The 72,089-nt window shown below is 39.8% G+C and overlaps 1 protein-coding gene across 1 annotated transcript; it reads right to left on the bottom strand.

Moving 5' to 3' along the window:
• Nucleotides 1–17,674: 17,674 nt before the first annotated feature.
• ANKRD10 (ankyrin repeat domain 10) lies at nt 17,675–55,063 on the bottom strand. The gene is made up of 6 exons (XM_063149967.1): nt 54,750–55,063; nt 48,776–48,928; nt 40,361–40,452; nt 25,784–26,019; nt 22,196–22,291; nt 17,675–19,325 (listed from the first exon to the last, which is right to left on the bottom strand). Exons 1-6 carry the CDS (start codon nt 54,948–54,950, stop codon nt 18,859–18,861), a joined length of 1,245 nt encoding a protein of 414 aa, XP_063006037.1. The 5' UTR covers nt 54,951–55,063; the 3' UTR covers nt 17,675–18,858.
• Nucleotides 55,064–72,089: the final 17,026 nt, after the last annotated feature.

Raw genomic sequence — 72,089 nt, 5'->3', positions numbered from 1 at the left:
ATGCCCAAACAGTGAATCAGATAATTTCATTCATATGGTCTGCTATAATACACACAAGTGTATTTGGGATTTGAAAATGAGAATTAATTAAAAGATATGTGGGTCTGGAAAGATTGGAGTTTCAAATCCAGAATTTGAGCCATATATTAAGTGGATTCTGTGTCACTTTGCAGTGTGACCCATACATGGTGAACAAGCACAGTGTAAGGCCCAGAAGGAAGCAAACAAAACAAAAAATTAAACAACATTGTTTTTAATGGAATCACCTCTTAAAAAAAAATTTTAGGAGATAAAATACCACACAGGCAAAGCATGATCCTTCCAAATGTCCCAGGAAACAAAAGCAGAAGGGATATTGATACTAAAACATGTTTCTGAAGACTTAAAACTCAAATCTGACCCCTGGAGACATATTTAGCTGTACTTGACATTCAGGCCCAGAAGGCCATGCCAAGTCATTTGAAAGTCCAGGACCTCATTTTTAGCTGGCTGTTCCTCCCTTACAAATGCACAAATGCCATTCAGGGTTGACCTAGAAAGAATTACATGACACTAACATTGCAACCTGAGCCCACCTTCAGGAGATGGTGCACACTGTGGTTTTCTCTAATACATTCTAATAGTAAAGCTGAGGTTCAGAAGGGCCAGTGCAGTAATTTGTTAGCACTGGAGCACAAAAGCCATCTGACATGAGACAGAAAAATCCAAAACTGGGATATTTCAACCATCTACCAGAGCTTTTGAAAAAACTACCCCAAATCCCCCAAAACACCTGGGCACTTTGAATGTATCACAGTCCATAGTGTGGATAGCAGGTCCAGGCTAAAAACCATCATCAAATCAGAGGTACTGCAAACACTTTTCAGACATGTGCATGGTTCAAATCTTCAGTGGAATAAATCAACCTGATTAGAGCCAAGGAGGTAATAAATGGTCCCCTTAGATCACAAATCCCTCCCTTGCAAGTCACTCTCCATCAGAGGCATTTGCAGGGCCATGGCCTGGCTGCCAGGGCCCCTTTGCTGGGCAGCGCCTGAACAGAGGCAGGTGTGGGTGAAGGCACTGCACACCCAGGTTCAGACATTGAACTCTCCCATTCCATGTGCCCTCAGCTTATTTCTCACTGAGCACTGAATATATTCTTTCCAGCTGTGGAAAAGCTGCAGATTTTTGCCAAAGACGTTGTTAGAGAAAATATTTCTCCTTTAGCTATCACTTGGTATTACAGCTCTTACCCTTGCCAGATGACTTATGACAGAAACCTCTCTGTCACACACCTGCTGAACTGTATGCACAGTTACTTTGTCCCAAGGCATCCTGCTCAGCAGGGCTCTGTTTCTGTAAGGAGCATCACTACCCCCTGGCTTACCTTGAGATCACTTTATTGCTAGACAAGGCTCAAAATGGAAATAAACCAGGTTTATTTGATCAAAGTGTTAAACAAGTGTAAAGTGTTAGCCTGCTTACAAAGGACTGTGCCTGCTGCCCATCCTGTGTTTTAGCTGTTCTTTTCTCTCTGACTCTTCTCCCTGCTTGACACAGCTTTACTTCAAACAATATATTTTTAGCAAGGAGTCTTTTTCTTAACTGTTTTATTCCTGTTTGCATGTGGACATTTCATGCTTGCTCTTGAAGTGCCAAAGCATGTGGCTTTACAGGAGTGGAGTACCTCCATGTTGTGTTGATATGTTTATACTAATGAAGCATCTTTTAAATGTGAGCTGTTTGAGTGGAGAGTCCTTGATCTCCAGTTTCCCTCATCTATTTACCCCTTCTCTCAAGTGTCAAGCAATTTGCAGCCATCAGATGACTTCCTAACATTTTACAAATCACACATACAGAAGGAGCCCTGGGGGACAGCACTTTTTTGTCTTCTCAGAGATGATGGGAACCCTTTCGTGAGCTGCATGAAAATTTGCCACTTACAGAGTCTAAAATGCCTGACTTTGACACATTTCTATTTGTGTAGCTCATGTCAGGTGCCCTCAGTGTCTGCAGGGGCTGCACATGACTGGGGTATCACAGATGTCTGACCCAGCAGGCCACGTGCCAGGGGATTCTCTGGCAGAGCATTGGTGTTTAAGTTTTGTGAGAGAAGTGCACTTCAGGAGAAAGTTGGAAAACTAATAAAGTCACCAACACAATGAGCCTCATTGTTGCATTTCAGCTTTTTTGTCACCAGCCTGATCTCGATGTCCCTTGGCAATTTTTTCAGATTTCTCCTTCTGAAATTGGTGCAATAACAGGCTAGTGAAGACCTAACTGGTGAGTTGTATTACTCCAGCCCTGACCTTTAAAATTCAATGCTAACATGGTTTGAGGCTAGCGAACAACAAAAAGAAAGACAAAAAAACCCTATTTTTTATTTAAAGGGATTTTTGTCTCTCTTGAACAGTAATCATTCCCACTAAAGTAATAAAAATTGAAGGGTCTTCAGACCTCTGTTGTATATTGAGTACTGAGTTCAGAATTAAGTTCTGTAGCCCTTAGATTAGGCTGTAGGAGAAACAGCAGGCAAAAAAACCCCAAACAACCAATGAGTGGGCGAGCTGGTCTGCCTGTGCTGAGGCAAACACAGTTAACAGCAGTTTTCTTACTCTCTTGTTAGCTTCATCCAAGTGGAGAGTAGCTCAAGAAATCCCTCATGCTTCAAGTGTTCCCCCAGCAGTGCACATGCAGGTCCAGGGCTGGGCCCCAGACAGCTTTTCTGTCCCAGAGCTGCACAGCAGCCCTCCCCAGGAGTGAGCAGTGTGGTGTGTGCAGGATGGAGATGCCAGATAGGTGTGGAAAAGCTCCACCAGGAGCAGGCTGTAAACCTCTCCAAAAAGTACTTTCAGGGAGGGCAACAACTGAGAAATCAAGTAAGGAATATATGAGTGCAAGTAAATTCCACATGAAAGTAACAGCTGTGAGAACATCCAGCCCAGGCATCTCCTTGTCTGGAGGCTCCTAAAATCCCTGCTGGCATGGTTTCCCAGCCCTCCAGGTACTGTAAATAAAATGCAATAACCCCCTCTGGAAGGATTACACCATGAACTAAGCTTTGGTCCTCTGCTGGCTGCCTCCAGCTGGAGGATGGTGCCCAAGCCTGCCTTCATCCTCCTGCAGAAGATGCCAGATGCTTTCCATGCCAGTTGGGTTGGAAACATCTGGAGGCCTTGGCTAAGGGAGAGCTGCTCTCCAAGCCCTGTGGTGAAAGAAGAGCTGCACATCTTGCATGAAGAACAAGGGCTTCTCCCTTTATCCTGGCAGCCCAGGAGGTGTATGAGGGAGGCGGGCTGGCAGGAGGGTCCCTTCAGTGGGAGTGTGCTTCTCCAGGTTCCACCCATCCCAGACCAGGCTGCCCTTGCACTGACGGCACTGTGAAGCTGTGGCAGGCATTCCTGAGCAGTTATCTCACAGGCCCCCATCTCAGCTCTTTCACATGCCTTTGTAGGCAACAGGAGCAAGGATGGTGTAGGGGGATAGAATATAAGTAAATGAAGGTGGTACAGAAAGTAATCTTACCCCCTACAGATTTGCAGCTGAGCCAATTATTAAGGAGTAGGAGCAGGCCTGATGTTAACAGGCCACACCTGTAGCCAACGAGAACAGTGTTATGAAAGAGTGGACTGGGGGGAATTGCAGTCAGTTGGTTACTGTGAGGACAAGGAAGAGTCAGTGCTTAGAGGAGTTGCCTGCAAGAAACATCAAGGTATGAAACTCTAGCAATATGGAGCCCTTGCCTTGTAATGATAATAGAACTTTTGCAACAGGATGGGGCGTGACTGGTGCTGTGTGTGCACAAACATGAGCTCCTGCAGTGTGCCTGCAATGAGTGCTTGGTGCTGCCATGGAATCAAGGCATGCTCCTCCCTCAGTGCCACCTTTGGGGTTCCAGGGCAGATGACTGGCAGGGCCACCACAGGTTATTTGGGCTGACAGTGTAGAGGTCTTGTGTCTCTAACAGGGATGCCCCCAGCTCCAGCATTCCCAGCTTTCCCTCTCCCTTGACTCCCCCAGTCCTGCTGCTCTGCCCATAAGGAGGAATCACTGTCAGGCTGGTGACCCACAGGGGAAAAGCACACAGTCCTAGCCCATGTCAGTGAGCAACTGTCTGCTATGTGCTTCAGGCTTTCAGGACTTTTCTAGGTGAGTTCTCCTGGTTGCTTTCCATTTAATCACACACCTTTTCCCTGTTGAGAGCATCTCCCCAGATGTGAAAGCATTTCTCCAATGTTACAGTAGAAGGCATAGAGGTGGCACATGTACACCAGGTCCACCTGGGTTTCAGGAAGATGATAGAAAAATGCTGGGTTTGCTCCAGGCAGAGGCTGCTCTTCCTCTTCCCTAACAAAGCCATGACTCTGGTGGCTTGCTGAGGCTGGCTGTGCTGCCTCCCAGCCCAGAACTGGGCAGCCCAAAGCAGTAGGAATGTCCTCCTGTCTCAGGGGTAAGTTTCTGTTTCCCCTTGCAGAGCCGGTGAGCAGGACCCTTCCCCTTCTGTGCTGTGCTAACCCTGTGGCAGCACAGCCTGCAGCTCACCCAGCACAGCCCTCTCAAAGGAGGCTTTGTCCTGCCAAAGGGAAACACCTGGGTCTGCTCCTGCCAGGCTTGCACTGATGTGATGCCACTTACCTGCCCTGGTAAAAGTGACTTTGTACTAAACACTCCTTTGGAGCCTGCATTATTTGAGAAAGGCCAGTTTCTAACAAGTGATGCAGATTTTAGGTGGACACCTTCTGCTGCAGACTGAGCATTCTCTGAAAAGTCAGGTCAGGCCAGTGGACAGTGCTGGCCTTTGGTTCCTCCCCAGGTCACTCTATCCAAGATCTTCAAAGAAACAAGGATACAGAAAAGCTTTAAAATTAGCTTTAGGAGTAGGGATATAAAAGGAGAGATAAATAAGCAGCTGAAAGGAGGCTATGGGTGAAGTCTGAGAGAAATTTATGTTGTGATCTACATTATTCCAAGTACTTGTAAGTGATGTGGGAAGAAAAGCATCCATCGTGAGGTGGGAGGGTTTGTTGGTCAGAGAATCATTGGATTGTTTAGGTTGGAAAAGACCTCTCAGATCATTGAGCCCGCCTGTTAAAGCAGCATGCCATGTCCACCACTAAACCATGTTCCTAAGGTCACATCTGCAAAATTATCCCGAGGTATTGAACCGTGACCAGCTGAGGCAGTTGCGGAAGATCTCATGGTACAAAGTAGCTGGAAATAAAGGCAGAGGTGGAAGCTGGTGTTACAGCATTCACCCCAGGCCACGTGAGGAAAACAATCTTAACTACATACACACAAGTATTGATGGGCTCTCCATTTCCTCTAAATGCATAAGAAATATCTGATAGTGCTTTGAGAACACCATTTCAGTGTTAAGGAGTAAAGAGACTCTTGGTAATTACTAGGAAGAGAAGGGAGCACAAAACAGCATGCATCATTACGCTGTAAATTTATGATGCATCCTCTTTTCATATACTGTCATTTCATCTCAAAAGGTTATGGAATGGAAAAGAGGCACAGGAAATAACAAGAATATGCTCTGTAGATCCACTTCAAAAAAGCGCTGAACAGAATGTGATTCTTCTGCTTGGGAAACAGATGATTGAGGAGAAATATGATGTAGCTCTACAAAATTGTATGCTGCATAAGAAAATGTATTCACTGCTTCTCACAGAACTCTGGGTCACCAAATGAAACCACCAGAGACAGCATATGAAAAGGAGCTCTTTTCAACAAAAATTGAATTTTCACAAAGTACTGATTTTTTTTTTTGAGCCCATTGGCAAAGGATATTGTAGTAGTCAAAATTATGAGCAGCTTCAAAAGTAATGGGACAAACTGATGGAGGAGAGGCAGTCAAGGGATATGGGGAACTGGTGTGCAGACACAGGCTCTGGCTGGGGCAGGAGCTGGTGGCAGCCACAGGCAGCAGCACCGGGGGTGCAACAGCAGGAGCACCGTGAGGAGCTGGGGCTGCTCCAGCCTGGGCAGAGACAGCTCTGGGGGCACCTCAGAGACACCCAGAGCCCCTGGGAGGGCAGGCACAGGAGGCAGCCGGGCCCTGGGCAGCAGGAGCTGAAATGGGAGGGCTCGGGCGGGCACTGGAACATTTCCATGAGGACGGGCAGGTCCCGCACAGGGAGGCTGGGCAGGCTCCATCCCTGGGGACTGTGAAACCTGGCTGGGCACAGCCCTGAGCAGCCTGGTCTGACCTCACTGCTGGCCCTGCTGTGGGGCAGGAGGCACCTCCTGTGGTCCCTTCCAGCCTGAATTTCCCAGTGTCCTCTTATCCTCTGATTTCTCCAATTTTCTCCTGTCCTCTTATCCTCTGATTCTCTAATCCTAATTCCTTTAAGGACAAATTTTCAGAGGTCAGAAAGGGGGAAAATACATGAAGGTAAATATTATATTGGACAAGACCACCCCTGATTTGAATGAAATGCATCTGTTTATTTTTAATGTGTTCTTACAAAGAAACAAATGTAGGCAGTAAGAAAAAATTGAATTTTATAAAATTGCAGTACAGTTCTGGGGATAACAGAGCTCATGAGGAGAAACCCTGAAGCCTGAGAGTGACCTGAGCCTTATGACAGTGTAAAACTGTAATTGCAGCTGATTCATGTCTGTCCTGAGGAGATTTTTCAATGAAGAGAAAGTAGTTTAAGGCATTCATTCTGTCTTGTACATCTTCAGCTGGTTCCTTTTGCAAGTTCCCATTACTCAGCCAATCAATCACTCCTGCCCTGTGGCTGCAGAGGTGTCAATGAAAGCCTTCAGTTCCCTGCACAGTCCTGAATGCACTCAGTGGTGTGTCAGGCAGAGAAAAAAACCAGCTCAGACCTGTGTTCCTAGGCTGAGTCTGTAGGTTTTGTGGCTGAGACGACCTAGCACAGGTGTTTTCCAGAGCAACCTGAGCTACTGGATCTGAAGTGTAGAAAACACAGATGTGTTTTTCAACTAATGTCACACAAGGCCATTTTCCACTTAATTTCAGCCCAAGTTTTGGCACTGAGCGAATTCCTGAAAGGGTTGCAAGTGGAAACTACAGTTAAAGAGCTTTTGGTCTCTTGGAAGTCCCAGGATGATGTTTGATAAATGTCCATGGTGTGAGGAGGCTGCAGCTCACCTACTGGTGCAGAACAGATGAACTTCAGGGTGGGAACAGTGTGAGAGACATTTCCAACCATTTCTTGGTTGCAGAGAAATCTCTGTGCTGTTCAGCAGTATTCATACTTTTCTCTTTTTATCTTGATAGCTTTTTATAAGAAGGACAAACCAGCCCCACCACCAAGTGCTAGACAAGATGCTGGCAAACATTTTTCTCATTCCATGGGACTCTCTGAGATAGTTGTGTGTTCCTGAGTCACTTCATGATGATGCACATTCATTTTACCCTCAGGTAAATTTTGGGCACAAGTGGGCTTTCCTGGCAGAGAAGAAGACCTTGGTGACATTGCATCTGAAATCCAGACCTAGCACTGCCATCACAGAACCCCAGAGTCAGAGGATGGGTCTGGTTAGAAGGGATCACTGTGGTTATCTCACCCAACCACGCTGCTCAAGGGGAATCATCCCAGAGCACAGGGCACAGGACTGTGTCCAGGCAGTTCTTGAATATCTCCACACCCTCTCTGGGCAGCCTGCTCCAGTGCATGGTGACTGCACAGCAAAGAAGTTCCTCATGTTCAGGTGGAGCTTCCTGTGCCTCAGTTTTTGCCCATTGCCTCTTGTCCCATTGCTTGGCACCACTGAGCAGAGCCTGGCTCCATCCTCTGACACCTCCCTTCAGACACTGACAGACACTGACACAGTCCCCTCTCAGCTGTCTCTTCCCAAGGCTGAACAGCCCCAGCTCCCTCAGCCTTTCCTCATAAGAGATGCTCCAGTCCCTCAAACACATTTGCTGTCCTCCACTGGGCCCAGTCCAGGAGCCCTGTGTCTCCTTTGTACTGAGGAGCCCAGAGTGGGACCCCATTTTCTCTTAATCAATGCCTTGTTCCACTTTGTGTAAGAGCTGGGGAGCAGGCTTAGAGCATCATGTCTGCCTGTCCCTGCACAGCAATGCCTGATTTCCTAGGGCAAGACATCACACTTCCACATTAATCCATATAGATGTTTCCAAAGTTTGGTACTACAAATCAAGCAAGAAATTAATTTCAGAGTGCAGGAGCCCTGTACTTTCTTTCCCACTCAAATCAGTTCCAAATGCTTCACTCAACAAGTTTCTCCTCTTTTCAATTACAGTTTTCCAGTGGTAGCAAATAAATTTATTTCAAACACACACTTTTCTCTTCTTTTCAATTATAGTATCCTCTCAAGTAATTTAATTTCTTTCAAGTCCTCAATTCACATCCAACTCTCTCTCTAGCAAATGTATACCTCGTAACAGAAATGCATTCCAGGCTCTATTTTTCCATGGAGGTTTTGTAAGGTGCTTTTTTTTTTTTTCCATTGCCTCTGAATTGTCTGAAGCAGTTCCACAAGAGATACTCGCTCATAACACAGGAAAGCTGCACCAAACAAAAGTGGCCTTTTGTTTGGGCCATCCCCTTTGGTTCAGCAGCTGCCCTTGTCCAGCCACAGGAGGGACTGGAGTGCTGAATGTCAGAGCTCAAAACCTCATTTCAATAAACATTTATTCACTATGATTTGCAGCACTAGCTGGTGGGATAGTGAAGCCCAAGAAGGCCCCATCATTAGCTGCTGTAGGCTGATATTGATCTCCACCTGGTCTTCACTGAGTAAGAGAATGTGGAGAAGGACCAGGACAGGGTTTATGAGGCACATGAGGTATGGATGGGGTGAAGGAGCTGGAGGTCAGTGACTTCCTTGGAGCTGAGGCTGGGATGAACAGTACAGTGTCTGGCTGCTCTGGGAGGGGTGTCCTGAAAGACTAGAAGACAAAGGAATCCTTGGAGGAGTGTCATGAAAACTGGAGGACAAGGCAATCCTAGGAGGGGTGTTATGAAAGACTGGGGAACAAGGGAATACTAGGAGGGGTGTCATGAGAGACTGGAGGACAAGGGAATCTGCACTTGATCCCTCCTGAGAATAAACCCAGGAATGAGGTGACCATTTGTGTTCCACATGTGCAACACTATATATTCAAAAGGGGAAAGGTGGTTAAAAATGCACATAAATTCATTAAAACAAGCCCTAATTTAAACTGTTCACGTGTCAGCAAGGGGTTCAGGGAGTGAGGCTGTGCATGGTTCTCACTTGGCATAGCAGAGATAGGTGGTTGGGCTCTGGGACATTTGTTAATTCAGCCACTTGAGTCAGTAGCTTACTGAACAGGCATGAGCGTTTCTCTGATGCTTTACTACAGCCACCTGTCAGAGGATGGGTAGAGCAGTCAGTAATCCACAGAGATCCCCAAGGAGCTTCTGCTGCCCTTGTTGGCTTAATCACAGCAGCAAGTAGTGATGAGTCAGGCTTTCCTCAGGGCTGTGTGAGGGTCATGAGAGTGAGGGACCGCTCTGCTGAGTCAGCTCTCTGAGCTCCAGTGACCTCCACAGCTGGCACCTAGGGACCGAGGTGCTGTGGTGTTTCCCTGTTCCCACCTGCTCCATCCCCTGGCAGGTCACCAAGCAGGCAGGATGGCTCCTCCCATGGCCCTGGGCAGATGGACCTCATGCCTGTGGTGGGCAGCCAGCAGCAGCTCCTGGGGGCCATGGCAAACAGAGGCTCACACTTCTCTCATTCTGGACATTAAAATAGAAAGCACGTTTCTGTCTTCAGACTCCTCAGCTAATAGTGGTTTATTTCTCTCTGGATTTGCCTTTTATTGTGCACCCCAACTGACACCCACTGTTTTTATTTATTAAATCTGTTTTGATGAGCCTTTTTCCCCCCCTTTTCTTTATTTTTTTGTTATTGTTTTGTTTTTTGTTTGTTTGCTTGGGTTTTTAATTATAATTCTCTCTCCCCATTTCACTGTGGTTTCAGTTCATTCAGTTGCTTCCTAGTTCTATAACTGTGACCCAGGACCTGGCACAGGACTCAGACTGTCTCTCTGCCTATACAATACCATTTATTTCCTTACAAAGGCTTGTTTTCCTAACATCTAAACTGTGCAGAGAGGCCCACATGTTTCCATAGCCCATGTGCTCTAAAGCATAGCAAACCACTATTTAGAAGGAGTGCTCTGCAGTCCCCTGTGCAAGCCCAAACACACTCCTTGGCACAGTGCCTCTCCCATTTACAGAACAAAGCAGTCTCAGGGAGAAGGTTCTCAAGAGGGCACCAGAGCTGGTGTGCACAGCAGAAATATAGGTGCAACCAGAGACCAACTCAGCCAGTATGCTCAACATGTCATAATCTGCAAGACAGAGACCTCCCACATCTAAAATGCCACACAAGGCACAGGCTGAGCTCCCCTTCCTGCAGTGTGCAACGATTAAACTCCTTCAGAGGTTCCTGAGTACACTGAAACCCACCTCTAGCCATTTGGAGCAGAAAAGGGATTGTGTGGGAGTGCATAAAATGTTTGCTGGGGCTTCATTTAATGCCTTCCCCACTTTGCTTTTGTCCTTTCCCATTTTTCCTCTGTGTCAAACATCTGTTCTCACAACTGTCTCCCAATTTACCCCCCTCACTATCTGAGAGGGATTTTTGTTCTCACTGCACCAGCACACCTCCTTGAAAGCCTTGGTAGTGGGAATGCTGGGAGTGACTGGAGCTTGCCTGTGATCTGCCCCAAAAGCTCCTGCTGTCTCCTGGCAGCTGTGGCTTGTGCTGAGCAGGGGAACTGCCCCTGGCAGGGTGGGGAACATCTGCTCCCTGCAGGCACCAGGGACAGAGGAGCTCTGTGCATCCTGCTGGCAACAGCCAGTGGCTCTGCACACCCTTGGGTTCGGGCCCTGGCAAGGGACAGACGGACAGAGTAGCTGCTGGAAGGGTTCTTCCAACCTCTTGGCTCGTTGTCCTCCCTGTCAGTCCTGTTTGACCCAGTTAATCAGTTCCAGGGGGGAAATTGGATGTGGAATCTCTTCTTGCTCCAGAGTCTTCCTGCATCATTTAGGCTTCCACAAAGCAAGGAAGCCCTCTCCAGGACTGGGACCTCCTTCCCATCCTCCCTCCTCTGTGAGCTATGCACCTCCATTGCTGCAGTTTGATACCCTAAGTATTGTTTGTCCCTGTTTTGGTTTTGGTTTCTTTTTCCTAGCAGATTTGGAATATTCAGTTCTGGCTTATTTCTCTCTCACTTTGCTGGTGCCTCTTCACTTTCAGTTTTAGGGCTTTGCCCAAGCTCTGCAGATCCTCAGGGAGCAGCAGAGAATCCAGGGTGGGCTGAGAGCAGAGCTGCACTCAGGGCTGCAGACAACAAGTAGTGTAAGGATGGATGGGGAATCCTACACATTTGTGTTGCCTGAGAAGTCAGAAGGGGGTCTTGAAATGAAATCTGAGATAAAGGAAGGATGTTTTTTTTTCAGACTGACATATTACAGGAGCAGGATATGGAGGAAGACTGTTCTTAAATGTATAATAAATCAAACTTTTCTTCCATATAATCACAGTGGGACACAATCTGTAACATTCAGAGTATTTGATATTTTCAGATAGGTTCCTATGGGAGAAGAGGAGAAAAGACAACATCTCAGTGTTACTGCCACTCCATGTTGGAGCTGCTGTTTTCTGAACTCCTTTCAGGATGAAAAGAGGCAATCATGCTCATGTTTGCTGTCTTTGTCCCACAGTACCCAGCTGACCTATCCAAGAGGTCCCCTGTGCATGACTTGGTTCCTGCACTCTGCAAATGGAGTCCAAGGGATGATCCTGTTCTCCAGGCTCTGGATTCAGCAGGATTATTCCCTCAGCTGTTCTGCCTTTACTATTGGGGTCATGGCAGGCTTAACCTCAGCAGAGCACCAAAGACCTAACAAATGGAGCTTGTTTTGTTATTCTGGGCTTGGTGCCACGCTAACCTCGTTACAGAGCACACAGCTGGCACACATCTGGCTGGGGCTGGGCAGGGCTGCTCAGGGCAGCTCATCAACAGCTGGAGGAACACAGGGCTGCTGCAGCCACCAAGCCTGTGCCACTCCCAGCAGGGGAGGCCTGGCACCAGGGACTGGGAGCTGCTGGTCCTGCTGTGCAGAGGGATCTGCCAGGAGTGGGGCCATGCTGTCTCTGCTGCTTCCCTTCCCTCTGGAACCTTCCATCCTGCAGCCCTTTGGCCCTGCAGGCCCCACAGCAGGTCCAGCACAACCCCACCTGCTGATGGGCAGGGCTGGCCTGCCAGGAGAAGCTGGCTCTGCAGGCACCTGGGAAATGTGGAGGTGGTGCTGCCACTGTGTCAGATCCTTGCTCCTTTTCACACCAGCATGGATAATGGTGATTCTTTAGCTCCAGAAGAGCAGATGGAATACTCTTCCTCCTGTGAAACTGCCATCTACCAGATGTGGCAGGACAGCTGCTCCTATTGATGGAGGGAGGCAGCACTGCTCATGTAGAGAATTGCTGTGCATTCAAAAAGGGATGATCAATGATGTTTTACTTGATATCAACACCAGCCTGTACCTGCAGGATGATGCTCTGAGATGAAAAGTGAAGATCTATCTAGGAAATGGTGACAGCTTCAGTGAAACAGTGTCCAGCCCATCAGCTAATGGAAAACACCTCTGTGATTTATCAATACTAGAATTTCAGCTGAAAATGCAGACTTGAAATATTAATTATGAATATAGTCCAATAAATAAATCCCTGGGCATATTATTAGATATACTGTATATAAAAAATCCTAAGGATTTTACACTTCCTAGAATTTACAGGATTTTCTGGTTGGAGATCTTATAGTAGAAAGCACTGCTTGATCTCAGGAACTACCATTTAAGTAAGTACTTTTCTGCATCATGCATATACTTTTTGCTTGGTTCTTCTTACATTGTATACTTGCCTGATTTTCATAATTTGTCTCTTTGGTATGGATTTTTAGAAACTATCTGTATTATATTGTGTGTCAAATATGAAACAGAATAAATTCAGTTCTAAGCTAGGTAGTTAAAGTTACTGACACGTGATCCAACTCTCAACACCTTTCAGAAACAATGAGAATAAAGGGAATAAACCTCAACTTCTCCCCCCCATACAAAACCTGCAGGACCAATGAAGTTTGTGGCTGGAAAGCACAAGTGTCTTTGGTGGCACTGAGCTGCCAGCCAGCACTTACAAACAGCACTTGACCCTTCAGTAACATCAAAAGGAGAACTCTTCCAATACGTGGCATTTCCTCTGCAGTAAGATTACCTTGTACCTTTGTAGCAAAAGAAACTCAGACAAACCTATTTTTCTCCTTTAACTTACAGTTTTAGCTGGCAAGAAGAAATATAATTAAGACTATGCAACTTAATTTTGTGTTCAGCTTCAAGTACTTGGTTATTTCCCTGGTGGAACCCTGCTCAGATTAGTGATAGAGCCAGGGCACTTGTCTCCAGTGACTGCACTTCAGCCAGCTAAGCCTAATTCCTGCTGATCTGGGAATGGTTATCAAGTCCTGGATGTGCAGCTCCATCTCAAGGAAGCAAAGAGAAGTTACTCATCAACACTTAGGCTTTTTGGTGAGGGAGATGATGCCCAGCTTTCATTCTCATATCACAGGTAACATTCACTATGCTTTTTGGGGAATGGGGTATGATTTTGAGAGTGATAAAGCTTTTAAATAGGATATTAATAATTCCCATTCCCAGAACTGAAGTAGATGGTTCTTTTATGAATTATTCCACTGTATTAAAAAAAAATTAAAGCCAGATATGCTTTAAAAATAAACCATCTGCCTTAAACCAGAGTTCTTTTGATCCTTGCCTGTGAACAACCAGGCACCAATATGAGACAGGAAACTCTGGGAAAGGAAGGAGAGGTGTGAAATGTCTGGGAGTCATTAAGCAGTGCAGCAGAAATGTAGTTACCAGTTGCCAGGAATAGTAAATCCTGCTTACACAAGACTCTTTTTTTCCCTCTGATTCAGCTAGGTCTCAAGGATTTTGGCTCTGTGAATCTGTGTTCCCCAGACCTGCAGCAGCAGCAGAATGGGATGCTCCCAGGGTACCATTTTCCACTCCCGCCTCTTATGCTTCAGCCTAACTGCTGCACAGCACTGTCCAGCACAGCAAGGTGCCACTTCCATTCCTTTTTGTCCCTGTAGGACATCCACAACACTGCTCCATCCCCAGGTTACCTGACCCCAAACATGGCATCCAGGACTTCCACCCAGGAGCATCAAGAAATTAATTTTAGCTGTACCTTGACACAAAGCCATACTTGGATTTAGGGGCAAATAACAGAAAAAGAACAACAAAACACCTCAAACCCAAAAAATCACTTACTAGAGTGCCAGAGAAGGTGTGGGGGTTTTGTCACAGAGGCCCCTAAAGGCACAATTAAAAAGGCTTTCACCGGGTTAGTTAGCAGCCTGGAGAACATGTATCAGGGTTAGAATATGTCATGGGAAGCTGCAGTGTGTGTCACAGGTAATGGCTCCAGCCCCCTCACCCTCTGCTGCTGCTGGCCTGCACTCCCAGAGCAGGGCACCCAGAGGATGCACTGCCCTGGCTGTGCCAGCCTGGAAACACAGCCTGGGCACTCTGGGCTGGGGAAGGTGGCTTGTACCCACTGGGAGAAAGTGGCAGTGCACACAAGAGCAGGAGATGTGTGCAAGGCTGCAGCTGAGGAGTGTGTGCGTAGCAGCTGTACCGGAGGTGTCCCTTGCGGGACTGCAAGGAATCCTGCTCTGTCTAGGTGTGTTTTCTGCTCAAACTTATTCCCATGGTTGTGAGGCAGCTCTTTTGGATGCATGACATCTGTAAGTGGAACGGCAGAAGCTCGGTAGTGATTTGTAACTTGGCTATAAACAGGAAGGTGGGGTTCAGTTTCAGACTGCAGGAGGACAATAGTTTGTTAAAGCAGTGAAATACACTGTATTACAGAGTGTCCTTTGCTAGCTTACAGAATGAGAGCCAGAGCAAGGATCAGGATTTGGTCAGACCAGCAACCAGGAAAATTCACAGGGTGTGAAAGTTATTTGTAACTGCTCTGAAGACCAAGCAGCATCTCATCTTAATCTAATACCTATCTCAAATGAAAGCCTTCCTTCATCACTGTTAGAAGTTTAGACTAGATTTTATTTGGAATCAGGGGATTGTTAAAAATATTAAGGACTCTAACTACGTAAGAAGTAGTGTAACACTTCCCTCTTCCCTCGCTGCTAATTTTAACTACTCAGTCAGAAATATTCTGTATGTAAAAATACTGCCTGAATCTGTACTGACTTGTACTTCTGCCAAAATTCTGCAAACAGTTTTGAAAAACAAAATAGGAAAGGAGCTACATTTAGGGGGAGTTAGGGCAAAAACATCTGCATCAGCCAGAAAGAAATAAACTGAAATTTCACACAAAATTGAGAGTCAAAGAGATTATGAGGAAGATGGTGAGAGTAAGCAGTTACTGAACTCCATATGACATTTGCAGTGGTGCTATCGAGTTACATCTGGCAGATGGAAAGAAAACTTTGCTTTTGGACAGCCATTTCCAGAACCAAGGTAAGAGTAAGACAAAGCAATACCTGAAAAAAAAAAGTTTGCTTGATGCAAGTATTGAGAATTTGAGACTTGGACACAAGGCCCAAACGTGAACAGTGCTACAATACAGCTGCCCTTGCCAGGCAAAGAGCTGGTGATACTTTAGCTCCAGGTGTTTTTAACCCAGCAGCCTCTTCAGAACTGCAAAGCACAGCTTCACTCAAACAGCTCAGCACTGCTGTCAGCAGAATCTGAGACTCGGCAACTCAGGCCTGAGGAGGGCTTGGGAGCTGACAGCCTTCTCAGACTGCCTCAGCTGGTCTGGCACAGCAGCCCCAGCAAAGTCTTCTGCATTTTTACAGCAAGATATTTAAAAACAAGCCCTCTGCATCATCAATAATTGCATGTACCTGCCCACTGCAGGAGGTTTGGAAGTAGATGATTTTTAAGGTCATTTCTAACACAGGCCATTCCATGATTCTGTGGTACGGAAAGACAAAGCTGCACCTGGCACAACTCATTCTGTGCTTGACAATCCTTTACCTACCTGCTCAGCACAGAAGTGCAGCTGGATTTGCTGAGCTCATTACTTTTATAACTTATTGCTCACATGTGTCTCAAATTACAAGGCAAACTGAAATCCAGAAAATTCCAAGAAAGCATGAGAATTTTTTTTTTCTCTGTGAGTGTGATATGGGCTCACAACAGCAGCATACACTTGGGTATGCATTCACCAACCTCAGCCACGCTGAGACTCTGTGATTCCCTATTTCATGTTTCATTGAAGATTTATGGGATAATTTAGGAAAAAGACTTTAGATGGCCTTTGCAGTAAATAAATGTATTGTCGCAAAAAGCACCTGCAAAAATGCCATCTTTGAATTCTCATCCTTGATTTGATGTTTTAGAATTTATACATCTCAGCTCTTGCCTGAGTCATCCTCTGTCACAGAGCTCTACCTTTGAAACATTAACTGCAGACAAAGACACCTGGGGGACACACAAAGTGCACCTACATCACATGGCCCTCACTGGTCTTCTCCACGTAATCCTAATTTAACAATGGGCTTCAATGGGTCCTGACAACAGATACAGATCTCCAAATCTGTCTCTGTATCAGCATGTGGCTGAACACACAGGCACAGAAGTGCTTTTTAAAATAATTTGAAGTACAATGTCTTCCAAGGTATTTTTAGGTGAAAATGTGTGAAGAGCAAGTGAATGAAAACCAAATGTACACAAATTTTAAAAATCTTGCCTTATGAGCAGAGCATAAATCTTATCTTGCTAAAATTATCTCCCTAACATTATACTCTCATATGCCAACTTACCAAAGCTGTACCCAAAGCAAGCTCTCTAGGGATCAGTTTACAGCCGTGGAAAGATGGAGTAAGGTAAGATGGCAGTGCTTATTATGAGCTGCTTTCATTTATTTGAAGAAGTACCAGAAAGCATATGGAGCAAACCTGGCAAATACTAAGAAGATCCCCAAGCCCAAATGCTGCAGCAAATGAGAGCCACTGTATCCTGTCAGTACAAGGGCAATGGCTCCTTTAATTAAATTAACCCATCTAAACCAGGGCCCAGGTACAGCTGCCCAAGCACAATCAAGTGGTTAATGTGCATGCCAGAGCAGCTCATCTCAGGTGACACTCAGCTTTCACTGATGAGCTTTTTTTTTCTTTTTTTTTTTTTTTGTGTTTTTTTTTTTGTTTTTTTTTGTTTCCAGAAGGCAGTGAGGAGTTCTGCTGGTCTGCAAAAGAACTGGTGAATTTTCCTGTCAGTCCTACTCTCAATCTGAATACTCGGGGAGCATCTCGGGCCTAGTGACCCATACAGAGTGTAAAGGCTAATTCAAACACTGATTCTCTGCAATGAGTAGCACTTTGCTTAAAAATGTTTGAATGAGACTATAACTTTTTTTTATTTACAGACAGGCAGTATTTTAACCTAGTATTTTTTAAGCTGAAGGCTAATGCAACTTGTCATACACCAGGTATCCAGTTTGTTTCTGTAATTCAGTCAAGGAGAACTTGTTGGGCTGTTCCCATTTGCTTTCATATACTGACAAGAAGAAATTCACCAGCAGCACTGAGCAAGATTATGAGAATTGTGACTTTTAAACTACTGAATGCTTTCTCAACTTGCCGGTAAAATAATAACATCTAAACAAAGTATTCAGATACAATGTAATATGTTTCTTTATTTTTTTAAAATCCAATTTGTAAAGGTCCCTTTTAAACAAAACAAGAACAAAAAAATCAACACAATTCAGAGGGCTTATCTCATTTACCATATTCTTCCCCACTCTTCACTTATAACACAAACAGCAACTTATAGTATTAGTGCTCATATAGTGCACTTATATGAATTCTGATCTGTGTATTAAGCATTAAATACAATGTATTTTCTGTGAGCATAGCCCAAAGAGTACACAACGTTACATTTTCAAAGCATATGTTAAAAAAAAAAGACAATAAATGTATATCCAGGACAGTCAAACTTAAATATTTTGACTTGGCAAATTCTATAACAAGTAACAGCAATTTTAAACTGCGTACAAAGCAGAACAGTGCCAACATGCCTCCAGTCTGTGAGCTATGGTAAAACATCAAGCACACATACAAAGGAGAGAAGCCAAAGAAACCCACCACAGAGCTAACCTGAGGCACACCCAACTGCGACCCAACAAAGGCGGCCCACGCCCCCACTCTGTAATGCAAAGAGCCCAACAACAACAGAAAGCATTTCTACGCTACAGAAAGTGAACAGCAACTCTTTCCAAATTTGTCTCCGCTTTTTAAACAACTCGTTCAAAAAATTTAAAGATGAACATCTAATTATACCAAACAAATGTACAAACTATAAAGTCAGAGAAGCTCCAGAAGATTGCCACTTTCAACCTTGCATAGTGAGAGCTGGCATTGATATTGCTACCATAGCTTCAGCAGAAGATACGGAAAAGAAAAAAAATTAGCTCTAAGTGATGCACATATGTAGCATTTTCTTCACAAAATTCAGTTAAACATTGTTTTAATAAAAGGGAAAACAGCTCTAAAAAGGGAAAGATAGTGTTCACAAGCTTAGAAAAAAAATACAAAACCAGAACATTCCATAATAAAAAAATAAAAATAAACATTCCATCATGACAGCACCTATTTTATCACTAAATAAGCCCCATACATGCAACAAACTACAACTATTGTATAAGGCCATCAAATTAAAGGTTTACTTTTCATATAAACAAAGTGTAAAAATAGCAACAAGTTGCGATCTTCAAATTTAATGCTATGTGAGGATTCTGTCCCCCCAGTTTCATTTGGTAACAATTTCAATATGGTTTGATATAAATGTCATTCATCTAGGAACCGTGGTACAAATACATTGTGCCTAGGACAGTATTGTCATATCTCTGTTCGACCTTGACAGAATTGGAATGCTCAACAACACTACTGAGCTCAGGGATGCTTTCAGCAGTATCCCCAAAACCATGATAGTGTCCATAGTGCAAAGTGTCCCCAGGGTCTTCCACCCAGGAGGGCCGGTTGGAAACACAGCTACTGGGGCTCCCATTGAGGTGCAGGGACCCACACATGTCAGTGGAGCTGCTCATGGCTTTCTCGGGCTCCTCGGTGCCGTTGGCGGCGTGCAGCCGGTGCCGGCTGGGAGAGGGGACCCCAGGAACGGCGCCGTTGGGTGCCAGGGCCAAGCACTCCTCACGCCTGGCGTCCATCCCCCCGAGCTGCTGCGCGGCGCTGAAATCCAAGTGTCCATTGATGGCACATCCATTTGTCAGTGCACTCAATATGGAGCTACTGCTATTCATATCTGCATTAAGAAATACACCTGTCACCAACAATTAACGGTAAATCGAAATACATCAAAACGTCTCCACTATACTTCACTTACTTAAAAATGTTTCCATACACAGCTTTGAAAATAAATCTATCCTTTCTTTATAACAATGCAGGCAGTTCCAAGTAAGGAGATCTGACCAGTAAATTTGTGGCATGGATTCTTACGTTGAAAATGCAACTATATATCCACATTTGTTTTGAAAATATGCCTATATTGATCTTTGCAAAGACGATGTGAACTTCTCAGATTTTTTTTTTTTCATTTAACTGTAAGAAGTGCAGCTGACAACATTCTGGACAATGTTTTCAAAGGAGGAATAAAAGTGGTCTTTCCACCTTCATTGTAATGCTCTCTTGGGATGGAAGATTATGTACATACAAGAACTGAGTATCTGTGAGATGGTGAAGGGTGGGTTTTTTTCCATTTTTCAGCTGTAATTTAACTGTGGCTTTTTTTTTTTTCTTTTTATTTGTAACTCTCAGAGTACAGTATGCACTGAAGTAAGTCACATAAAGAAATGTTACATTAGAGTGCTAATATAAAATGTTTCCAAGTTCCTTTATTCAGAAAGTACTTCAATGTACCTAGCAGCTTGCTAAATAACATACTGGGAAGGTTTGTATTTAATGCTATGTTTTTAACAGCATGTGCACAATCCACATGCAAAATGCCATACAACAGCAACAGCAGAGTGCACAGAAGACTAAAAAATACTAGTAGGAAACAAAATTCTAAAAATGTACATGTAAAAATCACTGACTGTTTTGAAGCAATTTCCCCTTTGAAGTTAGCAATTAGTACAGTAGGTTTTGTTTCCATGAACAGATTTCATCAGTCTGTCTGAACTGCATGTTTTTGCAGTGGTACTCAAAAGTACTAGCACAAAAAATGCATGACACATTCTGCCTTTAAAATATAATTTATGACTATATTGCTAAAGATGAGCAAGGCAAACATAGCAACTACAGAGCTATGTGGTGACATTTTAAGATTTTACATTCTGTGATTATCCTTGGATACATGCACATATGTTTATGCCTCCATGAACGCATAAACCCATGTGCAAAACAGGATTGCATTTACTGCGTGTATGCAAATTAATTCAGTTAATTTAGTCTGTGGGCAACTTCCCACATTTGTATAACACTGGGTTCCCATTTAAGTGACACATAATGAGTACCACTGTCTGACAAGGAAGAATCTGGTTCTCTCTGTTTTTTGCATGGCTATTATTTGAAGCACGAATTACAACACTGATACTTCACAGACACCAGTATGTTACACAAGAAATGTGTCCAATTTGTAACTCCCTGGATGTACTAACTGGAGTTCCCCATTTAGTCCCTACATCAGTTAAAATAACCACATCAGCCAACCTCACTAACCATGAATTCTCATTAAAAGTGGAAAAAAAACCCCATAAACCCATCACGACATCACAGTTAATACTTCAGTGATAAAAACGCACAGAAGGAGTTTCATATAGTGTTTATTAACTGAAAAGTGCAAACTGTTTAAAAATAAACCATTATAGGCTGGTTTTGCCAAATCAAATTTAATAAATCTGGCACTTCTATTAGGTAATATGCAAAAGTAGCTAATGAATAGTTTTAGTGATAATTACAGAATGCTATTATTGGTTAAAAACGAGCACCTGTAGTAATACATCAATAGTATATATTTATGAAATAAAATAATTTTTCCATAAATAAGAACACTTAGTAATTATCACTGGAAAATACCATAGTCTACTTTTAAAGTATTGATTATATATATGTATATCTATTTATTCCTAATATATTAAAATATCTATTATTATCATTCCCTTTGTTGACTTGCATCTGTGGTATAAAGCATAAACATACTTCTGGCAGAAAAAATTGATAAATAAGAAATTAATTTCTGAATGTAATAATGCACCACTGTAGTAACTCCATGTCTTAAACTACAAAGTGCAAAAAAGGCTGACCCAAGACAGTTTTAATCAAAGTCTGTACACATCCCATCATCAAAAGCATCTTGATTAAGCAGCCCTTAAAAATCTAGGAGCATTAATATAGAACAATCCTAGTAACATTTTGACCGTTTCATTATGATTGGTACAAAACACAAAATCTGTTTTCCCAGGTACACTAGTTCTAAATAGTAGATTAGAACTGTGATGTCTGGTCTTCTATTTCCATAAAAAACCCCACAGCAGGATACTGCACTTATGTCATTGTGTCTGAGCAAGTTCTGAAGACAAGATGTATGTCTAGATTATTCTCTATAGCATTTACTGTACTATTTTGAATATAGTTTTGCCATAATGTTATTTTCAAAGCTAGAATATGCTTCCCTATCAAGTCTTCTTACTATCTACTCAATCAAAATTAAACAAATAATTTAACTTATTTCTGAATTTCCTTTAACTCAAAATTATAGCAACTAGAAGCAAGGCACAATGTAATACAAGCCTCAGGTTAAAAGTGAAACAGCCATCGTGGACTTGTTTACTTGAAATGTTAAGAAATTACTAATAAACCTTCTCTTTCACCATTACAATACATTGCATGAAACAGCTAATTTTTTGATACCTACTAAACTCCCAATATAATGGGTGTTACAGCAATACAATAGTTTTCAAGACTCCAGACAACAATGTGCAAAAATAAAGGACTAAGTTTTCTACTTAAATTAAAAATAAAACGCATATTGATTCTTGCAACGACAAGGAGTTTGCATTGCAGAAACAGTGTATATTTCAATTTCTTTTGGTCCAACAGAAGTACTCTCCTGTTGTTTGGTGTCTTCAACCATTTGAGTGTTGTTGTAGTTAACAGCAAACTGTCCACTCCCACCTGATACAACAGCAAACTCTCTATCAACGTGCATATTGTCAGCATCGTCCTCAGCTCCTCCATTCACCATTGGTATTAAGCCATCAAAGCTGTAAGCTGACAGAAAAAGTCATGTTTAGTCATAAGTGCCCACTTGAAAACTCAGCCAACAAAAAGATGAGCACTTTCATTATTAAAGCAAACCAGAAAATTACCAGGGTACCTATCAGACTTTGCACCTACATATTAAAGTTACTAGCAGGATGTACAAATAGATTGAATAAGGAGAAATTTAAGTTACTCAGGCTTTACAGGGGTTGTGGCAAAACCAGCACATTGCCCAACTCACATTTGTCTACTATCAGTTTAGACTGCTCCCTTTTTCACTCTCAAGGGCCAGGTCCCAAAACCCCACCCTTATCCACACCAAACTGCTCCCAGGGATCTCTTCAAGAGCTGAACAAGCAGAACTGTCTTTGAAAGAAACTGCCAAGTGGTTAGACTGCTGGGGGGAATGCTTTAATAAGCAAGATGGGCTTGATTTCACTACTACTTCTTGTACCTATCCAGAGAATTGCTCCACTACTATCCCAGCAGGCCCTGCCCTGCTCTCACACTGACATTGACACACTTTTCTACACACACACTGCACACACTCTCAATGTTATGTTGTAAATGCCTGCTTTGGTGGACTGCAATTCAGCTCCTATTATCTTGGGCACAACCAAAATTTTCATAAGCTACTCATTTTTAAAGAACCCTAAGTCCTGAATTGTTCCGGGGCCAAAGAGATCACTGAGGGGTTAAATGAGGTCAGGGCCCTTGGATCAGCAGGCTTCAAATTACCCTAAACCAGGAAAGACTTTTTTTGTTAACTAGAGGAATATGCAAGTGCAGTTTCATGTTGGCCAGTTCCAAGGTTCAGTTCCAGGAATGCCCTCCGTCACACCTCACACAGAACACCCAAAGCATCTGTGCTGAGGCTTGTGACAGCCAGACAGTGGCTGTAAGCAGCACACACATCACAGAGCACAAGTCAACCTGCTGAACGCTGCACTAGAGGGGTCAGGATTATGCCTGACACAAACACAGCTGTGTGACCACTTGGCCCACTGTGCATCATCATCATCATCATCATTGAACCTGCGCACCCTCTGCTGATCTTCCCATGAAGCAAGATGACATTTCTGGAATTGATTTCAGAAAGATGGACATAAAATTCAGTTTATGTTCCTAAATAAAAATCAAAAACTATTTGGCATATATTCTGAAAGTGGTCACCAATTTACTTCTGTTAATTACACTTGAGTAATTAGTTTCTGATACAGTGTTTTATGTACCAGTGTTGCCTGATTTTGAGGTTTAAGGCTTCTTTTAATACTATGCACCCGTGAGCAGATACACCAGTGTGTATATAAACAATTGCAAGTAATGCCCATACACTGCCCAGCTGAGTTATTCCAGGGCAAAGCACACCTTAAGCATTGATCTTCTCTCAACTCTAGTGCATACAGCTTCTTGTAAGGGACTTATGCTGTTGCAGCAAGTCGTTCGAAAGCAGTGATTGCTCCAATCTGGGGTATGGCTATCAAAACCCGACTTTTCCCTGCAAATATAGGTTGGCTTCACTCTCTGAACATCTGGAATCTCCTGCAAATTGTCTTTAAAGGACAACAGACCAGTGAGGTTTTAGTAAGGGTTTAAAAATAACACAAAATTTGGCTTGTTCTGTAAAAAGGCCAGCTAAGCACGAAGATGCACTGATAACTCATTACTCAGCTCTATTATTACACCTATTTGTTGTTTACCAAAATGCCTCAGGAACAGTGACTCATTCTCAGTGCAAGAGACGTTTTACATCGATTCAAGAGTTATTACTGATGCTGGTGTCTTTGAGGGCAAACACGTCAGATTAGAAACTCCCACAGCTGGGATGCATCTCTTACTTATTCCAAGAACCTTCAAGCAAAAGCAGCAAAGCTTTTGCATTTGTTTGGGAAGGTCTTAAAAAGTCATACTGTTAACAATTTCAAAAGTAATCTACTCCAATTGCTTTTCCAACATTTCTCTAATTGTTCAGCAGCACTTGTTCACTTCAAGCACTGTCTATTTGCTCAATTTAACTTAGGTGCTGGACCAAGTCTGAACAGTGAAGGTAATGCAGACACAGCTCCACTACCCCGATTGTGGGGAAATACTGCCCACTGACTAGCCTGGAGCACATTCTGAAAGAGACAGCTGCTCAGGAACACTCAGATGGGGCAGCTCTTCAAAATGCGAGATAAGTTAACTTGACTTACAAGCAGTGCCTCCCGGTAGATCAATGGACTGAAAACATCTTACTGCAGTTGTTATGGACACTTGTGTACTGGGCAAGTTTTCTTATTCTATGTAGCTGCTTAGGAAATACTTATTCCTGAAGTCTTGTATTTAATTGCCCAGAGATTCTTCTCCATAATGAAATGTATCATTTAGACCAGCTACATGAAGCAACATATCCTGTTTATGATTGGCCATGGAGTACCCAGTTAAGGCCTCTGATCCTGGTATAGGTGACGTGGTGTTTGGATAGCAAGTACTGAACAAACAGTAGCGATGATATTGATGTGATTTATGTTGCCTATGTCATATTTAGAAATGTGGTTTAGGTCTCAATTCCCCCCTTGCTATCTGGAATTAAGCACTGTTTAAGCCCATTCTATTTGGTTCACTCAAAGTAGCTGATGTTAGAACGTCAATTTTAACTGAACAAAGTGCCTTCAAATGAAGTCCCTTTCCTGATGCTAAAGAACAGCATCCTTTAGCATCATCAGGAAAAATGAGGGTTGAGTGCAGAATTACTCCCTTGTTTTTAGTAAGAATTTAGTGGAATGACCAATAGAAAGGAAGAAGGTAACTCTCCTCTATCATGTTATTCAAGATGTTTCTAAAAACATCTAAAATCTAAAAAGATTTATACACAGAGCTATCAAAAAGTATCTTTAGGTTGTACTATTTCATCATGGCTGGCAAAGCAGTATCCTCAACATACAAGGCTGGATAGGAAACCTTAAGGTTCATTCTGTTCTTACACCTTGGTGTAAGACAGCAGCTCCCCTTGGAAAGCAATCCTTGGAAACTCAGGGTATGCTAATTTACAGATATAACCCCTCTTGATTTGGGAAACCCTTGTGCATTCAATTTCTTCCATCTACCTTATGCAGCAGTTTCTGAACTACGAATTAATCCCTGAATGGGAAATTATCATCAGAACATCCAAGCATCTCTGTGAATCAATGGAACATTACTTGGCCCTCCTGAAGCTGAAGAAACTGAGGAAAGAGTAGAAACTAATTTCAGCTCCTACTCCTCTGCATAATTATTCTCAGCATCACGCAGCTTTAGCACTCTCTGGAAACAGAAATTTCTGAACACGCCAAGATGATGACAGGGAGAACTGGGATCCTGTGGCATGGAGTAATTGTAATTATCTGCTTCTTGTATTAATATGTAGTTTAGATATATGAGTTTGTCAAAAATACTCAACATCCACTCCAAAAGACTTTAAAACTTTTATTTTCCTTTCTCAGGACCAGTATCAACCCATCCCTTTTACCTCTGGGATCTCACCTTCTGTTCTAGCCTTCTTCACTCCAGCAGACTCCGCATCTTCAAAGGATCTCTTTCGACTTGTCCCACCACTGAATGGATTGGGACCTGCATTCTGATGAACCCCATTTAAGGTGCCATTGCTATAGAAACGATTCAGGTGACAGTTCTGGAGGTTCAAGAGAAACTGGGCACATTCTTGGAAGCCCTGGGTATGTGCAAGGTCTGCTGCTGTCAGGCCACTGGCATTTCTCAAGCTGTACAATACAAAGAAACTGGATTACACTCATTCATCAGGCTAGCTGGCTGCTGCTGCTGCCCTTACTGACTATCTATCTGCTGGTGATGAGAGAAAACATACACTTAGCAAATTTTCCATTAAGAAATTAGTTATCAATCTTAGTTCATAACTATCTTAACTTTTTGCACATATATCTCACTTCTAAGCAAAATTTGGGAGACAATACACTTTTAAATAAAATCAATATACTATGTGCCTTAAACCATCTTCCTATTTAAACTTCTCAAAATGCTTTATTCTAAAATAGTCTGAAGTAGCTAATCTTTACATAAACTTCAGACTAATTTAAGGGTTGAATTTTACCATCTTCTGCAGTTTATTCTGCAATCTATTGCTTTAACTTGAGCAAAAGATCAAATACTCAAAACAAACTTAACATGACTTGGCAATTGTCCATGGCATTCTGGTTTCTAAGGTAACAACAACATCACTATTTTTCCTAACAACAAAATACAGACATATTTAGTAAAAGATAGGTAAAGATGCTATACTTAGCTGTGCTTTGCTTATACTTTTGTTTCAGGTTTGTTTCTCATTTCAAAGTGTGTGACATCATAAGTACTGGGACTTGCTTTGGTAATTTCAATCAAGACTTTTATGAGCACAAGAGAATGGCACTGGATTTTGCATATTGTAGTACATCAAGGGGGTTAGGAATGACATCAGGAAGGACATGTAGATATGCAGGTGTAATTTGAAGAAGTGTTGAATTATGTGCGTTTACACAAACACACAGGACGCCTTGTGCTCAGCAGTTCAGGCTAACTTCTCAGGAAGAGCATAAAAGTGGAGACAAGAAGGCCAGGAATGACAAAACTAGATGGTGATGCAAAAGATGCCCATTAATCTTTCCTAATATTTTTCCAGACAGATGTAACTAGTCACAGAAGTGGAATTTTTTTTCTTGGCTTCAGTCATTTAGATAAGTCCCTTACTTAGAAATCCAGAAACAGACCAGCTAACAGAACAAGAATTCAGAAGATTAATAGATCTGATTCTCTTGAAACTCCAGCTCATGAGAAGAAATCAAAGAACAAAGCCCAGATCTGCTTCCTAGATCACTGTAACTTAACTTGCTATAAATAAGAAAACCCTTAGAAACTGACTATTACAGAATCACAAAACCCGTAATCTAATCCAGGATTAATTTCATCCATACTGTACTATTCTAAGTCATTATTTACTTGGACTTCAAGTGAAATTCCACAGAACAGCAGTCAAGAGTGCTCTAGAAAGTAAGTAATACTGAAAAACCTAGTTAGTCAAAATAAATGAAACCTCAAGGTGGGATTAGTTTTGAATACCTACAGAAGAACTGCAAAGTGTTGTGCATCCAGTGCAGGCAGTATATGAATGGGATTAATATGAACAAAGGAGAATTAATGCTAGCATCAGGACAAAGTTTTAGAGTATAAAGGTTGCTGAATCTTGAGAAGAGTCTCTTCTCCTCATTGTAAAAGTTGCCTATGGTATCAGAAATTCTACTGTCAATCCTTTCCCCTGCTGAACTAGATGACCTGTTAAGGCTGCTAAGCAACAAATATTTTACATTCCTTTAGCAATTCTGATTTACTTATGCAGCATAAGGATGTAGACCAATGAAACTACAGCTTAGGACACAGTTTTAACAGATCTGTTCTGCTCAAGAAGAAAAGCTCAGTTCTCCGACATCTTTTTTAGATTTTTGAGCCACAAAAGAACACTAAAAGAAATCTAAGCAAGAACAAAATAAACAAAGTTATGCAAAGATAAAAATGACAAAACCAAATCAGTACTGAATAGCCATCTAATTTAAGAGACGTTTAAGTAATTCTATTACTTAGCAAGTACAACTGAACACTAACTCTGCTTTTCAAAATTGACTGTAAGAGACTACAGTTCACTCACCATTTTCCAAAGGATCGTCAATGTAAGATGCCAGAGGCATTTGAAGATTTATAAACTAAGATCAAAGTGTGTAAAGCTACACAACCAAACTCTGGGAAAGAAAAACTAAACTTCCCAGAAAAAAAATAAGCAGGAGAAAAACTTTGAAAAACTTTAAAATGCAATGATCTTTGATATTTAAAGATCTGTCCCATTCCTACCTCTTCCTGAACTAATACTACTCTTAACAGGCAGACAAAGGTGTGCTTGTTTTACAGAAATATCCTGGAATCACTGCAGAGACTTCAAGGAACTCAAGCCTACTGGATTAAACATTCTTGCTTCTGAAGTTTAGAAATACCTCTTTTAAAGGTGTGAATCTGAAATTAGCCTATCAAGTTAGTAATGAAAAGAAGAAAAAGTTCAATGAAGTAAGAGGAGATTATAAGTTCTAGACTACTCTGAAAACTGTCTGAACAAATGTTATGGAAGACAACACAGATGTTCTCTCTGCTTGCTTACAGTGGGAACACTAATTCGAATATTTTTTCTATATCCAGTTGTCCATGATTTTAATAAAAGTCTGATTATTCTTGGACTTTGATATACTTTCAAATTTCTGTTAGACTGCCTTGCATTCCAATATTAACAGGATGCAGTAGAGGAAAAACTGACAAATTATGCCAAAACCTTCCGTGACTTTCTCAAAAACAGGCTAGAAAGATGAAAACAATACCTACTTCTTTAGCTGATTTCTCTAGCATTCTCTAGGAGGAAAAAAATCTGTCAATGAGAACACAAAAGGCAGCAGGAGGTAGCTGTGCTACAATAGCCTATCATAACCAAATGCAAGTAATCAAAAAAAATTGCTAATGTAAATAGGAAAAAAATAGTAAAGAAAATGCTCTTAACAGATATCATGGAGTTTTACCAGACTGGTAATTATTTGCAAAATAATTTAGAAATACTGTCAATGACTGTAAGGATTCTGAGTCTGTAACAGAAAAACAGTGCAAAATACAGTCCTTCCAGAAAGCCTGGAGTACTTGAATGAATTAAAAAGCCAGGATATCTACTAGACCATTCTTTATAGGTGTTAATCTGAACTTGGAGAGGAACCACAGCTGTAATTACAAGTAACTAGGAACACATCTAATACTAAGTCTGCTGTCCATGTCTGGCAGGAAGCATCTGCCTCAGCTTATCCCAGGAGCTAAGAATTTAAGTGTCATTACTGTAGACAGACTAGATTATATAGATGAAAATAGAAATGGTTCACTGTCCCAGCCACACATAAGAGGAGTTCAAACTCTTATGTGCAATCCCTGTCAGCCCTTGTTTATGAGCTGCAATTATATGTGAACTGACTATCAAGTGAAAAGGAGGAGGAACAGTATGTGATTCATTCGGCCACAAAGTGTAGTAGCTACGTGATATGGAATGCATGGCTAAAAAAGGGAAGAAAAATCAACAAGCAGGAAACTCAGAGATAGTCACTACATTCAAGTAAATTTACAGCTCTTTCAGTTATTAGGTGTCCCTTGAAAGGCACTTCATTTATTGTAGCTGCTGACATAAAGAAAAAAGATTGGTAAAGAATATTATAACTGAAAGTAACTTCAAGACCTGGGCTGCAAAAGAAAAACACTGGAAGAAACAGTGTGCAACATGGACAGAACTACCTAAAGGTCATGGGTCTTGAAAAAAAAATCTTTTCCACCCATCCTCTGCTTTTTTTAGTTAGCTGGAGATAAAAATCTCTCTGGTACCAGCTTTGATCTTTCATCCTAAACACCTTGAAATAGTGGAAGCTCCAAGAAGTTTAAAACACAGTGATACTCAATCTTCAGGCAAACTGTCCTGTTGTTACTGCTAACCATACAGCAAATGACAGGTCTATTTCTGCAACTGCACTACTCAGAATTAAAAATGGGGACAGAAACTTCTAGCAGGTTATACACTTTGTTTTGTAGGGGTTTTTGTTGTCATTGGCTTTTTTTAAAAACTTCTTTTGTGACAAAGATGCCAAACTTCAGGACAAGCTTATGTTCCTTTCCAAGGTTTGTCTCTCAGCTAGGCTTCTAGCTGAAACAAGACAAACAGCAGGTCACAAACACGGCATTTTTCACATGAATCCATTAAAAAGGAAGAAGCCAGCAGCAAGGAAGGTGTGGAAGGATGGAAGGAAGACGTAAGTAAGAAAATCAGAATAAGTCTTGGAAAGTGACATGTGTTTTATGCTTAGTCAGCAGTATTCATTGACTTGATACAGAATTTTCTAAAGGTTGGTCTAATAACTATCAAATCAGAGAGCACTGCTCCAAAAACTTACTTCATTCTCTCTCCAGTAAAAAAGTCAAAAACTAAAGACAACTTTGAAGGTCAGTCTAGCTACACAAACATGTGGAAAGGAAAACTGAAGAAAGGACACTGAAAACAAAAGCTCTGAAAATGTCATTCCTTTTTTGGCACCTGCTCCAGACAGAAATACACATGAAGGCACGAACTGACAAACAGGAGAAAAATTCCTTACTTAACATTGCCCAGGGCTAAAGGCAGCCATCAGAAAGTCAATTCAATCCATGTTTAGAAAACACTTATCTTGCATCCCTTCCAAGGCAATTCAAGTATTTGAAAAATGACTGAGTCCTGTTCAGGATTTTTCACTAAGCAGCATTTTTTTGCTATATACTTTATTCACTGTTTCCATGTAATTCTTATTACTAGAAACAAATTAAAATCATGAAGCACACTATTATTTACCCTCAGCCTTCCCGCAGGCTAAAATCCAGGAGCTGGGAATAAGAACATCTTGTTTTCTTCAAAGTACAGAAGTATAAGATGCTAATTCCAACGCAAAAAAAGAAAGCCAAATGTAAGGAAGGATACATTTTCATATTATAAAGCTATACTAAATAGAAAAAAAAAATCCATGAGAAAAGATGATGAAAGTCTGAATATGAATGAGTAGGTGATCTTGAAGTTTCTTGACATACGACACTTGCTTATCACACTCTGTAGTGACAGGTGTTTTCATAAATAAACTCAAAACACACACTGATATATTGAGTTAATGCTATGACTTTTGCATATGCATTTATTCACAGACCTACAGTGCTTAAAACACTCTTATAACATGTTTTTCTTCTTCCATCAAGTGATGTCCACAGGCAGTCTTGAGAACTGACTGATCTTGGCATGAAGAGGACTGTTTTTTTAGGATCCATTCTTCTCTCTCTGGGTTGACATCATCTGAACTCCCATTCTAAATGAGAGTCCTGGTACCCAATTAAAGCAGCTATAAAGAGGACACTGATAAAGCATGACTTTAGGTATTTCCTTCTTCTGAAATGCCTTTTCAAAAATGTTGGCTGCGAGTGTAATTCAATTGTTGCTCTAAACCAAGAGACAAGTGCATTCTCTGGCCAAACAGGATTGGTGTACAGAAACACGAATTTAACTTTCAGCTTAGCTTTATTTAGGAGGAAATTTTCATTACATCAACCTAATTTAAGAAGTTTCCTAAAGGAAGAAAAAAATGAGGCAAGCTTTTAAAAAATATTCAAGATGCTTACACTATGGCTAAGCAATAGAAAGTAAAAAAAAAAAAAAAAAACCAAGAAAACACTAAAAATTTAGAATTGTTTGAATATGACTTGGTGCAACGAAGATTTACTTCAGTGTAACGTACAGAATTTACTCTTTGAAAGATCTGTAGAAAGAAAACAAAGACTTGTGCTTCTCATATTGAATTATAAATGCTATTCAATTTACTTCAAAAAATTGCTTTGAAGTTGCTTCAACTGTTCATTTTTCATATTCACTGGCAGAAAAAACAGGTAGATTTCTTTTTAACATAGAAATATCTTAGAAATACACTATCTTCAACTTATAATGTCACATACCTTGAAAAACAAAACAAACATTTGCTACACAAAAAGTCAATAAATATTTTTGAAAATCATTAATGTAAAAAAAAATCTCCTGAATGTTTAATTTGAAATAGTGATTACAGCACCTACAGCTTACTGTGTTTTTGTTAATGCCATGCGACAATCTAAGAAAATAAACCACACTTTTCGTATATCAATGTAATATCTGTTAAAAATTACTGATCTCAACTTATCTATTGTTAGTTTACAAATAAAAATGTAGATAATTGTAAATTAGGGTAAGCAAAGCATGCAAATCTATAGATTCTATATCTGAATTCCTAGATTAGCATTAAAACCAATCACCGCAACAAATACCTCAACAGTATGCCTTGTGTGCAGAAAGGAAGCGATACTGAACATTCAATGCCACAACTGTAAGGTTTTCGGAGAAGCACCTGTGGCAGTTTCAGCAGTTTCTATATGGAATGCTCCCCCTTTCTAGGATTACTTGAAAAAATCAAGTCAATTCGAATTACGTAGCTGTAAAACATTGACATGTGTAGTTTTTACAGTTTCAGAATCTTCTGTTTGATTTAAACGGGCAATGGTGCATAAACAGGAAACTTATATCATAAGGGATCACATATTTGCAGGCAACATTAAGATTAAAAGTACATTAACATACATAAAGTGCTGTAGCACATTATTCAATATGTAAGCCATTATCATGTGACCACCTTAACAACAAGATACTAAGCCTTTTATGCCTTTAAAAGCATTATAACTTTCATCCTGAAACCAATTTTTCAGTTCTCCACTGAAATTTATATAGAATGGATTAAAGTTACCGGTCAACTCATGGCTTCAATTACTTTAAATTTAGTAGGCTGTATCTCAAAAGAATTAGTAGCTATTCCTATATACAAAAATTAGCAGATACAAGGATTAAAACAAAACAAAAGAAGAAAGAGAAAAAAAGATCAGAACACTAAAACGCCCACAGTGAGAAAAATTGTTTCCTATATAAACAGTAGTATACTAGTGTAAAATTTCTAAAGCAAAATTATTTTAAAATACTAAACTTTAAGTGTTTTAACCCTTTGGTGTCCAAATACAGAAGTTATAAAATTGTTTCAAACTTTTTTTTTTCCAAATACCAAGAGAAAAATAATCTTAACCAAACAGATGTGTGTCACTGCTGGAGCAGCTATACAAATTCATGCTAGAATTACACACTGGGCATCTACAAAAGCACAAGTTGGTGCCAAGTTTTTATTTCACAACAAAGCATCTGGCAGCTGAAATTATTTTACACTTTAAAAACCAGTGCTAGAGTTCCTGTGAACATCATCCAAAATCATAACAAGAGGAATATACTGAACAGAAGGACTCTGCTTTGTGAAGCCACTTTCTCCATAGGAAAATCAAAGTTCACTATGAATTATGCAGCTATAATTGGCTCCTACATAACTTCAACTCCTGACTGAGCAAACATTGGCAGAAGAAAGAATTCATTAACCATGGTAGGCAATGTTGCAGTTACCACAAACATCACCATCAGGATTTTTTGTTGAATCTGTATTCCCATTTATATGCTTTGCTAAAGACCTCAAACAGTGCACTTCACTTTCAGTACCTTTTGTACAAAATATTCACATTTCCAAGTAAACCTTCCCATGATCAATATAGGCTTGACTTGGCTAGTTCTAGCAACAATATTTTTAAATTCATATTTCATTATTTAAGAAGTGATCCTAATAACAATTCACAAAGGGAAGACAGGAAAGACTATGGTAATTCTTGAAACAACAGTCTGATTGCAATACAGCATAACAGAAAAGACCTTTCCTACTAAAATGAAAGTATTTCCTAGATCACCAGCGAAATTCCAAATAGTAATAGTACTACAGCCACTTAAAGAGAATGTAAGAATTACTTAGCCAACTTTATGACAATGAGAACCATCAGTGCTGTTAACTTCATGTTTCTACAAAGAGAGCAAGAATTGCAAATGAAGTTGCGAACAATGAAGAAAGTGTAATGGAAAACTACTGAGAAGAGGTTCAGAGCAAACTCTAAATTGAAAAGATAAAACAACCTTACAACACAGATATCCACCAAGATGACTTTAGTAGCAAATAAAATGACATTATTTCCCCTCTACATAGCAAATGAAACCAAAGGTAGCTTAGAATCAGAGAAATTAAGGAAGCAAGCTTCTCTCAAAAGTGCCGAACTTGAAAGAAAGTTTAAGCTGTTCAGTACAAACAGCATGGACAGTACAAGTTTGGAAATAAAAATGAAGAGGTAAATTAATGTCAAGGTACTTTTGTACCAAAAGCAGAGCAAAAATCAAGAATGAAAGGAAGATGGCTTCATTATTTTCCCATAATAAGGACACTATCAAGCTACACAGTCTCGTTAGAGTTTTTTTTTTGGTGTGAAAAATAACTTGGTGTGTTTACTCAAGCAGACATAAAATCTTCTGGATTAAGGAACTGCTGAAGTGCACAAAACCAGTTTAAATGAGCTTCACGCAAAAAAAACCCACTCAAACTTAGATTTTTCTCCCTTTATAAGAAAATGTATCCATCGTATATAAGCCAAATCAAGCAAAACAGAATGAAGCTGAAGAGTAATCTTTTCCTTAGGTTATGATTACCAAAGCTCTTCCATGGTTTGTTAAGCCTCCATGCCATGAGATATATCTGGTAATCAGAAGTGCATGACACATAAGAAAACTTTTCTGACCAACCTGAACATGTTCTGTGCAACACCACATCTACCCCCTGTGTTTTTTTGTCCAGAGGCTACTAAGTACTAGTTGGTCTATGAACAACTTTACTGAAAAAACAGAAACCAGATCCACAAACAAAACCCAAATCAACACAGCAGGTTAGAGCAGATGTTGCAATAAACAATTCTCTCACCATGTATCTAGTCAAAAACTATTGCCAGATCAAGCATAGCACCCCTACAAATCACCACCAGAGACATCTGGACTAACATCAGAACTAGTAAGATTACTATATTTGGGATATAACTGTTTCCTTCGCTGTATTTAACTCTGGCAAAGCTCCACTTTGTAACACTTTGGTTTCTCCACTTGACCTAACTGTACCTGGGTTTCTGTAGCCAGAATAGCAACAGAATAGCTTATCTTGCAGGAAAAAAAAATCTATCTTAAGGGAAACTGCACAATTAATGTGATCATCAGCACAGTATCTTACATGAAGGTAGATCAATCCCAACAGAAAATCCCAAACATTCCTGTCAGAAATCCGAGCCATCTGCATATAAAAGTCTTGGTGACACTTCCATACTCTTTACCCAGCTCTCTTGGACTGAAGAAAAGTCAAGAAGCCAGCACTATAAGGCTTCTCACTTGTGAATAAGCTAAACTATCAAGCTCACATGTATCTAGTGAATTTTCTCTCTGTGTTTCAGAAAGGTCATAAGTATCATTGCTTTAATGATGGATTTTACTTTATTCATAAAAAGCACAACCTCTCATATTCTGTGCTATTTTCCAGCTGATGCCAGTAATCACTGTTGTTATTCCACCCTCACTAAGAATAACCTGCATTCAAACTGAACAGGAATTCAGCGGTACGAGTTTGTCTCAGCTTCCTGCAATTATTAGGAATGTCAGTAACTCAGAAAACTACATTTTTCCAGACTGGTTTACTCTAAGACTGAGCCTCTCTCATTTTTACCAGTCACCCATGCATATACATTCTGCTTTGGTATTTCCAAATCTTTTCTTCAGACTAAATCCAAATTACTGCCCTACTTCATAATCACAAGCTCCTACAAACCACCTCAAGTACTGCTACAACCATAGCAACCAAACAGGAAACCAAACATGGAAGAAATTACCAATCTTTACTTGCAGTTCCTTAAAGGAGAATTAATGTTTCAAAACTGAAATGTACATGCCACTTTGAATTTGCCTTCCTGTAACAATTTACATAAAATGGGAAAGGCAGAATAAATTCCAACATGTGTATCCTCTGCACTGAAAAATGGTCTCTACAAGAATACTACAGTGATGGCCCTTAAAATGCTTGTTACATACAATTAAACAAGAATTGCCATATATTCTTCATTAATTATACAGCAACGTTTAATAATGCAACAACAGCAATTAATCCAGCAGTTTAACTAGTATCTGGAGGCAATCAGGTTTATAAAAAGAATGTGTATGAAGTGGTCTGAGTTTGGAAAGTACTAAACAGATTATACAAGCACTAATATACTAATTAACAGATAAGAACCTCTCAGTTGAAAAAGCACCTAAATCCAAATGATCAGTAAGATCCTGAAGCATTACTCTCAAGATGAGGTTAATTTAATGACTGTAAGAAAGCAGAATGTTGCTTCTTCTACACTGAATCTATGCTGTAATACATCTTCTGAAGTAAAGAGGTGACATAGCTCTGGCCCTCCACAAGTACATTAACACCAGAAATGGACTGCAGTTCAATATTAAAGGCTTCATAGTTAAGTTAGCTAGGCAAGAAAAACAAGCTCACAGTAAAAACCTGCAAATAGCTCCTAGGATCTTAAGAAATCAAGAAGCTATCCATTAACTAAGACAGGAGATTTCTGAACCCTGGGACCCTTGAAGAAAAGAGGCCATGTAAGCTTCTCCTCCAGACTGAAAGGAAGTGAGGGTTTGCATCAGAAAGGAATGGCTGACTCCTGCGCTGTCATGAAAACACGTCACTGTCTCTTCACTAGAGGCGACTGATTTTCAGGAGGTCAAGAAATCTCAAAAGTACAAATGAGAAGAATACAAGCTGAGATATCACAAGAGTGCTCACGTGGAACAGAAATACAAGAATTTCACAAAGGACTAATCCAGTAGCACTAAAAATTCACAGCAGACAGAAATCTGTTATGGAAGATGGATAGCAGTTGTAAAGAAGAAAAATGATATTAATATTGCCTTTTTTAGCAGTTTGTGACACACAAGTTTGACAAGAAGAAATAAAATTAAGTAAATCCCTGTCAAAGAAAGAGAATAAAGGTCTTGCTGAAAAACCTAGTATCAGTGATAGGACATTTCTGGCAGTAAATTTACACACACACAGATGAATGCCAGACAGCTTTAACAAGAAAGTGGCTGAAGTGTCTGCCTAAACCAGATCAACATCACAGTATGAATCTGTCATCTGGTGGAAACACAGGTACTGGTTTATTTATCTCAGCATGTCACCACTTCTACTCAAACCTTGAGACCAGAGTGTATTAAACTAGAAGGGAAACTATCTCTTTAGTGTCTCATAACATGCCATCATGGTATACAACCCAAATTTACCCAAACCTGAAGATTTCTGGCAGGCAAATAAAAAGCTTTTCTATAATACTATTCAAATATCATGATCAGTAAAACCTTCAAGCAATCAAGAATTTGTGTTCAATTGGATGGGTACATAACGAGCCACAGTCCATTCCACAAGTTACACCCCTCTCTGTCCCAGGATAATACAATGTTTGAAACTTCTCTCTTAGTTCTAAATCAAGACACTAAGGAATACACAACTGCTTAAATGACAGCTGCAGAAGAATTTTTATTCAGAGATAAGTGGACACAATGCACAAGTGCACCACATGTAAGTGGACATGAAGCAAGTCACGATAATCAATAATTGAATCTGCTTCTTTTTGATTCAAGAGTGTCCTGTGTTTACAGCTGAATTTTCTATTTTTATATATGCTGTGATACAATCTGTATAACTACATTAAAACACAGCATTTACATAAGAGTGCAAAAGAGCAAAACAAAACATGGCACCAAGAAGGCTTTTCCTCTATGAACAGCTGTGGACACTTGTCTGTCACCATGATAAATAATACACAATTAACCATACATAAATTGCATCAATATGCCTTTTAGTGAAAATCCAGCAGTAATTATGGATACTTTAAAAGGTACTATCCACATTAAAAAGTCAGTTACACAGCAAACCTTTTCACTCATATGAGGACATTGTGACCACCTGCTTCCCCCTCTTCAAGGGTCCATGAATACCATAGTTAGTGGAGCAACCATTTTTATGGCTGTAGGACATACTGTGCACAGAATATGCTTCAGCTAAAATGAGAAGGTAAATACCACAAAAAAAATCAAAATATTTTCACTAGGGTACAATTATTATTTTTTAATATTATTAAAAATTTACACAGGAATAGAGACCCAAATTCTCTCTCATCAATTAGGAAAACAATGCAACAAGATTAATGAGATTTATACTGCAACATCCTGTCTTTCTCTGCAAAAGCAATACACTAGCAAGCCTGAAATATAGTAAACTAGAAAAATTAAACGGAGGCTATTTTATTAAAACTAAAATTCTTACTTTTATCCTTGACTATTATCAATATTCTTTGTCTTCCAATATAACCAAAGGAGGATATAAAGTAGAAATGTGGTAAACACTGATAATAAGATTTCTCTAGTCCAAGTTACTTCATTTGAACAGCAATAATCACTAATTAACAAAAAAGACGTTTCTTGCAATATTACATTCGTGGTGACTAGTGTTTCTGTAATAATGAAATCTTAGCATCCCTTTTCTACTTGCCATAAAAAACTAGGGATGATGGCATTTTGGACATAGGTTATAAATATCGTGTAAAGGTGCTTGACTATTTGGAATCCCAAGGGGTATTCCACTCATCCTTATGAAACTGGACTTCAATACTGTTAACTACACTAAGAAATAAAGAAAAAACTGTATTAAATAGAGGATCTAATCCCAGTAAAAAACAGAAAGTACTTATTCATCATCAGTACAGATTTAATTCTAGTTCGTCCTTAGTTCTGTATTTCATAAAGTTCTTGCCTTGGTTTTATCAATCAATTATCAGTTAGTTTTATCAGTCAATTATAATTTCAGTTAATATATACAAATTATAACTCAAATATATGGCTAAAATCCCTCTCCTTTTCTTCTAACTGGAGTAATAAAATAAAGGAGTCAGAACTTCCAAAGCATTTACATTTTCATGTTTTTACAAAAATGAAGAAATCTACATAACCATTAATCAGGGCCAGCTTTCAAAACCAGATGACCCAAAATTAATCAGTGTCAAAAGCATATACATGGATTTGGCCTAATTTAACATACTGAACCTGGAAACTAAGGAAAAAAAAATCCTCGCCCCTATCAGTCAATAGCTAACTCCCTCAGGTGACAGGGCCAAGTCCTTATTCTCTAAATGATTAAACTTGGGTTGCTCCACAAGCCTTTTGCATCCCTGATTTTACCATTCCCATGATAGGACCTGATGTTTAATTACCTATCTGAAACATAGATGGAATTCAAAGTTAGGAAACTGTGAATTCACGTTATTTCCTGTTCATTAAAACTGCTATAAACCTACACTGCTTCTGCTGCAAATAGTTTTGGTCAAAGACAGGTATCACCCATTTCACATTGTTTATGTAGTTCCACAACTTTTCTTTTGGTTGGCTACTTTGTTAAAACCACAATATTACATACTAATTGATGATGATAATTGAGGTTTGCTCAATTCCACAGTAAATTTAATTCCAAGTTTATCTTAAAAATATCCAAAAGTGAGTGAAAAATGGGAAATTATACATTCAAGACTGATTTATTGTGCTTGTCAATAACCGAGACAGCTTATTTTGTTTTTCTATAAAGAAATCTCTTTGTACAAAGCAATTAGTTCAGTACTATTAACCTAAAGGTAATATATTCCCTGAATACTCTATGACACAGCTAAAAGAGTTAAATTTTATGGTAGATTTATCAAGGCAGCATTACAAAAACAGTAAGATGGAAACCAAAGGGTAAAACAAGAAATTAACTACATGATTCTTAATTCACTTACAACTTCAAAGTTCCATAGTGCAGGTTAAAATACAGTAACTAGTTACCATTTAAGATAATAAAGCTAATTCTAATTAAAACATATTGCTAAAGTATTGATATTATTTATAAGCCATAGAGCTTATACTCAACATTTCTAGGTGAAAACTGCATCCATTTTGTCCATGCTGTAAGTTGCAAAAGTTTGTGAGCTTTTCTGAATGTTTTTGCAGTACATAAACCTTTAAAGAAAAAAGTTAACAGGGCAAATACACAATACACTAACAAACAGTAATAAACTAATGGTGAAGTGTGTGAATTGCTGTTTTGCACATAATGCTGCTTTTGCATTGTTTTCTATATTTATTCATCAGTGCAAAGTGTAGATTTCTTGTAAAAAATAACTACATGCTGAATAAACTGTATAGTTTGGAGTCATCTGACAGAAGCACAATAAATATTTTACTATATCAGATGTATGTGCAACACTAATGCAGCACAATGGTATCATTTAATTAAAATTAACTTTATTACTAGACATGCAAAATATCTTAGGCTTCATTACAGTTGGACATGTCTAGCTGTCATTATTATTTGGATCATGTGTCTGCTGTTTTGACTTTTCTTTCTGAAATTAGTATCTATGTTTACCAATCTAAGTTAGTCAGCTACACACACAACAATCAACAACAAGAAAAAATACCTCACTTACTCTATTTGCGCACCATGAGCCACAAGGGCACTTATGGAATCCATACTACCAGACCGTGCTGCTTTATGAATAGGAGTTTCACCAACATAATCCTGTAAAGACAAACTACATTTTGTCAAGCATAATCTTTCTAAAAATTAAAATACTATTATTACATTTCATTACTTTAATTAAGACAGCAGATATATAAAAGCAGCATTTATTATTAGCTACCAAATACATCAGGTACTTCATCATTACTTTAAAGTCTGCAGTTGGCACATTAAAGGCATTTAACTCACAAGATAAGCCTTATCCAATAGCTCAACAATCAGCAGACTCAGATTCAGAAAACTGGTCAACCCTCCCAACATCCACCACCGCAACACGTTATTCTAACACCTTCATTTCCTGGCACTCCTTTCCCAATACACTGGGCTGCACAAGCCCTCTTGAGCTGGGGAGCAGCAAGGCTGAGTCTGTGGGACTGTGCTGCTTTCAGATCTTGCTGGCACACTGACTCAGTCCTTGAGGCTGGCACCGTCAGTACTCGGCAGGAGAGGAGCCCACACGCAGAGCTTACTGCAATAGAGGTATGCCCAGTGTTCACAGGACAGGCCAGATCTCCCCCAACACATACATTGATTCACATCCTACAGATTTGTCTTTGATCTTCTGTCAATTTATACTCCATCAGTATTAACCAGCACATCCAATAATTCAATTCTTTTGCATAATGTGCAGACATACTGGGGGTAGAGTACTGCTTTTCAGGCAACTCCCCCCCATTAACTGTCTTACAGGTAACAGGGAGGATCTACAACAATTTTACAAATCCAAGCAAGCAGCAAGTAAATTCATGCATCATGATCTACAGCTGCAGAGTACTGCAATGTACTGAACTTGCAATTAACCATCAGTATTAAGAACCACAGAGAAGAATCTGTAATGAAACATTGCCTTGGAATGGCAAGCAAATGTTTGTACTGGTCTATTAATGTGATTCATAATCAGCACTTCCACAGTGTAGCAAGGGGTTTTTGGTTGTTTTATTTTTTTTTTTTTTTTTGTTTGTTTTCTCCCCCCTTCTCTTTGTCTCCAAACTTTTGACAGACTTCACTAGTCTGTTCCAGATATTAAACATGTTCTAACTGTATGTGCCTCAGTTTAGCTTCCCTGTTTCTTTTATAAAAATATCAACATTAGCTATTAAATTAACACAGCACCTTTACTGATTCACCAGTGTTTACACACAAGTGTTCATGCCTAACTCCACAGAACTGGCTAGACTTTAGCTCTACTTGAAATGTGAATATATGCAAAATATGATCATACTACCTAGAAGCTACTAAGTGCCTAAAATTGTCTGCCAAGCTTTTGAGAAATTTAATCCCATCTTTTAGGCCATGCAAGTATAACTTGAAAATGAATTTTGGATTATAAGGTATGTATTCTCAATTTTCTACTTGACAATTTTATTTCATGGTGAAATATCTTTACAACAGTTACAAATTCATGGAGGGTAAGCCAGCTTATCAGTGCTTAAGACATATATTCAGCCAAACAGTGAACTATTTAGCACACCCAGCAGGGAACAACAATGGCACCAATGTTTACTTTCTTATAAAATAAGGAAAACTGTTGAGGCTGACAAAGTTTGGACACAGGAAAGAGCAGCAATGCCTTAGAGATTAGAAAAAGGCTATAAAGCCCTTCTTTCAAAGTGGATGTCTGCAGCTGATGGACAGAAGACTGCTTTCCAATGAAGTTTATGCAAATTTTTCCTATTTGTAACTTCCCCTGAAGTAACAGGAAGAGAAAGAAATTTAAGAGAGGACACAATTTTTAAACTATCATACACTGAAATTTATTTGAGGCTAATTGATCCAGAAAAAACTTCTTTGGGTAATAAATTTTCCAGTCATAAAAGCTGTCTTCAATTCATCATTCTGTTACCGTGTCCTCCCCTCCTCCCTTTTGTTAAAATGGCCAAGACATAGAAAGTGAGTGATTTGCCTCTTTTGGTCAGCATTAGTATCTGCAAGCCCAAGTCTAAGTTACAAGAGATTCACTCAATATGCAGGTTAGGGTTAGTTGGCCATGCATACGGCAGAGACAAATTCTCCCCAAGCCCTAAAACCCTGGCACACTGCCCACAGTAAGATCTAGAGAACTGAATTCCATCCTTGCTGTGGGGACACACAAAAAGGATGAGAGAAGACCTTTGCAGAAGGACTCCCCAGCATTGCATTAGAAGAATGAGCTAAGCTTTTAGCAGCTACCACCTCCATCACCAAACAGAAAAGATTAGTATTTCAGAAGGGAATATATGTCTTGAAAAGGGCTGCTTTTAATCACTGGCCCAGAAAACCATGTATCTAAAGTTAAGGAATTCAAATAATACTTAAAAAACAAGAAAATACACAGACTTAGGTTTTTATGGCATTCCTTTTATCCATATTTCAGTTCAGTATCCAAATTTCAGTTGTCATTACTACTATGTGGCTTTGAAATTCTCATAAGGGGCCAAATATATTTCCACTGAAACACTTTCCTAGCTCTCCTCAGAGATTCTCTCTAGATTTTAAGTTTGACTAAATGGAAAAGAAATACACATGGGAAAATATATACATCCCACTGAAAGATGGCTTTTATATCTTTCAATGCATGGAGAAAAAAACAAAAGTACTCTGTATGAGTCTCAGAACAATTGTTTTGATTCAACAACTGGAATGGATGTGACCTAACAGGAAAACAAAGTAACATTTTTTTCCAAGAAGTTTGAGAGCAGTTCAGGGTACAGCCTTTCAGCACATTCTCATGTGTAAAATACTTCTTCCCCATCTCTTTTATCTTGCAAAAGAAGTTCTTTTACTTTGAGAAGCTCTATTAATTCCTCATTGCCCCTGATAACACCTCATAATCCTTTAAACTGGTCACACTCCCCATCTGTGCTTGAGTCTGAAACAATCCCTTTTGTAATAATATTTCAGGAAGAGAACCATCAATGACTGGTACTGGCCTTTCCCAACTAGAGCAGAACTCATCCCTCTGTTGCAACACTGCACAAACAGCCCAAACATGTCTCACAATCTAGAGGATGCATTCTAAATAAATGAGTAGAAACTCAAACTAAGTTTCATTAATTTAGCATTCAAGATAATACATTTGATAGGTTCTGTGGTTACTAAATATTTTGTGCACAGTGCTCTTGAAGAAATGACAAAAAGAATTCATGAACCATCACAGATACACTTAGTTTTTGCAACCCATTGCTGAATGCCTTCCTCCTTGCCCTTGGAAAGAATGGCTACCCTCTTATACAGACAAGGGCAGTCTTCTCTAGCTTGGGGTCATGACTAGATTACCTTTGACTTTTATTTCATTTTACTGAATAAACATCTAGCTTCCTTCCTTATTATCTTTTATTTTATGTGGCTGAAGAGTCTTTTGCTTTTTTTGGCTTTAATCAGTAAATCTATCTCAGCCTGACTAATCAGTTTCCAGTTCCTCACTATGCTCTTAACCTCAAAAGACACTTCCTCTACTGATTAAATACTTTTCTCAAACTCTCTTCCCAGGCCTCTTTCATGTATGGGTATTTTTTTCAATTCAGTCTAAAGCCATACTTTACTCCATTTTTACCTCCTGTCTTTTTGGGACCTGAATTCTGTTGGCTTGAGGATGGTCCAGTTGAATTCAGAGCACATTTCCTATTTTGTTCTCCAAATTCCAAGTCCCTGGACATGATGCAATTGATTTCACTCACTGGTAGCTTTACTTTCCTTCCATTTATCAAAAAACAAAACAAAAAATACCCCAAAACAAAACAAACAAACAAAAAAACCACACCAAAACAATCAAACCAACCAAAACCAAACAACACAGAAATAATAAAAAAAACCCCAAAACCAAAACAACCCTCCCAGCGAAAACCAACTTACTTGCAGGAATTTATTTTTAAAGTAAAAAGCTCTTACTTGCAGAAAAGCAACTTACTTGCAGGAATTTATTTTTAAAGTAAAAAGCTCCCACACACATTTACACTGAAAACTTTCAACTATGAATACTCTTTTGGATGGAACAGAGTTAATGTTCTTCATAGCACCTGGTAAGATGTTTTGGGTTTGTGAGCAGCTAAGTGTTTTTAGTACACCAATGTTCCAGCTGGGAGTAGGCTGGGATGTGCCCCAGCTGGGACCACTGACCCAAAGGACCAGAGGGTTATCCCATGCCATGTGACACCATGCTCAGCAAGTACAACTGGGGCTGCCATTGCTCCAGCACTGGCTGGCATCACTGAGGTAGTGACGAGCAACAAAGCTTTTTGTGCTGTGTTGTGAGGTTTTAAAAAATGTTTTACCACTTGATTTTCTTGGATTTCTTCTTCTTTGTTTCCTTTTTTTACCAATTAACCTGTCTTTATTTCAACCCATGAGCTCTCACACCTCCCTGCTGATCCTCCCCCTCACCTCACCAGGTGGAAGAACAAGGAAGCAGCTGTGTGGTGCTTAGATATCCACTGGGGATAAACCTCAACACTGTGCAAGCACTTCTAAAATATTTCTAGTAGTGATACCTAAGACACAGAAGCCCTTACTTGAAAAGAAATACAAACTAACTCCTCTCCTTAACTGAACTGACTGAATTTCAATCATCTTTCAGATGATCACATTTCCAAACATTACTCATTTCTTAGAGCCTGTATCCTTATCCTTTCTGAAGCTAGGAAGCAGAAACTAGAAAACACTGAGTACCTTTCCTCCTTTGCTAAAAAGGCTTTTGTGCGCAAGTGAGAACTTATGGAATCTTTTTATCTGGATTTAGACCCTAATTGTTGTTTAAAATAAAAACTGTAATATACCTAAAGAATGTTTTCTTCCTCCCCACCAAGGATATCAGCCTATTTGCAGTTCTTGCTCCTATAGGTAGTCTAACCCTCCTAAAACTATCTGCCACCACTGCCATGTGATGTTAACTGACTGCATGAATAGTAAGTTGCATCCCCTGTAAGGGTGCAGTATTTCTTTTCCCTTCCCTTTATGACAGGCCACACAACACTTTTTTTGGCCAATCAACAAAGGTAACATACAAAAGAAATGTTTAATAGGCTGAGGCTAGAGGGAAAATATATTTAAATGAAGTTCATGTTTTTTAAATCAGAAGTACTTATTATCTGATGTATCTAACATATACAACAGCCCAGAACCAATCTGTGTTGTGACAATGATAAATCAGAAAAAAATCCTCAGGAAAACTAGCAGGATAATTGCTTTGCACTGTTACAGTGAACTAGAGCAGGCAGGCAGCCAAATGCAGGTCCTGAGTCACACTACTAACAACTATTAGCAGGCACAGCCCACTGAGGGGGAAGAAAAATCAGAAACAGTAGGACATTGTCTTGAATGCACTGAGGGGTAGAAACAGACCATTGCCTGGCACTTGAGCTTTCCTGTGTATTTTTATATGGTGATCCTGGGGGTAAGGAGCTGCCCACTGATGAGAGACAGATGTGATTCTAGCCAGCACATACAGTTACATTAAGAGGGCTGGGCATCACAGGATATACTCACATAATTTATTAGGGGAGCAAAGTGAAGTTGGGACAAGCAGTTTTCAGCATTCGTCCTTCATTGCTGCTCCCTGAGAAGTGTCCTGGGCAACTCTCACCAGCAACAAGATAAAACATGTTTAAGTTTTCCTAAACTTCAGGGCAGGCAGCATGAGCTACAATACAATACCTCAGGGCAGATATGAAAGCATGCACGCAAACTCTACTGAGTTCCGGAGGTTTACGGTAAAACTGAGAGACTCGAGTGGATTCCTTTTCAGAAGCTATCCTTTTCTTTTTCCAGAAGTGAAGGGTTAGTCTGTAGCCAATGACCAGAAGTCAGTTTGGAAGGAAAAGTTTACTAGTTTAAATATCAAGCATTCCCAGATCTTTCTCAGCATGTGTTTTGTATCCAGTGTCCATGGAACACTTGTCCTCACACAAGCATTAGCCAGTGACTATGTCTGTTTGGAGTACAGCATCAGTCAGCGAGCTGGAAGGAATAAACAAAATACACATCAGGAAATAGTGCTCCAAAAGCTCAAAAGTGTGGGTGGAAGCCCTAGATGATCACCTAAAAGTGCTTGCAAATTAAATAAGGAACAGAGATCACTTAAGGAGTTCAACCAAACAAGAATAGTAGAATTTGACTGCAATTCAATAAACAGCTGAGGAAACTGGGGATAGCAAAGCATGCACTGTGCTTTACAAAGACATGTATGAAACATTCCAACTATCTGTGGGATGAGCTTTCTGCTTTAGTTATCACCAAGGCACACTGCCTAGCTTTCAGTGCTTGTGCATGAGAAAACAGTGCGACTGACCAGTTGTACCCTACAAACTTCAGAGACTTTTTTGTTTCTACTACCATTTAATTATCCAGAGGTATCTTATATTGTCATTAAACAGAGTCTGAAATACCTCTGGTCATATGTTCAATTACTATCTTGTGGGTGCAAAAAAAAGTTACTACACTGAAGTGCAACGTGAGCCTACCATTAATGACATACCAAGCACCCACCTCTGTTGTGTCCATGGTCTGTCACTGCCTCAGTCTGACCCCGTAAGTCTATAAGATGCTATCATCACTATGTGACAATGTGGAAGATCACTTGCTCTGGCAACAAGACAGCAACATACAGACTTCTGAGTCACTGTCCTGCCTTAGTAACTTCTTTAAGCTGGAATGAGTCTCCTGTCCATTTTTAACTGCACATTATACTGCCTTCTGCTTTCTTTTACAGTCATCTGCATGTTGCCCTCAGCCCATGGAGAGATCTCTCCACACTCTTCTCCTCTTCTTCTGGGAGCTAGCTGCTACTTTTCTTCTTTGCTACAACCTCACTCACTACATGTGATTTTTTCCCCCTCATGTTCCAGGACATCAAGCTTGTTCTTCAACTCCATTTCAACCTCACTGGTCAGTTCTTCTCTTTATCCTCATAGCTGGAAACTTTCATTCTTCTCATTCATTCACTTTCATTCATTCTTCTCTTCTCATTTAGCAGTTATTTGTATATCTTTATTCTGTGCATGCCACGTTTCCTCTCTAATCACCATTTCTTTACATTCTTACCTGGTCTCCAGATGCATTTACAGTTCTCGTATTTTCTCTTCTGAAGATTCTACCACTATGCAGCAATAACTTTTTGCATAAGTTATTTTTGTCAGGTATCAAGGAGAAGATGCCATCTATAGCCTCTGCATCCAGCCACCTTCATTGTTTCTACAATTCTCCTGATGTCTCACAGCTGTTCTCAATGCACCAGACTTCTTTTCTGAAAACTCAACACAAACTTCCCCATTTCTTATTTTTGCACAGCTTTAAAAAAAAAAAGAACCAAACTCTAGAAATGCAAATGTTTTAGTTCTTCAGCAGACTTAGCTTAACTCTACTGCATATAAAACATAGTCTGGCCCTTAAATATTTTAAGAAAAGTATGATGCAAGATTTAACAGGCCAGACATTTTATGGATGCTGTGCTATACCACAGCTTTTAACAACAGCATATGCTGTAGTATTAATTACTCTCAGAATATTATTAAAAATACTTTTGATTACCATTAAAAAGGATGTTATGGATGACTAGCATACATAACAGATTCATTCAGTGCTTCAAACATTTTCTTAAAAACATGATGACAGTTTTTAGGTATTGATTCTGTTACTGTACCAGAGAGTACAACACTCCTTTGCAGGAATTTTGCTATATTAATGCACTCCCCGCTACCAAATAAATTACATACTCACCTAAACTAATGACACTTATAGTAAAAAAATGGGCAAAAGAAATTTTAAAAATCACCTATTCATTCTTTGTTAGTCAAGTACATGTTTCTGATCTATTTTCATAAAGCTACTAGAAAAGCTTCAGAAATAATCTAAAAGTAAAACAACATAAAACCAAATGCACCTTAAAATAAGTCAAGGCAGCTCTTACTAGTTAGATGTATGATAAATCATGAAGCACCACAAAGGTCTCATGGTTCTGTAAGTAATAGTCAATTTTTCTATTATTAGCATATTGATAAAGTATTATGTCCCTCACTAGTCTTTTTCTTGCCCCTACAGCAGCACTGCAATATCAGAGTATTTGCTAATGCTGCCAATACAAGGCAACATTATCACTTTGTTCAAGAAGCAGCAAGACGTCAACTCCTAAAACAAATATCCTCCAAACCCCTAGAGGCTTAAAGGACATTTATTAGTCCTACCTCTACCTCAATGTAAAATGTCTCTAACTGATAATTAAGTCACTTGACTTCAGCTGATGTCAAAAATGAAGCATCTGTATGTTAATGTAAGGCTCATACATGTCATAAAAAGGGATCAAGACCCTCCTTGCAGAACTATAAGCACACATGAAATACACATTAATCCATACCTGTTTGTTTATGTTGGCCCCCACTTGAATCAACCAATTCAGGCACTGTGGATGTCCACCAAAAGCAGCAATGTGGGCTGGTGTTTGAGCAAACCGTGTCGTACTGGCATTTACAGAAGCTCCAGCTCTTACTAACTGCATTAGGCACTCCAGCTTTAAAGACATGAGGGAAAACAAAACCAAAAATGTTACACAGATGTGCTATGACAATTGGCATGTGCTAATAAATACATAAAATCCAGAAGAGCTAGACTTGCTAGTAAGACTACATGAATGAAAAATAAGATAGAATATGGAATTTAGGACTTGCTCCCTTCTCCTTCACTCCTTCCCCATTTGGTCATAGACCACACCTGAGAAGTACTTAATTCTCACCTCCAAAACAGTTTCATCTTTAATTTCAGAAGAGAGAAGAAGAGGACATAAACCCTTCAATCCTAATTACAAGAGATATTCAGTTCACTTTTGTTATGAAGGTGGAAAGGGAAGAAAGAAAAGGAGGGGGGAAAAGGGGGAGAGTTCTGATCCAGCAAACATGATACTAACCAGACACTATTAGATAACATCTGCCAAAACAAAAGTGTTGTTAGGAGATACATAGATGCTGGACTCGTACTCCCAGCAGAGTTTATATAAAGCTAGATCAGAAAAATAAAAGATTTTTCATTTCTTTACTGTATTCCTGGAATGACAGAAGATTAGTCAAGAAAAATAATACTTAAGAATACATACAATGTGGTAAATCTATAAAAGGAATCAATTCCACCCTTTTCTTGTTATTTCAGATAAGAAACTGATTAAAACAAAACAGGCTGCTTGTTTGTGACACCACAAAGACAATAAAAGCTTTTTTTCTTTTAAAAATTTGCAGTAATGGTCAAGTTATATTCTGCCTTTTCTCCTAACATACTAACCAGAAGTGTCAGATTACCAGATACTATTTTTAAAGGTTCATAACTTCTCATTTGTAGAAACTAGGCAAACCACAGCTACGATGACCTCAACTTTCAAAAATAGTCAAAACAACACTCCTTTCCTGTCACACAGTAACATTGTATTGTTGATAGGAAAAGAAACTCACAACCCTGGAATAAACAGTTTAGTCTAGGCATCCATTTACTGTGGGTAGAAAACAAATACCACTGCACACAAATGCAGCAGCAAAACAAAGACCCTTACACCAGCTCAGGCATTGGTTCATATAAAACAAATCTGTGGTTGTCTCAGTGTATCACAATTAAAGAAAACATCAGCCACACCACAGCTGTGGAATAGTCTGTCCATAAAGGAGCAATTAAAAATCATCTGAATGTGGGCTGGCAGCTTGACTCTGAAAGAAGCATCAACATCAGGATTATAACATTCTTCTCTGTTGCTGTGTGTCAGCCTTTCTTTCTCCCTCTCTTAACCTGCAAAATCCTGCTCTTGCTGAACTACACATGAGATAAAAGTACCAAACACTGTAATGAAGTATTTTACATTAGTTTTGCAAATACATTGCCAGCTTCATTTGTTTCCTTCCCTCATACAATTCAAACAAAACCATGTGAACCCTATCCCTTTGGACATACAGAAGTCATTTTTTGGACTGTAAGGGGGTTAAGGCTGGACACAGCTGTACCAGGAACTCACAAACTGCATGAAGAAAGGGTGAGGATAACTGAAACACTGCATATTAATGAATCTAGCTCCATAAACATCAACACTGCCAAACAGAAAGTACCTTTTCAAAAGAAAATGAGCACTTTTGTTGGGGAAAAAACCCAACGTATCCAACAACTTAAGGAAATTTATAACTCCAACACTAGACTACTACTGAACTACATTTTGCATTTACCAATATTAGACTTTCCATGATCTTCACATGTTAGCACTCATAATATTGTTGTCAATCTTTAGTAGGTATTAATTAAATTGTAACACTTTAATTATTAATAAGTCATGTGATGGAAAACACCCCTCCAGCTACACCAAGAGGTTCATCTGTGGTAACTGAAGGCAAAAATAAATTTCAGCCTGTTTTTAAAACAATAGACTTTATTAATAGAGTTCATTTGAAAACACTTCCAGACATGCATTACAACTTCAGGAAAGAATAATATTTCCTGCACAGGCACCAGGCTGAAAGAATTCCTTAAGTAGACTGGCATTCCAGCCCATCGACTGAAAAGGAAAAAACACAAACTGATTCACCAGCACTATCCTGCACTGCCTGGATCTAAGAGGGCCACACACCATGATTATCCATGCAACTTCACTTTTAAACATTGTTTTTCCTTTTTTTTTTTAATACTCTGACTTTAGAGTCATAGAGCTTTAACTATGAATACATTTCATCCCATTAAAAGCTTGAGCATGGATCTGCTGTATCATGGCTGTCAGAAAAACCTGCTTCTTCCAACGTTATGGAAGAATGAGATTAATTCCATCCATGAACAAAAAAGTCATCATGACAAAAAACAATACCTCACTTGATCATTTCTGCTCGAGATCAGGACACACAAGTCCACTTTCACTAAATGACCTAAATTTAATACAGTAGATATCTTCCTACCTGAAGCAGAGGTTAAACTGATTTAGTGAAGAAAGACAGGCCTCCATACAGGCCACAGCACTGGAAAAACACCAAGCAGGAGACAGGCATTTTTATCTCTACCACTTTTGTTCCAAAAGAAACAGAACATATTTACTACTATTTTGCTTCCCATAATGTGAACAGTCAAATGACAAAAAACAAAAGTGGGCAAGGAGCACAAGCAAAGAGATGTGGTCAGAGAAAATAAAAATTCAATTGCAAGTGATTAGAAAGAAAATTAAGGTTAGTCCAAAACAGTGAACTAAAATTAATATCAAAATCAATTTTTTATGCAAGCCCTGTATTTCCTACCTCTCTGGTAGCTTTTTAAGACTATTAACATTTTTACATTCTGACCCATCTTCTCAGAAAGCTGTGGAATACCAGTGTAATTTAGGGCACCGTATAATTAACTCCAATTAAAATATAGAAACTCTAATGGGAATTAATTCACATCTCAAGAGACAAGCACTTTTCTGCAGTCAGGGAATGTCCTGAAATGCAAACTCCACCACAGGTAATCCACACAGCAAGTAAATCTGCACTTGCTGCTCTCTCTAAAAGGGGCTCCATATTGTCATTAAATGCCCAGATATTACAGCTAGAAACACAAGCTGCAATATCCATCACCTCCAATTGACTTTGCTGGTATTTTAACTATTACCTCCAAACTGGAGAAGTGTGCCTTAGAATAAGTTATTCAAGAACCCTGTTTTCACTTTTAGTTGTAAGAGACCCCATTTTTACTGGTACTGGTGTTACAGCAGTATTTTCTCCCCCATAAGCCACCTTTTCTCTTTCACATAATCATTTATAACCAACTTGACTGTTGCTGCTACTTCCTTCCTGAAGCATATCTACAACTATATGCAAGAATTTAGCTCTACACAGCTTCACTGTAAAATCCTTCTGTACTGCCCTTTGATGCAGGGAGAGCCATCTTATGTTCAACCTGAGCCACAGGCAGAGGGAAAGAAAACTCTTTGAAGTTCATCAAATCCAGACTCCTGCTGTGTGTGCAGGCACACATGTGTGTGCATGTATGAACTGGGTTAGATTTCATTGCTCACAAGTAGTTCCAGAACAGAACTAAACCAATTTTGTCTTTTCAGGGTCCTAGAGAGCTGCAGTGAGAAGCAATGGTCTGGTGGACCATGTTACTAATTGGCCCTGTATCACAGACAGACATGAAGTTCTGTCATCATATATAATTTTTCCAGGAAAAGAAAAAAAACCTAACAAGTGAAAATCCCACAAAATCTAGAAAAACAAAGAAGTGAAGAGAAAGAGACATGTTCAATAACTTAACCAATGCTTTAAAAATCAACATTTGAAAACTGTGGTACTTTGAGAAACAGAAGAATTTTCCATTTCCTTTTGAATTAGAGAAACAAAAACACCATAAATGTGTATGTAAGACATGCATCTGAGCAGCTCTTGTCTCACTGCTGGCAACACTGTTAACTGCTCAAAGGTACAAATGTAACTGTGCCACACAAGCACAAAACCAGTCGGATCTGGGATCCAACACACTACTGTAACTTTTTCAAAGTGTTGTGCAGTCTCTGGCTCTGAGAAAGGAACACAATTTAACTAGACTATAGAGAATGTAGATAACTTCCACAAATTGCTGCCTGGATCTGATGGCTTTTAGGACAAAACATATGAACAAAATTCTGTAAAACCCATTTACAGCCTATGTCAACTCTCTAAGTCTCATTTCATCTGCCAGATTTCCCCCCATATGCAACACCACCACCCATCAAATTCTGCCCATACCTAAGAATGAAAATAGCAAATACAATACAACGTGTTGCAGGCCGACTTGTTCCCTTTGTTTGCTCCTCCTGCAAAAGTCTCTTCAACAGAAACTGGAATGTACACAAAGGTCACTCAACCTAGGATGGTTAGCAGGCACTTAAGATGCTTAAAGGAAAAAAAAACCAAAACAACACATACACTATCCAAAATCTACATCCAATAATTAAGTAAATACTACCTCACAACAGCACGACTGCCAGAAGCTCATACTGAAAAGAAATTCTTACAAGACAGAAAAAAGAAACAGAATACCGTAAGGCCAATTAGTACCTTAATACTTCCTGCGAGTGTACTTCACAAATAAAATAAAAGCAGTCCACCTTTTTTCAGAGTGCAGATTATTAGTTTCTTTCTCAACCGATAAAAGACTATTCTACATTTTGGATTTTGTGGGTTTAGGGTTTTTTGTTTGCCTTTGTTTTAGGACTGGAAGACGACTTAGATAAAGCTGCTTCTAAAAGCTTCTCAAAGAAGCAACTGCAGCTAAGATCACATAAGGTATAGAAACCATCTTCTAATGTCCTTTTATAAACCATGACAACTGCCTAAGTACATCAATCTTCCTGCTCTGGCGCACAACCAATAAGCAAATAGGAGTATATGGGAAATGGGAGGGAGAACAAGAACAAAAGCCCCTCGAATTCTAAACTCAGACAAATCAATGAGAGGAAAAGAACAGATCCCGATCCTCTAGGCTAGAATCCTGCATAGTCTGAGATACTGCATCAGAAACAGGAAACGCCTATATTAAAATCCTGGAATTAGAACACCGCTTATTCTAAGATGTGAAGTTAGCGGAGCTACTTCCTACGTTTTGGTCTTTTCTACAACGCAACGACGCCAATGCAGAAAATTCCATACGTATGAACCGCGATTTATTTTTCCTACCGAAGGCAAAAGGGGAGCGCCTTACAGGCACCAGCAGCACCTTCTGCCCAAACTCCTCCGAGCCGGTTGTCATAACACGGGCAGCACAACACAGCGGTCTCCAGGCGCGGAGCCCGAGGAGGGCCCGGGCCGCGGGCAGAGCGCGCAGACAAAGCGCCCGGGCAGGCAGGGCCGGCACGCAGGAGGATCAGCCCAGCGCGGGGAAGAGGTCGCGCCGCGGCGGTGCCTCCAGCCCGCACGGCCGGCGTCCCCCGCGGGGGTCTGGGGATATCGGCTGCTCCTCGCCATTCGCTCCTGTGCCGGTGGCCCGGGCGAGGCGCGGGGCCGCCGCTGCCAGCCGGGAAAGCAGCGAGGAGGGAGAGGGGCGGCTGCCGCCGGCAGTGGGGGTGGGATGAGCGATGCCGAGACGGCAGGTGCCGCCAGCCCCGTGACCTGCGCCACCCACGCCTCGCTGACCGGGGACAGGAGCGGAGCCAAGCGCCACGGCTGTCCGCTGCCGTCCCGCCCGATTCCCCGAGGAGCGGCAGGAGGCGGTGAGGGAGGGGGGGCGGCGGCGCCTCCCGGCACAGCGCGCGCTAGGGGCAAAGATGGCGCCGCGTTGCGCGCGAGCGGGAATCGCTCCCTCCTTCCCCTTCTCCTTCCCGTTCCCACCCCCGCTCCCGCCGCCGGCTGAGCCCGGCCAGGCCCCACCTTGCCGAAGTGCGCGGCCCAGTGGATGGGCGTCCAGCCATAGAAGGAATCCTCGGCCGCCAGGTCGGAGCGGGGCGAGCTCTGGAGCAGCGCGCACAGGGCGGGCAGGTCCCCATCGCGGCAGGCGCGGTGCAGGGGGAAGCGCAGGGTCAGCAGCTCCTCGCTGGAGAAGCCCGCCTCGGGGCCGGCTCCCAGCGACATGGCGAGCGGGAGAGCGGAGAGAGGGAATAGGAAGGAATGGGGGAGGGAGAAGGGGAAAGAGGAGCGGGCGGGCGCGCGCTGCCCTGGCGGGAAGCGGCGGCGACTGCGGCTGGCGCGCGCGGCCCCGGCACAAAGGGAGCGGGGCAGGGCCGCCCGCGACGCTCCGCCCCCAGGAGGGCGGGGCCGCGCGGCCCTCAGGGAGCCCGGAGCGGGGCGGGCGGAGCGGGGCGGGGCCGTGTGAGGTGGGGCGCAGCGAGCGGGGAGCGTGCGGCTGTTCCTCTGCCCACCCTCCCCATCGTGCTCCTTCGTCCTCACGCCTCCCGCTCCGGCTTCGCCTGTCCCTCCTTCCCTCTCCCCGTCTCTCCGCCTTTCTTCCCTCCCGCTCTCTCTTCCCTTCTCTCTCCCCACCGCTTCCCTTCTCTCACCCTTTAATCCTCTCCCTCCTTCTTGTTCCCTCTCCCTCTTCCTCCTTCTCTCCCTCCCCTTTCTCCACTCCACTCTTCTCTCTTCCTCTCCTCGCCGACGCCCGGATTTTCCCTTGTCCGAGGCGGCAGAGCCGCTCTCGCCGCCGCCCCGGGCCGTTGTGGCCGGAGCGGCCGGGGCCGTGTGTCCCCGCCGGTCCGTGTGTCCCCGCCGGTCCGTGTGTCCGCCTCGGGCCGTGTGTCCCCGCCGGGGCCGTGTGTCCGCCTCGGGCCGTGTGTCCCCGCCGGGGCCGTGTGTCCGCCTAGGGCCGTGTGTCCGCCTCGGGCCGTGTGTCCCCGCCGGTCCGTGTGTCCGCAGGGAAAAGGTGCCGGCAGCACGACGGGGCTGAGCCGCGAGCAGCGCCTGTCGTGGTTTGTTCCCGTACACCACGGACGTGCTGTCAAGCCAGTTTCGGAGATCACTATGGGTTTGTGCTGCTCAGTGGATTGCAAACCAAAGGATAACCCTGTCAGTGTCTGGTTAAAATGACAGTGCCTGATTTTAGATTGTTTGAACCAGAAATCAGTCCCTGGGTAATGGCTCCGCAGAATTTTTAAGGAGCTTCTGTTGGTTGCTCCTAATTGTTTTCTGTCCGAAGTATTTGTGAATGTCGTTTTCTGACACCAGTAAAATTTAACTGATGATAATGAGAAGTACAATTGTTTAAATATAAGTTTGCTCACCTGTCGTTGAAAATTGTGGAATTACCGAAGCATAGAATGGTTTCAGTTGGAAGGGATCAATCCAACCCCCCTGCCATAGTCAGGGACACCTTCCACTAGACCAGGTTGCTGAGATCTCCATCCAACCACCCCTAAACATTTCCAGGGAATTCCACAACTTCTCTGGGTGTCAAGGAGTATTCCTTTTTCAGTGTACATTATTGGGCAATGCAAGCCAGGAATTCTGAGGCAGAGAAGGTGCAAATGAATTTCTGTTAAAAGTGTCAAGAGACCCAGACATTTAAAAAGCTTGTCTTTAACATCAGGTTAAATTGATCATTAATTAGTCATTAATTGATCATTGATACTGTGAAATATCTTTTTCTTAATGTAGGACTCTTGACTGCTCAGAAATTGTGGCATTCCTCACATTTATTTGGCTTCTTTGCGTTTTGGCATGTATAAAGCTGTGTGTGTACAGTATCCAGTGCTCAGAGATAAGGTTTCAGCACAAAGAAAAACACCTGCACACAGAAAGAACTGCACCTTGGCTTATAGCCCAGCACAAAATGCCCCTCTGGCATATGCATCCCATGGCAAATACTCTTCTGGTACATATGTAAAATCTTAGAAAAGGAATTGGACAATCAGCATATGGGGCCATTTTTTAGCCTCTAAGAAGGTGATTAAGGAATTCATTCATTGTGGAAAGGTACTGATAAAGAGTGGGTGTTTGGTTGGATTGTACTGCTCTCATGTAGAGAAGGCTCTTTCCAGAAAGGTGTCACAACAGCAAACTGGAGATTTGGCTTAAGATTTTCCTTAAAATATCACAGGGATGGCCTGAGCTACAAACCATGGATTTAGACTGTAAAAATCATAGCAAAATGAAACACCTTTTTTGTGTTCTCAAAGTTTTGTTTTGATCTGCATGTAATAACATACAGCTCTCTGTATTTACGACTAGAAGCACAAATCTGGTATCAAGATATTTAACTCTAAATTCATAAAAATAATTAACTTGAAATGAAGCTATATTTTTATAGCTGTATCAAGTCAGAATATGAAGATGGAAATCTTGCCTTCGGAAGCTTTTGTTTTAACCTTAACTGTCTTTTTTATTTAAACTGTAAAGGCTTATTTATTTTTTTAATCTTCAAAATGGGAATAATAAAATCCTGTCCTGAGTGGTGGTAAGAAGCTCAATTAATCAAAGTGCTTTGAGGTAAAAAACAGAACACTGTGCTATGCATATACAGACAAGGCATTTCAACATGAGGTGTTACTGCAGCTAATATTTACATGCCCTATATTTTATTATATATTCACCAAATTAAAATATCACTTCAGCTTCTAGAATGCTGCCAAGATATAGATGTCAGAATAATGTGCAAAGGAGGATGGATTACACATCAGCCCTTTTTTAGATGGTGACACTGAAGCACGGAAAGCGAAATGCTTTGGCCAGGGGGGGGAGTACTTTCAGCTACAACAACTTTCCGTTCAATCCCTTATCCTTAGCCTTACAAAACCAAACATTTTATTGGCCCATTTTATGTTGGACGTGGCCTTTGTTTTCAAAAGCTCTGAAAGTTCATCATCCTATGTGCACTTCTGATCCTGGGCTATGGGGATTTTTTTCCCATGTGTAGCTAGGCAGGTGCTAACACTTTTATATCTGCATGCCTGGTTTGGGGATTTAATAATGCAGATCCTATATGATGGAGCAATTGAAAGAAAAAAAAAACAAAAAAAAACCAACAAAAACCAAACCACACAAAACCCAGAACCAAACTACACAAAACCCAAAAACAAAAAGGAAAAAGCCAAACCAAAACAAAACCCCCAACCTTTACCAAAACTTATGCCATAAAAGTGGACCTTACCAAAATGTTTGGTATTAAAGGACATGGTTTCCCAGGTTGAAAAAGCAATGTTTTTTATAGTGTAGTGTAAAAGCACTGAGGTAGTTGTTCACATATTGTTTATAACTATGTTATAAACATATAAAAGGCAATAAATGTAAAGACCATGGGTTATAGTTAACAGGAACAAAAAGATTCCTGGCTTTGAGAAGATTAATATTCAAGATTTGCATGTGTTTTTTGTCTCATACAGGGATTTAGACACTGCCACACCAGACAAAGGCTAGTTTCTTTATGGACAGTGACTTCATTCACCTGCCAGTGATTCCCACAAGGGTGACAACTGCCACTGCATTTCTTTTGGAGAGGGGGAAGAGGCAGAGAGGGAAAAAGGCTTTAACAATGCTGTGCAGGAATTCAGCATGTGGAAATGAACTCTAGTATATCTTGTTTTGTGACTAAATTCTTTGTTATGAGGTCAATCTTTTTTATTCCCATGCTAGTGATCTACACCAAAAGTTCCAAAATAGCAGAGCACAGTGCTCTCTGTATGAGACTGATTCCTTAATCAGTCTGTAGTTGGCATATGACTTGTGAAATCACATTTGTCTCTCTATTTTTTGAAATGTGAATCATTATACAGATAAATGTAAAAACGTGTATGTTTTGATATTCTGCATTTCCTTTGACTTCCTTAAAATATTTTGGCAATGGACTTCATAAGTTAATTAAATTTAATAGAAGTAAAATCTTTAACTACTGTCATACCTTGTGAAACTGAGAACATGGAAATTCTGGGATTTTTAACATTTTCTTTCAATTACATTATAATTTATTCTTTTGTACTTCTCTATCATCATTGTGGCTTAATTCTGTACAGAGCAAGACATATCTTAAAGAGATTTTCAACAGTCTTGCTGTGCAAAAGATCAGATACATAAAATAAAAATCTGTTTTGTGATTCTAACTTCTTTCTAGATTATAGATCTGGTTTCCTTGACCTGCTATTATGGTCTGTTTGCACATGGCATAATTCAAGAAATTGAGAGTCATGGGTTAAATTGGGATTTATGAACTTTTATGAAAAAGGGGCACAGTAATATGTAGCATTTCAGGTTCTTTGCATTTGCTGTTTTACATAAAGATATTTTAGTGTTTTATATGTTTAATGTTTGTTAAATTGAAGTCTGTATTGGAATGCAGTAATTAGTATTGTAAATAGTTACAGTATTATTTATTGAAAAGATATATTCTTGGTTTTTTAAATTACTCAGAGAGTTCACCTACTAAACTTAGCAGAACATGTTTCTGTATATTTGAAAAAAAGTAGTTATTTGCAGCCCTATTTGCATTAATTTCATCCTCAGTTCTATTCTTGGTCTTTTAAGGGAAGTGAGAAGCTTTGTTTCTGTTTCTGTCAGCCCAAGGAGGTAGACTTCATGTTTTGTTGGGGCGTTTAACAGAATTAAATTTCAAACAGCAGAACACACAGAGGAGCTTATAGGCAAAGTGGAGTGGAAGAAAAGATTGGCTTTATTTTAGCTAAGTTTGCTATTATGTTCTCTTTTGGCTAATGGCACAGAAATAAAATGGTCTATAATTGAAGGCTTCTTGAATATTCACTAGTCTAACAAGTATATATTTAAAAAGTAAACCGGATATTTAAAATGTGTGCTTTGTGGAAAAGGATTTGCTGTAGTGTACTTGTCTTCTCTGATACAAATAAATTATATTTTCTTTTCAGACTGGTTGAATATGGAGCATTTTATAATAACTTGTACAAACTTGGACAAAGTCAGGATTTTGTTGGGTTTTTTTGTTGTTGTTTTGTTTTTTGTTGATTTTTTGGTTTTTTTTGGTTTTTTTTTTGGTTTTTTTGGAAAAATACTCTAGAATTTCATCAAATAGAGAATTCATTCAAATTCCTCCTTTCTTGTAGAAAGTTTGCACTAGTTAACACTTAGAGCTTTATTTAGTTGCCCATGTATACATTTCTAGTGCCATTTGAGATGCCCAAGAGTATTTGTTCCTGTTGCCAGCTGCTGCAGAGCAGGATAAGTTTACACAAGTTCTCTGCCATGCCTGCACAGAGCTGATAGATATCTTGGGAGTCTGAAGGCTTCTTAGGCTAACACTTCTCCACAAATGTCATTAAAATTCATGTGCCCAGTCACATAAGGATTTGTCTGGTCCTGATTCCCATTAACCCTGAGTCAAAATTTGTCTGGTCCTGAGTCCCATTAACCTCTTGTGTTTGAAGGAGGCTGTCACAGAGTCGCTGTTTGCATCCTACATTATGCCTGAGTGTAGTTCTGGGTCTGTGGGTCATTGTAGTTACTCCTTGTGTTTCCTTCCATTTTCCTGTCTTTGAGGGTGATTTTCCCAAAGGACAAACTTATTAAGATGTTATTCATCTTCTTTTTTTTCTTTATTTTTCCGTTTTTTTTTTCCTTTTTTCCCTTTTTTTCTCTTAAAACTCTCAGTGAACTGTAATGAAAATGTGACATTTCTTTAGATGCCATGATTTTTTTTAGCAGTGGTGGGAACTTTACATCATTTTCCTAGTGTAAATAGAGACTGACTCATAATTTTCAGGGAGCAGTTCAGAGATTAGATTTACTTCCTATTTTTGCTTACATTAAACCACAGCTGAGTGAGGCACCACTTGAAGTATGTTGTTTTTATCTCGATTTTTAGCTGTCTTCACCTTTCTTCAGTGAAGACCAAGTGTTCTATTTAAATCACTCCTTAAATAGAGTCAGAAATAAACACTTTTTTTTTTTCAGATGGAAGTTATTGGGTGAAAGAGCTAAAACATTTTGTAAAACTAATTTTATAAACTTAGATACATTGGTGTTCAAGAACTAAAACTGAGTGTGCATAATATGTGAGGCCTCTGGAGGGACAAAGCTCAGAAAAGTAATGGCAGCAGTAGCTGCTAACATGGAAAAAAAAAGTCATGAGTGGAAAAACAGTAAACTGAAAATCCTTTATCCTCCTTTCCACTCAGTTCTCAGAGTTTTGTCTGGCAAGAAAAGCAGGGAATCTGTCTGACTTTCAAATAATTACTGATGTATTACTCTGTTGGAGGCTAGTAGCAAAGAGCAGCTGTGCCCTGCAGACAGAGCCAATTTCTCCCTTTCCCATCCCCCATTTCTGACTGCCTTCCCTGGAGAAAGCAATCTCACTGTTAAATAAACTAGGGTTGGGTTGCAAGACAAACCAAGAGTTCATTGGGAAAATATTTACTCATGCGTAAAGAAGCCCTTTTTAAAAATTTTGCTGCTTAGGAAACGATGCGATTTCGTGGGTAATAAATAAAAATGGATTTGTTGCACTAGAGTTGTAAAGCTGCCATCTTTTATGAGCCTGGGAAGAGTGACCTTTTTCATCATAAGGCTTTGTCAATTCTGCCTCTGCGCAACTCTGCTCTCCTCTTCTTCATATATGTGAATCATCTGGGCTGTGCTCAGCTGAGAGGTCTAGCTCCTAAATGATAAGGTCTGGAGGTCACTAAAAGATAAGTTAATTATAGTTCTTGGCTTTCTGACAAATTACCTTTCTTTTTCCCACATTCCTTACCAATTTTAGCTGAAAATTAACATTTCTTGAGTGGCAAAATACCAGTATTCTGGTTAAAAACAGTACTGTAAGAAATCAATACCAAACCATTTCCATTTATATTGAGCCTGAACCACAGTAAGGAGAAGGTTCTTCCATGTCCTCATCTTCAAATTGTGTCCTGACTGTAAAAATAAAAATAAATTTTTTTTAAAAAAGTTAACATTTAGGGTGAATATAAATCTCACTTGCTGATTACTTGGATTCAGTAAGTAACTCCTATCTGGAAAACTGGATGGGTTAATTGTGTAATAATCTAGAAACCTTCACATGGGAAAGTATTTAATACAGGTGAAAATGTCATTTCTATTTAAAAAGAGAGGAAACAAAAATCTAGAGGAAGGTGAAGAGTGTGAAATGTGTCTCTGAGCAGAACACCTTAACAAGTCTTCTTGAAACCTGCACCCCATCCAGTGAGATTAGATGTATTTGGGGGATTTAGTTCTTCTCAAAAGGCTATGCTCCTCCCCAAACCGTGGTTTAACAAAGCAGTTGTGGCACCACATTTTCACTGGTGTTTCAGGAGAGGGATTTAAAAAAAACCTTACCAGCCTGTGTTATCAGAAATGGTTTCTATTTCAGCTAGCATCATATGAAAGGAGCCATCTTGTGGTTGTCTCCTTTGAAAATAAAATGTTGCTGTAAGATTGCCTTGAAAAGCTGAAGTGAAACATGCTTCTACACTTCTGTGATGATTTTTCTTCTGTGGTTTAGAAATGTAACCTTCCAAATAACACTTGACCTTTCAAATGTTTTTACTCAGAGAAATTTTTTTTCTATCAGGTCCCAGTTCTACCAAATCTTCTGAATTAAAATAGCACATCTGTCTGTTCATACAGGTTTAAACTAGATGTGTTCAGTCTGATTTCACTGCTAGTCAGTTCATCCCAGTAATTGCTAGTCCTCTGAGCTCTGTTCAGACAAACACAGTAATCTGCCCTCTAAATTTTGCTTTAAACTAACAATCAACATCATGTCCTCTGAAATAGCTCTTAGAGGAACTGTTTGTGATGCTGTGATCGACATTATATCTATATCTATATCTATATCTATATCTATATCATCTATATCTATATCTATATCTATATCTATATCTATATCTATATCTATATCTATATCTATCATCTATATCTATATCTATATCTATATCTATATCTATCTATCTGTAGATATATAATCTTCAATGAAATGTGCTCACTAGGAACTCTGGATATTCCAGGTACAAGGCATCCCTACCTTTTTCTTCTGGACTTCTAACTTGTCTTGGGGAGCCAACATTTAGATGATACAGCAGTCAGATTTCTTCACCTCTTTGCTGATACACAATAGCACTTACCAGTTTTAGAGTTTGATAAATCCACAAAATCCGGAGTAGATAAGCAAATTTATTTTATGTAGATTAGCTCACTGATGCATTGATTTATTTAAATATGTTTTTAAAAATCCCTACCAAATAACCTTAGTTAAACCATATACACAGAAGCTTCAGTCGTAATGTCTCCTGTTGAATTTCCCTAATAACTTTGAGTAAGGTTATGTATGATTCAGCTTGGGTAGCCATCTGCCTACTGCAGTTTTTAGTAACTAAATGTAGTATCCAGGCCAAGGATCACCATGACTTGCTGAAAATACAGAAAAATGGTACAAATTTTATTTGATTGCTTTTTGATATTGATTGGAAGGCAAAAATGCATGGAATCTATATTTCTGGTAAATTTGTGCACATATGACAACAAACAGATATGTCTTACTTTCGAATGTGCCATTTGAGGATTATTGTGTTCCTCAGAGTTGAAGAGAAAACTGTTCTAGGAAAATGCAAATCCAGAATTGGGGTTTGAAGTGAGACTAATACTTGTCCCAACTGAAATGGAAGGTAGACTTTGAGATCAAGGAGAGACAGGATTAGTAATAGTTTTTACTACATCTGAAGTGGAAAGACATTGTAAAAATATATTTTGGGAAAGTATTTGAGACATTGGATTAAAATTAGACCTGATTAAATTTTCAATCAAAGAATACCGATTGCTTTTTTACTGAAAATATGTGTGGGGTCCTTCAGAACACATTTTCTCTGTAAAGTATAATATTTTTTTAATGAAAATCTGATTTTTAAAAAATTACAAATAGTTCAAAACTTCATACTAAAATTGGAATGTTTTTAAGCTGTTAAATGAGATGCTTAAGTTTCTTTTCATTTTTTAAATATCTTACTGATATTTTTACTTTTTCTTTTCAGTTAAAGAGAAGACTTTAAAAAATTGTATTTTTCTTGAGATGGAAAAACCATTTTCAGTGTCACTCTAAATAAGATCTAACAGTCAAATGACATCTCACTGTTTGAGAAAATTACTTAATTGAATGAAGAACCACAGTTGTAGAGAACATAAGCAGGGAAATGACAGGTATCGTGCCATGTAGAATTTGGACTTAATCTATCAGTAAGATTGTGTTTGCTCTGCTGTAAGCAACAATAATTTTCATGCAGAATCACAGATCTTTACTTTCTAATTTTATTCTCTCTATCTTACATCTAGTAAAGGAGATGCAATCTCTGGAATGAAAGATGTAGGAGAGGATTGTAACCTATTTCTTGGAAATAAGTTAAAAGCAAATGAGTTAAAATATCTTCCCTCCAAAAGTTTTGCTGGCATGACAGTGATGATTATTCTGAGTGCTGGAATAAGAAAAACTATATATATATATATATATATATATATATATGGGATTATTTTTCACACAAATATGCGGCTATATAGGAAAGTAAGTCTTTCAATGTACAGGATGCTGGAAGAAAATGGATTAGAATAACAATTTAAAATAATATTGATTAACCTGCCTAATTTCTGTAGCTGTTAGGATACAGAAAGTCTCCTTTCAAAAACTGAGTCTGTGCATCTCTCAAGACATCTACTGGTTACCTAGAACCACAGCTTGACCTCTGTCTCTACATATTTGAATGGTGCTGGAAGCAAAACTTATTTTTCATATGTTTCACAAAAACATGTCTTTACTTTGGTGAAACTGAAATCACAGATTCATAGATCCCAGACAGATGTAGTTGTGGAACTTTTTTATGAAAAGGCATATAAAAGTCCAGAAATTTGGCAATTGTAGCATGTTCAGAGGAGAATAAGCACACATTCTAAGAAATGTGGAATGTAAAGAAGTTAAAAGATGCAAGAATAGACTGCTTGGAAGTGAGTACCTTTTAAAAGTATTGCATTCAGAGGGATGAATGCAATACTTTAAATGAATGAAGCTCTAAACTCAGCTTTCATAGAGTTTAGAGTGCTAAACTCTATGAAAGCTGTTGAAAAGTACCAGTATATACTCATTTAACAGAACTGATCAGAGTCGATTAGAATTACCTGGATTCAGCTTCCAGAAGTTTCTTGTTGCTAAGTGAATTTGTAGTCATAGATACATTTCTTACCTAGGTCAGCACTTCGATATTAATAAACAAGAAGTCGAGTAAGATTTTCCCTAGGAATAAATCACTGCCATCCACTGTTTATGGAAGCTTTTAGCAGATCAGCCTTAGAGTTACCTTTGTCCAGATTTTTTTGTTTCTGTTAACTAGGTGTATGCTAAGTTGGCAATCAGAAATTGTGTTATTCAAAACAGTAAGGAAAGCTTTTTTAAAATGTTTGGTGAAATAATTAAATGGCAGAATCTGGAAGAGAATGTTGTAATGCCACAATCTGGAAATTCATCCAAAAATGAAACTGTTTGTCTCCCTCCTTCTCTTTGCACCTTGACATATTAAATGAGTGTGTAATTTACTTGATTGAAATCTTTTGCTTCAATAGTAAACTCCTGATTTGCTAAAAATAAAATACTTTTGACACAGAGAGACATTTCAAACATCTTTGGAGGAAAATGAGCTTTATCTGTGCTTTGAAAAGTTTACAGATATTGTGCACATGGTACTGAATATCCAGTGTGAGAGTCCAGTGAAGTTAATCAGTGATATTTCTTGTGAATTCACCTTCAGATGAGTGTCACCTCTTTTTGTCATTTACTTTGGTATTATATTATAGCAATTGAAGATTTGGTCCTTTTTATAAAACTTTAATCTTGATTAGTATACTGTATTTTTACCACATCCAGTAGATGCCAGACCTCATTAAAATCAGCTAAATGCTGGTACAACCCTATTGCACACCCTTGGTTCTTGCAGACACCAGCCTGTCTTTCAGCAGTGCCATCTCTTCTGCAATATCTAATTCCAGGTTCTGATCTGATTGGAATCACATTAACTTGCACTGAGCTCACCAAATTACAGAACAGTTTTGAACTGTTAGCATTGTTAATTAGATTGGTGATTTTACTGTATAAATCTGTTCCAGTGATAACTATTTGGCTGGACTGAAGAAATGGTTATGGACCAAGTGCAGATGTGTAGAAAGTGACTGCAAAGACCTTGCCTTATGTGCAACTTCTGTACGTTTTCCTCAGGCTGCTGGGTGTATCAGAATACTTTCTGAAACAACACAGTTCTCAGCAGGATTTACCTAGAGTAAATGCTGGCCTGAAAGCAAAAGCTTTAGGCAGAGCAAACCAACATGGCAACGTGGAAGCCTCTGCATGGAGTAGTTTTTATTCTATCAGATGCTGTCTAGCTGGCTGTAGTGGCAACATTCTTGTATCAGAATATCCTAACATGCAGATATTCTTTTTATTGACCAATCTTTCTGACATTTCAAGGAGAAAAGATATATCTTGTTTAGTCATGGTGTTGCCATTCTGAAGATATTTCTGAAATAAGACCTAGGAAGTTGTATGGAGCATCTTACAAGGAAGCTTAAACCACAGCCATTATTTATATCAACATAAAGTAGTGGTGTAACCCCAAAGGAATGGCAATGTGTTATTTTAAGCAACCAGACAGGACATGAGAGGCTGTCTGATATCACACGCTGGCATAACAGTTGATGCTGAAGATCTTTGGCCTTACCAGGTTTTAAAATGATGGATAGTACCACGTTTAAAATGTCTTATCTTTTTTGAAACTCATGTAATTTTCTCCATGCTTGGGGAATAATTGTCTGCTAATCACTGTAATGAAATGAATGGCCAAACTTGCAAATCTACCTTGACTTTCAAGCATTTGAGAAGCTGAGGAATATCCAAGAAGTTTGGATACCAGCCTGCATTTTGGTAGAATGGGTTTGGTTCATTCACTGTTGAGGTTTCTTATGTTGTCCCAGACATACTGGTCCAGACCTACAAAGACTCTTGCTCCCATTTGTGGCAGCTGAAACCCTCTTTAAAGCAATTACCTTCTTAAAACCTTCTGTGGATCTGCACCTAGGTCCATATTCATTGGGAAAATAGTCTGGGAGAACTGCTGGGACTCCATTGTTCCACAAGATTTGCAAGGCTAAGTATAATTTATGTAAAGTCCTGAGCCAAGGACACAGAAATAGAAATACATAAACAAAAGCTTACAAGTTTTTATAATACATCTCCCATGAAAACATCTTTGATACTAAAGCTGTACTATATTCATACCAAAAGGCGTATTACCACTGGAATAAAAAACAAACCAGACAAAACCCCAAAAGTACAAGCTATAAAACTTTTGAGAAATGCTTTGGGTTTTTTCCTCAATGAAATTGTAGGAAAATAAAGCCCTTTGTGTGGATAAGAGCCATTTGGCTCAAATAACCCCAACATTTGGTGCTATAAGCAAATTAGTGTTGAAAGAATTCCAGGCTGTTGTGATACATAGTTATGCAGAACAATAGTTCTTTGCTTTCTGTGTGTGTATCATTACATGATTTTTTGACACATTTCACACATTTATTAATGTATTTTCTTAGCTTAATACAATGTATGATTTGCATTCAAGTTATATAAATCATAATCTAAACAATTATTTGTTCACCTGTACCTCAGAATCGAGCAGGATTATTTCTCACTTTTAAAAATAGCTGTCTCACCAGGTGATACCTATTTTCCAAAGGACAGGAAGCACTGGTGTGTTTTTGCCTCTTCTAAAAGTATTTCTGCTGCCTTTGGAAAGGAGCAATGTAGGTGACTAATTACTGCAGCCTAGGTTAAGGCCCACCAATTTGAGAGGCACATAGATTGTGAGATATGTGATGCCCTTTGTCCCAGCATCACCCTGGCTCATTGAGGCAAATTCAGCAGACTGGATCCATACCCATTCTCAGGGGAAGGCAAGGAACAGATCTGCTGTTTTAAGCTGCTCATTCTGACTTGGGTTAGCCCTCCATTCAAAGCTGCACTATATAGGAGCCAAGGCACCTGTTTGGGTATGAAAACATCCAAGGTTAGATGTTGTAGCGCTCCATGTCAATCAGTTTGTAGAACAAGTGTATAAGGTTTTTGATGGTACTAGACTGAGGAATCAAGTTCACCCCTTGTAGAACAAGACATGGTAAAGGCAGCAGGAGGATCACAGTGTTAAAAATCACCAGTCTGTTTCAGCCTTGGCCAATGACCAAGATCTTTATGATTCATTGTCAATGTCTGTTCTACCTTCAGTTTTGACTAGAAGAAGAAGAAAAAAAAAGAGAATACTTGCCACTGTTTATGATTTTAAATATTCTAGACTAGATATGCTGAGATGTGTGACCTTCAAAATTAAAGTTTTATTAAGGTTATGCATGTACCATGTGCATTTGGAACCTTATCTAGAAGTCTGCATATTTTTCAAAATGTGTAGTGCTTGGGATGAAAAGAAAGTATATTTAAAATTTTCAGTTTTGGGGAAAAGCCAAACTAAAATAGGAGTATGAGGCTGTAAATTCACTGGGGAATGGTAAGGATGGTTGCTGATCAGGCCTATAGTGAATTTAGGAGCAGAGCTTTTAAAGGGAGATGTAGCTAGCAGACAGTTTGGGAATGGGCACAATGCTGGAGTCTCAAACTGATAGGATGTCTCCTCAAAATGAGAATCAGGAAGGAAAATGCTAATGATTTTTTTCAGCCTGACTTTATATTTCTCTCCTCTGGCCACCCCTTTGGACTATTCTGACCAAATGCTAAAAAGCTCTGCCAGGGTAGGTCTTATGTAATAAGTTCCATTATTTGAGTTTAATCCAGCAGTTTAGATTTGGGACATACTTAGCTATTTCTTAGAGGCATTACCTCAATTTTATTCGTATTTTCCATGTTTTTACTGCCAGGCAGTTTAAGTGAAAGTAACTCAGTTTTCCCCTGTGTCTTATATTGTGGGAAAGAACCTGTAACTGCCAAGAGTTCCTATGATGCTTTATGATGTTTTTTCTAATACTGATGTAATTCTTGCACAATATAGGTGTTCTAGTGTCACCTAGACTCTACAGTTACTATTATACAGATGACATACTGCTGAGAATGTAAATGGGAAAGCCTGTTGCTCAGAACTACATATTTGTAAGAGCAGTGTGTTAAGAATAGGAGCAGTGAGGGTGCTGAATCACAAATGGTGAGGCTCATCTAGTGATGGCTGTGACACTTCCTGCTCCCAGCTGTCCTTTCCATCCCATGACATGGGGTTTTCCACCCTCAGTGCAAAGATAGTGCAGCTGTTCAATGCAGCAGCTGCTGAATTTCTTTAATTTGCAGCCAAGCATATTGGGGTAAGCCCAAATAATTTTTGGGCTACCTTAAACTAAATTAAACTGTTCTGCCAACAGAAGTAGTTCAGTTTTCCAACTGAGACACAGATGCAACTGAACAAAAATCTGCGTTGAGAAGCTCAAGAGCATTTCCAGGCGCTTTGGTGTGGGTACATGCCTTAGCCTTGACCCAGCCACATATTCTGATGAAGCACACATCCAGGACAAGTCATCACTGATCTTGAATAAGAACAGGAGTTCCTGCTCCTAGAGCCTGAATCAGACTCAGTTTAGATGTCTGTGGTGTAGATTTCTACATGTGATATATGTGTTTAATGCACAAAGTTTCAGTGAATGCAGTCAATAGGTCTCTGAGATGAGTTTTGTATCTTGTTGGGTTATATCCTCTCCTTTGATTCACCATTCCAGAAACAGACACTGTATCATACTCATCATTCTGCTTCTATAAGTGTTAATGACTCCTGGATGATCTCCCTCTTTTCTTCATCAATTTTCCTGTGCTCCATTTGTTGGTATTACTTCTCAAGTCTAGTTGGGATGTAACTGCCAGAGACTTTGTGCTCTCTTGCAGAAAGCTCATGAATGTTAGTAGATTGAACAGTGTTTGCTCTGCATTATGGACTCAACTTCTAGATGTGCCAATAAATCTACAAGCAGAGGACAGACAACCTGCATCATTTGGTGTTCCTCCTCTCACACACAAACTGCCATGTGTCTCACTGAATCAGTAAGATTCGATTAAGGGTACATAATGGCTTGTTCTTTTTTCTCTCTTTCATACTTGTGAAAAGGCATTATCTTATTAAACTTCAGTTGTGCCTTTTCCTCCAGTGTTCTCTTTAGGAGCACAGCTGTTGTATTGGGGTAAATTACAGTGAGCCCTTTGTGGTTGCTCTTATCCCTTGGTGACTTCATCTGCCATGAGGTTGTCCATATAGCCAGAGCACCTACAATTTTCTTTCAATATTCCCATCATCTTAATATGAAAGAATTCTCCATGGATTTGTGAAATGTACCCTTATGCTGACCATCTTATGTTTCCCTTCCCTTTCAATACCTTCCAGGGTTTTTCATTAGTTTGTCTTTTTAATGCTGTTCTTAACAAGTGTGCCCGAGATTAAAGTGAAACATTGTTCAGGGAGAAAAGGGCTTCTGGTGAAACAGATGTCACTTGAAGGACTATATATCCCTTTTCTCTTGGCAACTGGCACAGATTCTGGCTAACATCAGTGGGCATCCTGCCCTCCAGCAGATGGTGAGAAGTGTGGAGAGCCAAAAGCCCATCTACGAACGTGGAATACGTTGAAGAGTTTATGTCTCAACAAATGTTGAACGAGCTTTTTTAGTCTGAACTTCTGTGCCTGCAGCCAGTCTGGAGAAAAGGAGAGCTTTTTAACAAAAGAATATTCTGCATCAACATATGGCTGCTCCAGTGTTTAGAGCAGATGATTGTTATGGGAGGGTTTGGGAGAGGGAGACCGTGAAGTAATCAGCATATTAGGAGAGTGACTCAATTTATGGCTTCTTTCTATTGGGAATACCTAGTAAGAGACCAAAATGCAATGTTTCTCGTTCAACTGAGTTTTACAGAATTAGTTCTGAAGTTGGAAAAACCTGTAGTATAGTTGCTCAAATTAAGGTAGGTAACCTTAGAACGGAATTTCGCATGTGTTTTAATAGAAAGTCTAACTTGTTTTCTTATGGCTTAGTCATGTTTGCCAATAATTCTGAGAATCAGGTATGGTTTTGATGTCACAAAACCATCTTGCAAAATACAGAAGTTTTCACATGGATCAATGAGAAGTTTGTGGGGCTTCTTATGGTCACGCTTAGGAACCTTACTGGTTCTTAGTTTTTAGGGGAAAGGCAGTGACCTACGTTACTGTAGCTGGGCCAGGAAATGTGTATTGCAGCAAATACAGATATACATAATTAGGTCAAGGCTTTTGCCTTACATTTTCCTGTGGCTAGAAACACTAATATACAGACTGTACTGTACATGTGATTTGTCTTTACTCATAAGGGTTGAATCCCTACCCATCTGAACCTAAATACTGAGAAGGTTTAAATCAGCTGCCTGACATGCTAGATGAAGGAGTAGCAAAATGTGATAAACACAAGAAATTTACTGGATAATATGGAGATGGAGATTTACCCGAGTCAAAGAAATTCAGCTGCAGAATTTGTATGTTTTGCGCATGATTGTAGGGGAAGAACTGACTTTAACTTTGAAGGAAAACAGAGGCAGGTATTAAAGAATTGTGAGGGACACAGATGAGAAACTGAAGGAGCTGGCTTCTTGTTTGCTGTGTCCTGAGAAGAATATTACAGGTGCTCGCATGCCTTGGAGCATGAACCAGGACAAAGAGAGGCAACAGGCAGTTTGCACTCCTCACCATCAGTGCATCCAGGCTTCTGAAGATTGCCTTTGTTATAGAAAAAGTTTGTCTTTAGGGAGTTCATGCAGAAATGAGACCAAATGCAATAAAAAATTGGTAATATGTGCATGTTCCCATGGAGGCTTGTCTAGAGACTATTGGAATTGTTCACTTAAAAGTCAAAATACTCAACTATCAGGTAATAATGATTTTCACTCACTGTCAAGGCTGTTTTGGTGACTGAGGGATAACAAGTCTCATTGGCATTTACCCATACTTTTCGGGATCAATTGCATCCTGCTTTCACATTGATTCCCCATTACATTTTCTTGTTATAATTCATGATGTTTTAAATTCTTTCATTTTTAGAGTGGCCAAAATAATGTGCTTTGGGGTTTTTAAGAACTTGATTCTCTATAGATGTGTTATTTCATTGCATACACGTTTCTATAGCTGATGATTATAAGGTCAATCCCCGAGCGAGCTCACTGGCAGTGTGCATTCAGTAGCACTCCTCATTAGTTGGCTCATAAAAGCATAGGGGTTTTTTCAGCTC

Source organism: Melospiza melodia, chromosome 2, assembly GCF_035770615.1.
Source record: "Melospiza melodia melodia isolate bMelMel2 chromosome 2, bMelMel2.pri, whole genome shotgun sequence".
NCBI lineage: Eukaryota > Metazoa > Chordata > Aves > Passeriformes > Passerellidae > Melospiza > Melospiza melodia.
The sequence above is the reverse complement of the archived record's forward strand: the minus strand, read 5'-3'. Positions and strand labels throughout refer to the sequence as shown.

What these genes read in the sequence shown, in the direction of transcription:
- ANKRD10 (XM_063149967.1), bottom strand. Translation starts at nt 54,950, where the DNA reads ATGTCGCTGGGAGCCGGCCCCGAGGCGGGCTTCTCCAGCGAGGAGCTG. An exon ending in GAAGAAGGCTAGAACAGAAG is followed by an intron (nt 22,292 to 25,783) that starts GTGAGATCCCAG and finishes TTTTTCTGTCAG; the next exon opens with CTTACAGCTTTGATGGCTTA. An exon ending in AGAGTTTGCTGTTGTATCAG is followed by an intron (nt 19,326 to 22,195) that starts GTGGGAGTGGAC and finishes TTCTTAATGCAG; the next exon opens with ATATGAATAGCAGTAGCTCC.